General features: G+C 36.2%; 2 pseudogenes across 1 annotated transcript; both read left to right on the top strand.

Annotated features, from left to right (window-relative positions):
- Window positions 1–35,591: 35,591 nt before the first annotated feature.
- On the top strand, window positions 35,592–36,435 carry LOC143580452 (ethylene-responsive transcription factor ERF061 pseudogene; annotated as a pseudogene).
- A 30,590-nt stretch (window positions 36,436–67,025) lies between these two features.
- On the top strand, window positions 67,026–68,459 carry LOC143580456 (abscisic acid receptor PYL3-like; annotated as a pseudogene). Its single transcript, XR_013143662.1, has 3 exons — window positions 67,026–67,179; window positions 67,942–68,157; window positions 68,227–68,459. The product of XR_013143662.1 is annotated as an abscisic acid receptor PYL3-like (transcript).
- Window positions 68,460–72,089: the final 3,630 nt, after the last annotated feature.

Below are 72,089 nucleotides of genomic sequence, written 5' to 3'. Positions count from 1 at the left end.
TTTATTATGATTGTTTTTAATGTTTTAAAACTTCTTTTAAAATATATATATTGGTGTGAGGTTGGTTATTATATAACAATTATAAAAATAAGCAACCACAAAAGCAATAAATAAATATGTAAATCTATATGGCCAATAATTGTTCGATCTTGCTAGAGCCTATTAGCAAGACCGAACAGGTCACGGGGTCATAACACACAAACAACCATAAGGATGGACTTGAGTGCATCCAATCGTCGTCTTGAGCAACTCCCACTGACTTCGTGATTCCCGTTTAGATTCGATGGTCTTTGTCTTCGGGTCTTTGTTTATTACAATAAATGAAATACAATATTACAAAAATAAATATAATAAAGGAAAAACCCTAACTATTACAAATTTGAATCATCCATATGGCCAAAACCAAAAACCCAAACATCACAAACAACCACAAACACGGTCGGGCCAGATTTACACATTGCATAACAAACAACCGAAATTCGGGCAAGCTTTTGGTCAAATAAAACAAAATAAAATTTTGACCAAAATATAAAGTGGCCCTAAAAATTAATTAGACCAGAAACTTTAAAACCAGTTAAAGTTTGTGCTCTAATTCCGGTAAAAAGACTGGTACCGACTCGTACGTTGTAACCAAGTCTCTGATACCACTGTTGGGTTTCAGTGGTGATCAGTCAAAAAATTTATTATTAAACCCGGTTCAATAACATGTCGAATAATTAATTAAACCAATTAATCAATATATACACAGCGGAATAAATCGAGTAATCAACACCGAAACTAAACCCGACAGGATCCGGTTACAAAACAATACGAGCACGGTAATAATAAACAATATATTATTAGCTACCGATGAGATAATATATACCTCGGTTAATGAATAACCGGTTGAGACACCAAGGTTCAACGAACAACGCTAGGTGACGAACTGAACAACGAGCAGCGACGGTGGTGGCTGTTGACACGCGGGACAGCAGCGAACAGGCGACTACAGCGAAGCTTCGCGGAGCAACGGTGGTGGCCTAAAGTTGGCTGGGTTGCGGAGGTCCGTTTGCGGCAGCGATGGTGACGCAAAGGAAGCTAGGGTGGCGGCTGGACTTCTTGCGGCAGAAGGGTTCTGCTATGTCTTTTTTTTCATGGTCTCACGATATGTATATATATACATACCTCTCCATTCAATATGGAGTAATCTCCAAGTTAAAATAGATTTCTTACTATATTAAGATTATCTTATAATCTTATATTTATTAATAATAAATCGTAACCGGGTCCAAAGTCTAACTCGTTTCAACTCTCGTTTAAAGCCCGAACCATTATATTTAATTTGTAAATAAACTTTATTATTTATAACTATTATAAATAATAATTCCGCGTAATTAGATTCGTCATTTACCGGTTAAACAATTTAAACGGATTTTAGTTCGTTGCCCAAGATGTAACTCTCACGGGTCGTAACTCAGTCGGTCGCGTTAAATTAACCAAACCGATTTCCAACAATATAGTACTTAGTTTTCGAAACCACACATTTTCATCTTCTCACTAGTGTATTTTGCTAAAGCCAGTGGGGAAGTTTGGGCTAAATCATAGAGGTGGTCGAAAGAATTCAGCGTTGACCAGACTTGATACCTATAAAAATTTTCGGACGAAATCACGAACATTAACACTACTAACCGAAAGAACGGGGTGGCCAGGGACACCCCGGGCCCCAAGCAAGCTTCGCTCTTGGCTAAAGCCCTATACAGTATTATAGTTCATATTTCCAAAGTGAGCCCCTTGGGTCTTTGCAAAGTATCCCACTATGAATTCTAGCATTTATGCTGTAGAAACGAACCTACTATTGTTCACTTTCACCATTCTACTTTATGTAAATGCTTCATATTTAGATGAATTAACAAAAACTTTAGTAAAAGGATACTAGCATGCATACGATAGAAGTAAGGATAGTCCTAGGCGTATGACTAACATTCCCTCAAGTCTCAAAGGCTGGAAACATAGTTTCTATTACAAGATTGCCTCTGTTATCCCGCAAGAGATGCACCTTTGTGCTCCGATGGACTCTATTGATGATGATATATCCGGCAAGGCGCTCTATGAAAACGACCCCACGTTCAAGTATCTATGTGATCACCCGACCAACATGCATCTAATATAATGGAACACTCTTATGGCTATGGGAATGAGCTGCCACTAGGAACAACTTGTATTTGAGCTACATGTCTCATGGACGACATACATTCGTCTTCCTTGTGTTTCCTTATGTTTTCTTGATGGCACATCCCTTTTATTTTGTGTGTTTCTCTAATGTGGTTATGAACTTCTATTAAATGCTTTACCGTGAGCAAAGAGATGAGCCCAAAACCTTGGGGGAAAAAAATGCTTTGCTTTGCTTTGCCACGTCTCACTAAGGTGTTAACAAACATAAGCTAGAATTCCGTTCCTTGCGCAGCAACATTGCCTCTTCGTGGAGTAATGGTAACACAAGGCGTCCATGTTGTTAATAATGTGGATAATGACTCAATGGTAGCATTTGTTTCAACATGCCAGTCGTTAACTCGTGATAAATATGTTGATCAGACATCTGCAACTTAATGTGTCAACTTATCCGTCTCTAGCAGGACAAGGTACTAGCTTGTGTTGTGATATCCTTGGCTCTTTGTTGCTTTCCAATCGACACTGATTGGTTTGTTTTATGCACACTTTTTTTATGTTAATTATATAGTATAAGTGCACTAATATCATCTCTAAATATATTATTTTAATGTCTTTTGTTAACCGGTTCTAGTTCGGTTTTAACTAGCTTCGGTTCGGTTTTCACTGATTCTAAATTGGTTTCAACAGATGGCCGGTTTCAACCCTATGGTTCAGGATGGAACCAATTCCGGTTCTCCTCGAACAAGTCAGTTTCAGTTCTGGAAACATTTTTCTTATCTTTTTTCTGTGCACCTCCGTTTACGCCACTAAAAATTACGGGTAAATAGGATGCCTATGTTTTCTAAGGAGATGTAGAATAATAACGACTATTTATTTTATTACGCTACAAAATATCTTTTAAATACACAAATGAGACCCTTAAACTGAAATAGTGAAATATATTATGAATGAAAACCAATAAATTTTGTCCTCAAAAAGTCAAACCGACTCATCTCCTGTCAGTGGACCTCTTCTAAATTCTTTAGAATAATTAATTTTAAAAGTTTTGACCCATACAAGGACGGTCTCATTTTGGCCCACAATATCTCTACGTGCCCTTTACATCCCAAAAGACCCATTTTTCTCATAAATTATTTGTCTATCGCAATTATGTAACGGGTTGGTTTATTATATAATAATTCTTTATCATAGAAAAGATACAAGAGAATATCCACCATTCATTTCAATTTAAACTATGGCGGTGACATAAGATGAGGAACATTGAAACGTATTCTAATCCTTCATTTATTTTCGATAATGAGTTATATACTCTATATTTCACATTTGATTTATGGTAAACCAAGTTGCCTACAATCAAATCCAATTAAAAAGTTAACAAAATGATTTTGTGTTCAAAATTGTGCAAGTAATTAACATTAAAACAACTGATTTCATTCATGTGGCCTCTCCAAGTTCTAAACCGGACCCAAAATTTTAAACTGCCAAATCTGAACCGTGTGGATCTCAAACTAGCCTAACTGGCTAACTTGCTTCAAGTTCAACTTTATTGTTTTGATTAAGTTCAAGGTTCATGAATACCCCAATCAAAAAACAAGAATGCATGAACACTTAACAAAACTATAATTTAACTATAGGTTCGAGAACATAAACAATACTGGGAAAGACTGTCAATTCAAGATAGATAAGATTTATATCATAAGCTTTACTTTAAAACTCTTATTAATTAGTGTGTTGTCTATCCACAATTTTGAAGAGCTTGAAAATGATTGGTATGATCCTTAAAATGTTTTAACGTAGTAACTACACACTCAAGCTAAAATACATGCATTTCTGGATCCCTTCACATACGGTTTACAGCAGGCCTACTACAACCATGCAAACCTTGTCGACAATAAGGGCACGCAAATGCTCAGGAAGATTGTGTGTATGTTTAGTTGATATGACATAGGATTGAAACGTACTAAGTTGTTGAAACTATTTGTGTTAAGTGTCATAACTATTTATGAAAATTCTTTTTAAGTATGCCGGCCAGTTTATTAATAAGCTATATGTCAACGTCTTTTTCAAAAGTGTTTTCAGATAATCAAGAGTACAATTATAGCAAGGATAGATTATCGAAAGAGCTAATGACTCCTTAGGTGATACACAAATCTGATGTCTCCAATAATTAACCCTTGTAACAAATTTTGATGCAAGTTTAAACAATGGTTTGTAATTAAACAACGATGTTTAATTCCCTTTTGTATAGAATAATATTTAAGTTAATATATTATTGTTTAAATAAGCAAATGTTTTTATATACTATCAACTATTAGTCATATGTTTAAACTTTAAAACCCCTGAAGCCCCTGTGAAATAAGGTAACCATTACTAATATGTGACCGCTTATCGTGTAAGATGTAGCTAAAACCATGATTTATTTTGGACAATATACCAAACCGAAATGAAAATACTAGTCTTATTGTTTTCTTTTTAGAGCCACCTTGTTTCATAATCATGAAGTCATCATGACACTATAGATGCGATTTTTATCATGCAAGTAGATGCTGTGGACAAACTTCAGGAAAAGTACATCACGACACTTGTGATTTTAAAAGATAAAGCAATCAACAACATTAAAAGCCAAAACAATACATGACAAAACGAAAATATAGTGTTTTCTTGCTTGTATGAATATAGTTGATGTTTGACGTAGCATATTTTAATTCAATCTTTATATTAATAAAGTGCAATTAAAACTCCTTAATCATAAATAGAGGGTGTGTAAACCCAAGTTTGAGTTCACATAAGTTTGAACATAGCTTGTCTATGCATTACGTTAATAATTTTCAAGTTTGAGCTTCGTTCCCGAAAATTCAATCTTGATAATCTAAACTACGACTAATTAACCGACAATAATGAATACCTACAATTTAATTACTAGCACTCCTAAGTTCTAACTTTCAATTTTATTCAGTCGCACTCAAATAATCATTATTGATTTATGATTGATTTTTACTCAACCTTACTTACAAGAGAGATGTGAATCTCAAATTAAACTGAAGCCCGTTTATTCTTGAATTGCCTCAAGCATTTGATGAGACGGTGTCGAGTAACTTATGGACAACCATTCTTGTTCACACCTTAATCATGAAATCTATTTCAGATTTGCATTTTTACCAATCATATGTACATAACTACATATTAGTGAAAATATTAATTGTATACATCTTCAAATAATGTAGATGGAGTCAACGACTAGTTGTAGGAGGACACCTATGTAGGAAGGACCACACCAAATTTAAGGTCACGAGATATGGCTCACTCTTCACGATAGGCTGTTACGTGTGACCCCATTTCTGCATTGTCGGCGTCCCCACGTCCTAATACTGCCCAAATACTACTTTCTGAGACTCTAAATTACATTGTTGTCCTCAGATGACAATGAAATTACATTGTCATCATATCATGACCCAGTCTATGTCCCGACTGCCAACTGTTGCCAACTACTACGGTTTAAATACGGGTGTTGGTATATGAACTTTAAGAAAAGATTTTATAACACAGAGAAAATTGGAAATATCATACATAATTTAATGTACATATTCACTAAATTTATAGCATATGCAAAGAACGGTGGATGGAGTTGACATAATTCTGACCCAACGAGTCAGGTTATGGTAGCCTAAACCGACCCGAATTGTCGGGTTTGATATAATATCACTTCAAACATCGTATAAAGTACATACACATATAAATATTACAATATATGTAAAAATGTACTATATTGTGAACATTTTAGATATTTCTTAGTTTGTAATCTGCTTATTTTTTTTATTAACATACACCCAATATATATATATATATATATATATATATATATATATATATATAAAGACAAGCATAGGCACACATCATGTGTACATAAATGGTGAAGAGGATTGTGGAATTGTGTTTGATCGTAGATAACAAAACGGTAGCCAAGAAACTTGTTTAAAGAAATAGGTAGAGAAGATTATATAAATATTTCTTGGAATGAAATAATGGAAATTTCATATAAATTAGTTACATAATTTATTCAAGTTATAAATCCTTTTAATATATGAAACTTCGTATTAACTAGCTATGTCTATCCAAATAAAAAGTTTGTGTTCTTTAACCAACATTTTTGTAGCTTTTAGAGTAAGTCGAGGTAAGAGATTAACTTTGGATTGGGATAGCTGATGTCGGCTTTTTGAACTTCTGATTGTAAGTGTACTCGCCTATGTTTGTTTGGTTTTCGTTCATTTCTTTTTGGTGACTTTTCAGTTGTAAATTTCTTGGTCTCATAGCAACTAGTTAGGGGGTATTCGTTTTAGTTTTAATATATTTGGCTTTATAAAAATTAAAATTAAACAAGTTTGAGGAATCGTGGTTTATTGATATTGTTAAAACACAAATCTAAGGGTTCTGATTTGTACATGGATAGAGGTTGGAGGTATTGACTTGTGGGGGACAATTGTTTGGTGGAGTCACATGGAAATATGACCTTTTAGCGACAACTCATGAATTTCCCTTTTTGTATTTAATGCTTATTCATATCCTCAACGTTATCCATCAATGTGAAAATAGACAAGATTCTTATTTTTTGTTACTTACAAAACATTGTTATCAACTTTTGTAAATTTAACTTATTTCAAAGTTTTTGTTTTAAAATATTTTACCTTGAATTAAACTCAAATCAAGTGCTTTTGATTTAGTGATATCAAGACGTGTAAAATTATATCTCTTCTAATCAGATTGAAAATTTGAGTCTCGTGATAAACAGTGATATAAGTAAAATTTAAGGATGTATGTTAGCTTTAAAAGACTCAATTTTGATAATAGTTATCAATCATATTTGTATTTTATATCATCCATAATTGCAAAATTTGTAACAAGTTGTATTGATGCTGACCGAACAACATATGTGTCAGTATCGAAGCTGGCATCGTTATTCGTTTTTGTAGTTTTCAGTCTATGTAAAACAAGTGTCGATATCCTTCTTCCGAATATTATGACTTACTTTTTGGGTTACACGAGACAAGTTTTGTGTGATTAAACAAATGTAAATAAACCTTTTAGATTTTGTAATATACATAGATTTTTTTTACCAAATTGAACCAAACGAATATCACCCGAGCATCATCTATACCCGTACTAGGATTCAGTTTTATTGTTTTTGATAACAACATGTTTCTATATATTTTCACTACCCGCACAGAATCTACCGTTCGTCAATATAACTCTGTAACTAACAACCTTATATTTATAACTTTTATTTGATTACGTATAATATTATTATAAACATTACATAACCGAATTCCCGTCACATTTGGGCGGAAGAATTTCAGTGGTTAAGGTATATATAAATCAACCAAAGACTAAGAAGACAATAAGAATAAGGGTATATATAAATCAGCCAGACTAGGAAGACAAGAATAAGTATCAAAACATCAAGCACCAAAGTATACTTTACATAACTCGTTTTATTTAATTTTTGTTGAATTATTTGAATAAGAAGCATAATGGCACAAGTTTCACGCTCTTTACACCGTTTAATTTGATATTTCTATTTCTAGGCTAATCATTTTTGTTTTGGTATTTCCATTTCTAGGTCAATCATTTAGCTCTCCCCTAGTCTAAAATTCTATTTTGATGACTACTAACACAAATTTTACACGTTTCTATGCATATCTAAACTGGTATGAACAACGATAATTAACATGTAAATGCTACTTGTTAAATTTTTGTGTTATATTTCACTGAAGGCACAAAGTTTAACATGAGAGATGCATCTGATGAACAATTAATCTCATACGTACCGATACATGCATTCAATCGTGTGTATAAATAAATACATGCAAACATATGTATGTATACAATACTTATAATAAATATTGCATCATAATGCAAAATTAAACTATTTTATAAAATTGCTTTTTATCAAAATCATTTTTAACAGTTGAATCGATTTCATTTTAAAACAAGTCTAGCAATAAGCTAGAAACAAACGTCCACCAACAAAAAATACAAAGGCAACTCAAGTTTTAAATCTACATCGATCCTTCCACTCTAAAGATTATACATTTACCCTATGCTTTACCCACACAAAACTAATATTCTTGATTTCCTTGATTAGTGTCTTGATGAATGATCTTTTCATGTTAAACAATATGACATCATTTAGAGCACACCATATGCACCAACAAGATTTTAGGATCGTTGCATGAGCCACTTTCCTTCTCACCGAATTAAGATGTAGGCTTTTATGTAGGTCAAGAAGGTCTGAATATAAAACACATAAAGTGGTGGCATATTACACCATTGACTCACAAACTGTAAGATTATGGACACCTTACTACAATAGGTTGGTATGTGTTCCACCGACTTGTTAAGGGCACCACCTTAGCTTATTGTGACGTTCCTTTCAGAAAGGGCATCCATGATTGGGATGACGTATCTTCGCCCTTGACGCAAAAATGTTAGATTTTAGAATGCACCCACCTTCTTCTTTGTAAAATAAAAGTTTGAAATGCTTACACTCAATTTGCCGCATAGAGCTCTACAGGATTTGATAGAGAATAAAGACATTATGATCTACAAGCCAGTTCCGTTTGTCATCGACGAACAGATCCTGAACATAGAAATCTAGGTACCTGACTTAATAGACTTAGGTAGTGTTTGGTATGAAGTAATAATAGATGGAATGGAATAAATCATTCCAAATGAATGAAATAAAACAAGTTTGGTTGTCATTCATCAATGGAATGAATCATTTCTAAGGAATACAATTCCTTCCATATATAGCATTTTTGATTCCTTAGTAAATTGTGGTTTTTCTTTCATTCCTTCAAGGTATGGAATGAAAAATGATCAACAATTATTATTATTTTATTATAGTATAACTTTATTAAATTATAATAATTATTATATCGTATCATGTTATTCTCGTTCCATTAATGATAAAAAATATTATGTGTGTATAGCTTACTATTTAATAAAAAAATAATAACAAAGTTATGATTCATTTCATTCCTACGTGGTAACCAAACAAGACAATGAAATGGTAATGATTCATTTCATTCCTTTATCAATTCCATTCTATTGTCCATTCCATTCTTACGTTTATTCCATTACCCTATACCAAACAGACCCTTAAGCATTCAATGTGATTCTCCAATTCTGTTACTAGTATAGAGACCAATAACCGAGCAAAGTTTATGCTATTTCAATGTAAAATTCAATGGGAACTTAATAAATAGAGATGAATCCGCGAAACAACAATCTAACTAAAATAGAGTGTCCATTTTCAATGCTTGTTAAACTTTTAATCAAAGTTTGAAGACGGACATTTGTCTTTACCAAGACGTCATCAATTTTGAAAATATTATTCCACACTAGGTAGTTCTTGGTATCCATAATTGTTTGTCGGAATGGAACAAACTATTGTGAGAATGAAAATTGGTGGTTATTTAATGGGGGTGAAGTCACATATTAACTCGTACATTCTACTTCTCGTAAAACACCCAAAATTTATTAAATCTATCGTCCTTAGTTTTTTTCATTGCATTCCCTCTTTCACCCTACATCACCTCCACCACCCCTACCACTGTTATCGCCACTATCCAATACCCGCCCACCACCACCGACCTTCTCCCCTATCACCACCACCGCTACCCCGCCACCACCATCCACCCACCCAACCACCTACTCATCGCCCGCGGGCCATCATCACCACCGCCCATCGGTTACCACTGCCACTACCCACCCCTAGCGGCACCTTCGCCGCTAGCCATGTCACCGCCACCCACCATCATCGCCGTCACTCACTTCCTGTTTTATTTTATTCATTCGTCATTTTCTGCCTACCAACTAACACAATGTAATTATTCATTTCATTTTTACATAATAACAAAACATGTCAATAGAACAATTTTTAATAAGACAAATCTATATCTATATTAAAACAACATTTCTTTCAAAAATAACATGCATCCTCATAAATTCTTGTCAATAAAATAATTCAAAATTAAATTAAATAATTATTCTCATAAATAGCATGCATTCTCATAATTTCTTGCTAATAAAATAAACAAAATTAAATTAAATCTCATTTAACTTCTAGAATTTCTCGTTAATATAAAATTAATTTATTGCTAATTCATTGTTTAAATTTTGATTAGATTCATGATTTAACTTTCTGAATCTCAAATTTGTTTATGATATTGATGTTAGGATTTAAAGTAGACTTAATTATTCTTTTTGTTGTCTTTTTTTAATCACCTGTGTATCACAGAGGTTCTAACATAGTTGAGAATAAAAATCTCACTTTTTGTGTGGTGGAGATAATAATCCCACATTTAAAAATCTCTGTCAATGGTCCAACCTTTTCAAATATTTTTCTCTCAATGGGCATCTGTTAAAAAACACTTGACGTTGTTGAGTTTTTTTTTTTTCCAAAATTCAAACCGATGTTTTAGGGCTTTTGATCGAAAGAAGGATATGAGTGACCGATGTAAAATTTATCTCGAAACGGTGATCCAAACGACGAAACAAGGTTTCAATTTGGGTGTTTGAATTTTCCAATTAACAATAATCAAGCCATTTGAATCACCGTTTTGAGATAAGTTTTACATTAGTCGACTCGTATGTTTCCTCCGATCAAAAGCCCTAAACCATTGGTTTGAAATTCGGAAAAACACTTAACGTTGTTAAGTGTTTTTTAATGGAGGTCCATTGAAAGAAAAATAGTCGATAGGTTAGACCGTTGACAGTGATTTTTAAATTAGCGATTATTATCGACCAATATACAAAATATAAAATTATTTATTTCCAATTTACTTAACAATAATTACTTTAATTTCTTTATTCATTCCATTACCTCTGCATTTTGTTCACCTATCCATTCCAATACTCCCTCCTATTTTTTTTTTGCAAACTTGCAAAGTCAATTTTTAAAAAAAATTATTTTTGAAGTGTTTTGTGTGTTAAACCTTTTGTGTGTAATCGGTGTTCCGTTTTTTCAGCTTTGACTTTTGTATATGAAGAAATGGGACATTTCAACCCCCAAATAAATGGCAAAAGGTGTATTATGGTTCAACATACGGGGACCACACGGAGTCTTAGATTCTAGTGTTTCTCACATTGCTTTAGATTTTAGAAACTTTCAAACAAGCAAATTTCTGTTTTTCTTTTCTCCTAACAAAGTATGTGTATAATTTAATGACATCTCATTTATAACATGTAAATCTGCTTGACTCATTTTGAAAATCAAGTTAAATCGTTAAAATTCATGTTATATCATTTAAATGTTGTGATAACAAATAATTTGACACGAATAAATATATAGAACATGATAAGTTCCTAAATTTCAATCGTAAACTAAAAACAATTAAATTGTATTTTTGTTATATGTTTAAGCAATTCAAACAAAGATAAAGTTGCATATATAAATATCTTGTTAGAACGATAATAGCTGCAACTTAAATGTTTTACATGTACTTTATGTGACTATAATATAACAAAATTTAAAAGCGATGCACTTTTTTTTAACAACAATCTATCTTTGTCTTAACCTATAAAATTTGAACCCACAGCTTTACATTTGTAAGAGGAACACTATACCATCAGAGCAAGGGATCATAGGTTAAAATCGATGTAATACGTAAGAAACTTATGTTTTATAAATTATCGGGAAAAAATATCAAGCTAATCTATAATCAAATATTTGGAAGCAGTTTGAACTTTAAGCAAGTGTCGATCTAACCAAGTTTCTAAATATTAGAAATTTTATTGCTAACGTTTAGGTTTTTCAATTCATGGCTTGGTAGAGAAGATTTTGGGACGTTGGTTAAGAAGACGCTTATTGATGGCTCGTTTCATGGTTCTCTGGATGCGAGATTGTTGTATAAATTTAAAGCTTTGCGTGATGCTATCACTAGATGGGCGATCGATTGTAAAGCCAAAGAAAATGAGGAAAGGGTTTTATTGGAGCAAGAGTTGCGTGATTTGGACCAAACCATGGAGGTCCGGGATTTGTTGGAAGAAGAGACATGGTCTTTAAGCGAAATTAAAAGACGGCTAGGCGAGTTGGATAATCATTATTATCGGGATTTGAAGCAAAAGGCTCGGTGTAATTGGGCGATTCATGGAGACGAAAATTCTCGACTTTTTCACGGTTTTATTAATAAACGTAAAGCTTCAAATTATTTTCCGGGTTTGGAAGTGAATGGGGCGTGGGAAACAAACCCGATTCTCATTAAAAAGGAAGTTTTGCGTTTCTTTGCTGGTAAGTTTAAAGAATCTATTACTCATCTGCCTCGGTTGATTGGATATGGGTTTTCGGTCTTGTCTTCGGTGGAGGCGGATTTTTTGATCAGTGATTTTTCCGTGCATGAGATCAAGAAGGCGGTTTTTGAAGGCGGTGGTGACAAAGCTCCTGGGCTGGATGGTTTTAATTTTAGGTTCATTCGGTTTTTTTGGGAGTTGTTCGAGAAGGATTTTGCGGATATTCTTGATCATTTTCATAGGGTTAAAAGTTTTTGCTCGGGGGTTGGTTCGTCTTTTATCACCTTAATTCCTAAGGTAAACAATCCGTCTTCTTTGGGGGATTTTAGACCGATAAGTCTCATTGGTTGTATTTTAAAGACTGTGTCGAATGTGTTAGTGAATCGACTCAAAACGGTTATGAATAAGATTGTCTCAGAGCATCAGTCGGCTTTCTTATCCGGGAGATATATTCTTGATGGCCCTTTGGTGGCTAATGAGGTTATTGCTTGGGCTAAGAAGAGGGAGAGAAGAATTTTTATGTTCAAGATTGACTTCGATAGAGCCTTTGATAATGTGAATTGGGAGTTCTTGTTGTCGGTTCTTTCTCAGATGGGTTTTCCTTCGGTCTGGTGCGATTGGATTAGTGGTATCTTGTTGGCGACCAGATCATCTGTTCTTGTTAATGGATCTCCTACATTCGAATTTGGGTGTCATAAAGGCATTCGTCAAGGTGAACCGCTATCGCCTTTTCTTTTTATTATTCTGATGGAGGCTTTTTCAGGTATGTTGAAACAAGCCTATGATATAGGTGCGTTTCATGGTATTACTCTTCCTAATGAAGGTCCTACTTTATCCCATCTTTTTTATGCGGATGATGCTATGATTATAGGAGAGTGGTCTTCTTTTAATTTTGATAACTTGAAACGTATTCTTCGCATATTTTACTTGTGTTCGGGGCTAAAGATTAATCTCCATAAATCAGTGTTATTTGGAGTAGGTGTAGAAGATGGTGAGATCGATATCCAAGCTGGTTTCATGGGTTGTAAGCCGGGTAGAATCCCGTTTTCTTATCTAGGGATTATGGTTGGCGCTAACATGAATAGGGTGGTTAATTGGGAACCGGTTGTGTCCAAGTTCAAGAAGAGGCTATCTAAATGGAAAGTTAATTCGTTATCTATTGCCGGTCGGTTAACCCTTATTAAATCGGTGCTGGATAGTCTTCCCACTTATTATTTTTCGCTTTTTAAGGCACCCAAGAAGGTTACCAATGATTTAGAAGCTTCGATGAGAAGGTTCTTATGGGGTGGTTCGGATGATGTGAGGAAGATGTCATGGGTGGCTTGGTAGGTAGTCACCAAACCTATAAAAGAAGAGGTTTAGGTATCGTTCGTTTAGAGGTTAATAATCAAGCGCTGATTACTAAATGGCTTGGGAGATTTCTAAATGATAATCACGCGATGTGGAGAAGAGTAGTGTTGTCTATTCACGGGTCCTCGCGCTGTTGGGGGCTTGCTCCGGTTAATAATGGGGTTCCCGGGGTTTGGAAGAATTGTGTTATGTTTTGGAACAAATTTAAGGTTGATGGTGTGGGTTTTAATAGAGTGATCGGGGCCACAGTTGGGAATGGTCGCCAAGTTCGGTTTTGGATGGATTTGTGGTTGGGTTCGGCGCCGATTATGGACAAGTATCCGTCCTTATATGAGGTAGAAAAACATAAAAATGTCTTGCTAGCAGATCGGTTGGTGGTCACTGGATCTTCTCGTCGCATTGTGTGGGATTGGCTTAGAGCTCCTTGCTCCCAACAGGAGGTGATCGAGAAGCAAGAGTTGGAAGATCTCCTTCAAGGGGTGGTGATGGTTGACCGTGAAGATTCATGGTATTGGGCGGTTGGTAGCTGCAAAGAGTTCGAGGTTTCGGCGATTAAAAGATGGATGGTGCGGTCCGTTGTGGATGCTGGGAGTTTCGGTTTCCAATGGAGCGATTGGGTCCCGAAAAAATGTAATATTTTTATGTGGAGGGCCGTTCTGGATAGTCTTCCAACCAAGCAGGCTTTAGCTAGACGTCATTTGCATTGTGATGATCATAGTTGCGCTTTATGTGAGAGTAATGAGGAATCGCTCGAGCACTTGTTAACCGGGTGTTTCATTTCTATGGCTGTTTGGAATGCGATTGGTTCATGGTGCAACATCCCTAGATCTTTTGTTTTTCATGTCAATGATTTGGTGGAAGTGCATAAGGTTTGTGGTGCGACGGGGAACAAGAGATTGATTATTCATGGAATTGTCATCATTACTTGTTGGAGGATTTGGCGGGCTAGGAATGAAAAGATTTTTTCGGGCAAGAACACTAAGGTGGTAGAAATGGTTGCGGATATAAAATCTTTGGGTTTTCTTTGGTACAAAGATAGATCTAAGATAGGGGTAGTGGATTGGAAAAGATGGTGTTTATTTGATGTAACGTGATTGTTGTTTTTGGTTTTTGGATTTCAGCGTCTTTCTCCGTCTTGGTGATAGTCGTTGGTTGTATTTGTTTTTAATGAAAGTCAATTTAAAAAAAAAAAAAAAAAAAAAAAAAAAACTTTAGCTTTGACTTAATACTCCTATCATAAAGTTACCTTTTTAATGCAATTTTTATCAATCATCAATGCTACGTGTTTAAAAATGCAACTTTCTTGACTTTCACCAATTAAACAACTCTTTACAACTATACAACTCTTTATGCGTGCCTTTTTAAGTGAAATGAAATTTTTTTTGGCATTTTTAAAATACATGTGATGGTCTGAAAAGTCGATGATATTTTCCCAAAAGCAGGATATGGTTTTGACCATTAAAGTTCACTTTTTCCAAATTTAATCACAAAAAAAACTTTTAGAAGTCTACCCTTGTGTTCTGATAATATGGTGACACGTTTAAAACTTCTTATAACCTTCGGTGATATTCATACATATTACCTTTTGAAAGAAAGATTGAAGAACATTCAAATTGGAAAAAACCATCACTCTTTTAGCCTTTCTATTTAGGTTATTTAAATGTATCTGACTTTACTTATTGTTGTTATATGTATTAACCATCCGAACTTATGTTTTTGATTCCTCAAACACACAACACAAGTTGATTGGGTTAGACAAATGATAACTTGTTGACTTGGTGGAGATAAAAAGAAAGCTGAAAGGAACGGTGACAATTTGGATTTATCCTTACTAGGTTGTATAAACTTAATTGATTGTGATAATTTAAGTCGTGTTTGGTAATCTCTTAATGATTTTATTAAGAGACTGCTTTTAAATCGGTCAGGGGCAAAATGTGTTTTGTTCACTTAAAAACGTCGAAGCAGGGTAAAGTAGGTTTATGCCTCGAGCGTTGAAGTTTGGAAGAAACGGTAGACGGTGGCGAAAAGCAGCGGGGACGAGATGTAGCGAAGCAGGGTAAAGGAGGTTTAATGGTTTATGCCTCGAGCGTTGGATTTCGATCGACATAGTAGGGGCGATGCCGGTGGAGGAGCGCGAGGTGGTGGCTAGGGTTGAGAGTATATGAAGGAGATTAGTGATTTGTGTAGGTCCCTACATGGGTGGATCTAACAACGTCTTTGGATCAACCTAACTTAGTGCTAGCAGAAATCATACTAAGCAACCAAGAGGTCTCAGATCTTGAGTTTATTTTCGGTTAAGGAAAGGTGAGTGAGAGAGAGAGAGCCGAGAGAGAAGAGAAAACGTTAGAGTGATTGAAATTTTACCAAAAGATTTTCTATTGAATAATCAACAACTTACTTCTCATGGCATGCTTCTTATTTATAGGGAAGCATGCATGAGAAGTAAAACACATCCAATGCCGTGGCCCAACTACGTACAAAATGACCTATCGGCCCAAATACATGACCGAATCAATACAAAAAACTGAATATACAAAATGGGGTCTAACAATCTCCTTCTAGTCTTTAGTGTTGGAACCCGTCGGTGTCGTATACCAAGCATTCGTCCTCGGTTAGTGGAAGTTCAACAAGTCTACGCACGAACTTGTTGAAGGCTTCCACTATCCGGTCGGTATTCTGACGTCCTAAATCCTCGACGGTTCCCAGCGGCCTGTTGTAGAGCTTCTTCACATCTTCAATGTGTAGTCCCATAAGCTCATGCTCGTCAAACACTCTAATCTCATGCATATCACGGCAGTGAATGACGGCCTCGCCGGTTGTGTTGTCGAACTCCCAATCGATAAAGTCTCAGAAAGTGTTGGGAAGATAAGGCTCGCCATGATAAATCCCGTGACATTCTTTCGGCGCCTTGTATCTCCACATCGTGCGAGGCTCTCCAGTAGCCGGGTTTATTTCTCTTGGGTTCTTGTACTTGCGACCCTTATTCGGCTCGAAGTCCTTGTAGTTGACTCTCGATTGACGCTGTAGATAAGCCGGGATCCAACTTTCCAGCGTACTTCCAGTAGCACCATGACCTAGAGCTTTTTGTAGATAGTTCAGATCAAGCTCAGGTAGAGTCTTCAGCTCGTGATGACTGAGATAGATGAGGTCCCCGCTGTAACGTCTGATGGCCCAAACGCTATTCCGCTGATCATACCTTGCATATACGATCAGCGAGTCGTCATGATACGGATAGTTGAGCACGCAGGCAGACGCATAGCTTGAGACAATGTGCGTCTTTCGCTTCTTCTTCGGCGGATGGTCAATGACAGGATCGGTTGCAGGAGCCTTGAAGCTTGAGCGGGAGGAGTATCCGGATTTGGCTAGTAGTTAATGTCATCGTCTTTTTCATTTACTGCCTTCTCCGTTCCCGTTCCCTCGATGAATTCCTCAAAGCTCATACCTGCATTAATAAAATCAACGAGTACACCTGTATTGTCAGTCGGAGAGATGATATCTTTATACAAGCTGTTAAGTAATGAGTCATCCTCTTTGACTTTGCTGGCTGAACCTGGGTTAGCAGGGTCTTGAGCATCGTGTTGAGAGTGTGGAGGTGATTGAGTGTTATCTCCACCTCCACCTCCTGCCGCCCCGGCCCCTCCATCTCCACCACCACCGTTGTCACCATCACCACCATCATCATCAAAGTTGTCATGAACTTCATCATCATCGTCATCTTCTTCATCATCATCATTATCATCATCTTCATCACCATCATTTTCTTCATCACCATCATAACCACCACCAACACCACTATATTGGCCGCCCTGTTGTACTAACCGACCAACAGTCGCCTTTCCTTCAGACACAACAGCCTGTACGCCCCGCACGGTCACAGAAGGACCTGCGGCAGGTTGTGAACCACCAACTTGAGAAGTCTCTCCAGACCTTCTCCAAGTTCCAAAAACAGCGTCAAGCCTATCATCCAGGCCATGAAAATCATCTTCATGAATACCCATTAGGTCTGAGGCCGCTTGGTACTTTCCCACCATTTCTTCATTTGTCTTGACTTGAAGCTCATTTAGACGATCTTGCATCTTTAATTTCTCTTAAACATTCTCCATTTCGGCTCTGAGTGAATCCAGGGAAGCAGTTGAGGCGAGCTGATTCTCTAAAGCTGTGACTCTGGAGTTTGTGGCTTCATTCTCAACATCCCACCTACGTGTTGCATCCTCTATTTTCTTGTTTACACTAGTTCTGAGAGCACTAGCACTTGGTAAGTTTCGTTCAAGTGTAGTTAGTCTATCTCCAAGTCTTGAGTGGTCTGCTCTTAGATTGGCATTTTCAGAGGCTTCTCGGTTCATCAGTGCTTGCATGTTCTGGATTCGGGTGTGGAAGGTGTTGGTCAATAACCTCTGATTTTCAGGAATTTCATCACTTGTTGCCTTCTGTTCTTCCAACACCCGGATCCTTTCCTTCATATCTGTCTTTTCCTTTTCATCCTCAAGAGCCTTTTGCTTCATATCTTTGATGAGCTTGAGGAGCACTATTTCTCTTTCCGCCCTTTTAGCGTTTGATTCCTCCAATGCGACGATCCTATTGAGGATAGGATCAATGTACTCTGGGGGTGTCGAAGACATCCCTCGGGAGATGGGTTTGGGTGAGATAATGGTGGATGGTGGGGTGGTGGTTGTTATGGGTGGTGAGGTTGTTGGCAAAGGTAGGGTGATGGCTTGAGTAAGGATTGGTGGAGTTATAGTGGTGGGTGGAGTTGGTTTTATTGTGGATGGTGTGACGGTTTGGGTTAGGGAACTAAGGATGGTTTTGCTCCATAGGCTTGTTGTTTGTATTGGGGAGCTAAAGACTGATGAAGTGAATATGGATGAGGTTGGTTGTGTAGGTGGTGTTGAGGCTTGAGTTGGTTCGGGTTGGGTTTGTTGTTGTGGTGGTGAGTGTGGTAAGGAAGGTATTTGGGGTAGGAATGTTGAAATTGGTTGGTCTGTTGGTAGGGGTTCATGTGAGGATTCTAGTGAGTCATGAAGTAGGGTCTTGGTTTTCTTGGCTTTGGTTTTCTTTCTGGTTTTTGTTGGCTTGTAGGCAAGGATTTTTATTTTTGTTACATCTAGTGTTTTGAGGGCTTGGGCCAGGGCTTCTTTGATTATTTTTGGTTGGTCGGAGGGCTTGTCTTGTGAGGGAGACTTGACATGAGACTTGGTTGACATCTAGGAGTCTCCAAGTCTCCTCAAGCGTTTCAGGGGCGGCTGGTTTTCTTCCTCCTCCTCAAGTTCTATCAATTTGCCCTTTTCAGCCACCTTCCTCTTCAAATCATGCTTGGCCTTTGTTCGATCTTCGGCCGGCTCATCAAATGAATCTCGTTCACCTTCAACTACGGGTTCTTCATCACCTTCACCAGACGCCTCTTCCCCAGCAGGCTCTGTCTCTTCAAATAAACCAAACTTGGGCCCAGGTCGTGGTCCCGTATACTGATGACCTCTGCCCTTGGTGCTCAACAACACACCAAAAACTGACACCTTGATCTCATGTACATGAAATGGCTCGGGGTGTGACTTCTTGTCCTTTGCCTTCTTGAATCCCAGCCTTTGAACATCTGGAATCATATCATCTAACAACAGCTGCACGAATCTCGGGTACATCAACCATGTAGCTCCGCTCTTGATGTTCGCGAGCATGCACAAAAATATCCGTCTTGAGTAATTGAATTTCTCCTTGTTGGTCAATGCGGACATAATACGAACCCAGTCCGTACTCATGCTATCAAATCCACCTCGAATGTCTGTGAAAAAATGAGTGATAATGTGGAAGAGAAATCTCCAGTATGATGACAGATGACTCTTCTCTAAGCTCTTCCATTCCGTGTCGTACCCCATCTGAGCAACGAAACCTTCCAGCTTCTTTTCTCTCTCATACTTGTAATCGGGCCGGTCATCAATTTTTAACACCCTTCTAATGTCATCTTCGGTAATAGTTAATTCCTGTCTGGTAACGGTTGTTGTAAACGATAGAGAATCATCTGCAACCCTGGCGAATGCCCAGAAATCTAAAACCCACTTGTAGTAAATGGCTGGATTTGTAGTGATAGCATAAGCAAGGGGTGATTGCCTGAGCCCGTTGACCATAGGAGTGAACACCTTATCAGCCTTTGCCTTGGGCAACTCGAGAACACAAAAGTTGTTATGACCCTAAAATGAAAAGTCAAAAGATCATGAGAATCATCATTAAGACAAAACAAAACAAACAAGATATGTACATAGACATTTAGTATTTACATATTAGATAAATTAGATTTAATACTATCATTATGTACATTTTAGGTTTAATAAGTTAATAAGTCAATTTTAGTCAATCTATAAGTTAATTAGTTCATAATGTACAAATATCAAGCTCAAAACAGTCCACTAGACCAAACAGTTTATTTGATAAAAACATATCAGTAGCAAATGATTTGAGACTCTGAAAATTTTGCTAAGTATGGGTTTTTCGCATGAGAAATCATATCGCTTCGCATGTTCAAGCGAAGCGAAACAGAAATCATTTCGCTTCGCATGTTCAAGCGAAGCGAAACTTTCTTAAGCGAAAAAAATTTCCTTAGCAGTCCTGTGTAATTCCTTTTTCCCTTTCTTTGGAGTCGCCCATATCTGAATTAGGGTTCTGGAAAATTTGAACATGAAACCTCTTCGTTTACACGGTCAATTTGAACTTATAGAACCTGTGAATGAACCTAGATCTATAAACTTTACAATAAACCTAAAAATTAATAAAAATGATGATTGAGATCTAAAGCCTTTAAGATCAGATACTGAACATAATATGAACCCCAATTATGAAGATCTGTTCAAAGATCCAGCCGACGGTTCATAAGAACCGTCACCTCGATCTTGAGGAACCCAAAGACGAGAAGATGAAAGATTTGTGATGTTGTAAAGCCATACCGGAGGTGGATATTCTGGATTCAACGGCATGATTGTGTTTATGAGGGCTAGATTCTTTGAAAAGTGGAAGAAGATCTGGGTTTGAGAGTTTGAAGATTTGAGAGAGAAGAGAGTAAAACTTTAAAAATGTTTGGTGAATAGTGACAGATATTTTAGGTTTCCCTTATATAGAGGGTCAGCCTATCTCGCGATAAGGTCAAAACATCATGAGTATTCACTGAAAATACACTCTCAGTCCTTGGTCTTTAAAAACATTTGCATTTTCAAACCTAAAAAACATTTACCCACCGAAACCACACACTTGATTGTTTATAAGGTTTTTCTTTTTTCGGTCCTTAATTGTTAACATTTGCACGATCGATCTCATTTGTCAAAACAAAACATAATAAAAGGAGACACAAAAATAAAATCAAAAATAAAATTAAAATTAAAATTAAAGATAAGATAAAATAAAGTAAATAAAAATTAAAATAAAATAAAATTAAAAATTAAACTATGCAGATACTTAAAAATTTAAAACATTTTAAAGTTAAAATCAATAATATTAAAATAATTTACATAGTATTTTCTTTGGTTAATTTACAAAGAATGATCACGATATGGAATCATATTAATTTGCAAAGCCCTAGATCGCGTTACCATTTTGAAATTATTGTGACACAAGTTCATCATTGACTGTAGATATTGTCCTCCTTTTTAACTTGACAAGTGTTTTGATGCCAGAAATGATACGTTTAAAGTACAATTAGGCACGGTGCTTATGTGGTCCCCACTTGTAACATCCTAAAATTTTAATGATGAATAAAGGAAGTTATGTTTAGTGATTTCGCGTAATTATTTAATATCGGGTAAGGAGCGGGTCTTGAACTTGGATTAATTGAGATGGGTTAAATGAGAATGGGATTTCAGGGATATAAATACCCCCAAAATCCCAAAATATCTTCATTTTTACCATACTCTCTAACACTTCCAAAACACACACACCACACACCTCAACCGCCGGCGGCCGGAAGAGAGAGGCGAGATCCGAGAGTGTGAGAGAGAGAGACTAGTTGTGATTAAGCAAATAAACAAGACCCAAACAAGCTCAAAAAGGTATAATTCTTGATCTTTGAAGTTTAAAGATCCGAGCTTTTAGTGTATAAAAGACCGAAAATGGTCGGGAAGCGTAGTGGGTGATGTTGAACCGTAACAAGGGTGTTAAAATCGCTCGAAATGTTGGACAGAAACCGAAACTGCGGCTATCTGGGCAACTTCGCCTTCATCTGGGCAACTTCGCCTTCAAAGCGATGAACTTCGCCTGCAAGCCAAGTTCGCCTGATGAACTTCGCCTGCAAGCTAAGTTCGCCTGATGGCAACTTCGCCTAAAGCTAAGTTCGCCTGATGGCAACTTCGCCTAAAGCTAAGTTCGCCTGATGACAACTTCGCCTAGAGCTAAGTTCGCCTGAGGCTTAACTTCGCCTAAAGCCAAGTTCGCCTGATGACAACTTCGCCTAGAGCTAAGTTCGCCTGAGGCTTAACTTCGCCTAAAGCCAAGTTCGCCTGATGACAACTTCGCCTAAAGCTAAGTTCGCCTAAGGTTTAACTTCGCCTAAAGCTAAGTTCGCCTAAGGTTTAACTTCGCCTAAAGCCAAGTTCGATTAGAAAATAAATTAAAAACCTAATGAAAAATGTGTTAAGACAGTTAATCGAAATAAAATTTTTCCAAGCTGACCTGGCAGCTCGACCCCAGCCAGGGGCTCTGCCCCTTGGACCCTGCTAGGGGCTGCCGCCCCTAGACCCCGCTGCCAGGGGCGCTGCCCCCGGACCCCCGTTCGTTGTGGGTCATATAAAGATAGAAATACATTATGAGAAGTGATAGTTAATTGATACGTATACTTGTTATACAGTCAGCCGTGCACAACTGAAGAAAGGGATTACGATTAACGGTGAACGTAACCGTGTTCAGGTGAGTTTCTAGCCCCATTTATGTTTTATGTTTTCGGGGCTGTGTGCATACTCGATATGTTTGTTAATACGCTTATCCTAAGAGATAAGTGTATGCCTTATGTGAATGATATGATATGTAGGAATGATTGCTTGATGGTACGTGAACGATCTTCGGATATTGTACGTACTGTCAGGTTGTAACGCTATGTGTAAGGTAAGTATGATATGTATGCTTATATAAAGTTAATAAAAGAAGGAAATGACGGTTGCATGGTTGTATGGTTACGAAAAGGGTACCGAACCCTAATAATACTCGAGGTATGATGTATGGTTGTATGGTAACGAAGAGGGAATCGAACCCTACTAATATTCGAGAACTAAGGAACCGAACCCTACTAATATTCGAGGAAAGAGGGAAACCGAGCCATAATAATACTCTTGGAAAGAGGGAAACCGAGCCCTAATAATACTCGAGGAAAGAGGGTACCGAGCCCTAATAATACTCGAGGAAGGAGGGTACCGAGCCCTAATAATACTCGAGGAAGGAGGGTACCGAGCCCTAATAATACTCGAGGAATGTAGGGCGTAATGCTCTTTATAACGTAAGATATGAAGGTAAGTTAATACAAAAGAAAGTAAGAAAGTAAAAAAGTATGAAAGTAAGAAAGTATGAAAGTAAGAAAGTAAGAAAGTATGAAAGTATGAATGAAAGAATATAATGTTATGTGAATGGTATGATTATGTGATTATCTAGAACTCACTCAGCGTAGCTGACTTTTAGTATGCACGCAGGTGAGTAGGATGAGGCAGCTCGCTTGAGGAGACACATGGCACTGAACAAGAGTCTGGCATCTGAAGACTTATGATGTTTTAATTTTAATGCTTTAATGTTGAAAGATAAAGGATGTTTTGAGACAAGTTATGAATTATGTAATGTTTTATGAAAGTTTTATATTCCGCGTAAATGTTTTAATTAACTCTGATATTTAGAACTGTGTTTATGAGTAAATCCAACACGAAAGTAGGGCTACCGGTAACGGGGCCTTACACCACTTAATCAGACATGTTACTGATTCCATCATATCTCAGGCCTACTTTGTGTTAACATATCACCTCAACTTGACTTAGACCTTTCTTAGTTGATCACAGTACTCTTATTGACAGACTGACTTACTGTACACCTTACACATGACACTTTGTGCTTTGCACACTTGACTCGATCTAGAAATATTAAAATAAGGCAGAGGTTCAGCCCATAACAATCAGGTCGGATAATACCATATTATCGCGCAGAGAAAGTCCAAGGCTTGAACAAAATAAAGAAAATAAAACAAAGCAGAAGACTCAGGGCCTTAACAATCAGATCTTGTATGACTACAAACGTAGAAAGTCCAAGGCTTGAGTCGAAAATAAATGAAGAAATAACGCAGAAGTTAAAATTCCTAGGACTGACTCCTTTTCTGACTCTTTTCTTTTGTTTTTCTGACTCTTTTGTTTTCTTTTTCTTGCTTTTGTTGACTTTTTACTTAACTCTTTTCTTGACTCAATGAAAATTAAAATTGACACTGACTTTCATAAGACGACTGTGATCAGGTAAAGAGAGACTTAGGTATGACATGTTTAGTTACATTTTTGTCTTCATGAATATGACTTAACGGAATCATGCAACCGCTTCATAATCGTATATCCACTAGTACCGGCATTAGTTTAAGTTTATATCACTCGACACGTACTTGTTTGTCAAGCCTACCTACACATCTATGAATGATCTTGTAGCATTTTGTTCTACTCTTTTAACGCGCTAGAATCATTTCATACCAACATACTATCACTTTCCATAAAAAAAACGGATCAAATTCTAGATTGAAAATTTTAAAAATCCGACTCCCTCTAAACGGGATAATTCTTTTTGAATTTTCTTAGAATTTACTTTAATAGGAGTAAAGATGAAATCAATATTATATATTAAAATAAAATCTTTTTGTTAAGTCGAGTGACTTGATTTTTGTTTTACTAAAAGTAAATTTTTTAAAATCTTTTTGGTGAGTTAAAGTTAACTCATTTTCTCCCTCTAAAAGTGTGACATATTTGAAAAATATTTACAGTTTTAAATTAAAAGATAAACGATAAAATTTACTGAAAGGAAATCATGCCCAATGACTCAACGAGAAACAAAAATCGGGCACGACTGAAAGCTTTTGTAAAGAGATTTGCAAAGTTAAAATTAGTATGGACCCGTTTTATGTCGACAAGCTTGCGATCATAGCAATCACGAATAAAATGTATCTGGATGTTAATGTGCTTAGTCTTTGAGTGCTGGACCGGGTTTTTGACAATAGCAACGGCCGCCTCATTATCACATTTGATCTTTGATCCATAGAAATTCAAACTGTAATCCAGCAGCTGATGTTGGATCCATATCACTTAAGAGCAGCAGCTGGATTCGGCGATGTACTCGGCTTCGGCTGTGGATGTAGACACAGTGACTTGTTTCTTGCACTGCCATGAGATCAACCGATCTCCCAGGAATTGACATCCACCAGATGTGGATTTTCTATCCAAGTTGCACCCCCCATAATCACTTTCGGTGTAAGCATGAAGTTCCAAAGTAGAATCTTTTGGATACCAAAGACCCAAACGTGGTCTCCCTTTCAAGTATCTGAAGATACGCTTGACAGCAGTCATGTGGGATTCTCTTGGGTCAGACTGATATCTGGTACACTGACAAATAGGGAACATGATGTCCGGTCTGCTTGCAGTGAGATACATCAAAGAACCAATCATTGACCTATAAAGGTGTTGATCGACTGGTTTTCCTTATGGATCAGGAGCGAGAACAGGACGCGTAGCGATTGGTGTCATGAAAGCTGTTGAGTTCTTGAATCCAAATTTCTGAACAATTTTATGAACGTACTTTTCCTGGTGAATTAAAGTCCCGTCCTTCTTTTGCTCAACTTGTAAGCCCAGGAAGAAAGTCATCTCCCCTAAGGAACTCATTTCAAATCGCTTCTGCATGATCTCAGAAAACTCCTTGCACAGAGTCTCATTCGTGGACCCGAAGATAATGTCGTCAACATACACTTGTACGAGAATCAAATCATCCTTCACTTTCTTGACAAAGAGAGTTTGATCAACAATGCCTCTCTTGTATCCATTCTTTACTAAATGATCAGCAGTGTGGCATACCAAGCACGAGGAGCTTGGTGAAGACCATAAAGTGCTTTGTTAAGTCGGTAAACGTGGTCAGGATGATTTGGGTCTTCAAAACCTGGTGGTTGGCTAACATAAATTTCTTCTTTTACTTTCCCGTATAAGAAAGCAGTCTTCACATCCATCTGATATACTTTGAAATTCATGTACGAGGCGTAGGCCAAAAAGATACGAATTGCTTCCAATCTGGCCACCGGTGCATAAACTTCATTGTAGTCAAGTCCTTCTCGTTGCCAAAAACCTTGCACAACTAACCGGACTTTATTTCTAATAATCACTCCCTTGTCGTCTTTCTTATTACGGAACACCCATTTTGTTACGATTGGCTTTTTATGATCTGGTTTCTTCACTAGCCTCCAAACGTTTAGCTTCTTGAATTGTAACAGTTCTTCTTGCATTGCTTCAACCCAAGAGTTCTCTTTCAAAGCAACTTTGTAAACCTTGAATTCTACCTGAGAAATAAAACAAGCAAAAAGACATCTGTTAAGGTTACCAGAGGTGCTGCGTGTTTGGATGCCAGCAGACGGATCTCCATTGATGTTTTCAGTCGGATGTCAGCGATGGATTGGTAACTGTGGAATTTGTTCGACATTCTCGACTGGTGTTACCTCAAGCTCAATGGTCAAGCTCTCTATGGGATGAAAGACTGCGGTCACATCGACAGCAGCATTTGGTTGGGGATCGCTTGCACCTTCTACTTGATCAACCAAATGTTCCTGAGCGATGGCGCCTTCCCATAGGTTGTCGTAGAAAGGTACGACGATTGCAAGAACCGATGATGAGTCAGTGCTGCGAGAAGTTCCAGTAGGAATGGTGACATTCTGCACATTCTCTTGAATAGTTTCCTCAGCAGATCCATGAATGTCTTCTTCAGAGGAGGGTGTAGGAACTGATTCAACTATACTTGGATCATCAGCTGGGGAGGTTTCCATTTGGTGGGTTTGTTGATCCACCGCTTAATTGGTCTGGTCGTTTCCCACATTGTCAGCTGACATAAATGAGTCGAAGTCTGAATCATCTGTGTCTTCGACAGCGGGTATTTCAGTAGAGACTGCAGATGTTTGTATATTGACTACCGGGACTGGTTGATTCGCCACGTGTGGAGCGTTAAGTGCAGGTGCAGCAATCTGAATATCTATCAGACCTTTCACAACGGCGTGCATCAAGATTGACTGATCAGCATTTGTCGGAGTTGGTGCAGAAACAACAGGAGACATCACTGGTGTAGAAGGTGGTACATACATTCCTCGAAACTGCCTGAAGAAGCCTTCATAATCAAACATCCAATCTGGACCATTTTGTGCATCGGTAGGGTTCAGTTCTTGCCAATCAATGTTGTAGGACTCCAAAATCACTCGGGATTTCTTGTTGAACACACGATAAGCACTTTTGTCAGCGGAATAACCAACAACATAGCACTCATCCGCCTTTTCAGCAAACTTTGAAGTTGTAGCAACATTTGACTGAAGCACTGTGCAAGGACATCCGAATGTCTTGAAGAAATTTACCCTTGGCTTGTTTCCATAAAAGACTTCATAAGGTGTCTTATTCAGTCTTTTGTTCAGCAACACACGATTCTGAGTGTAGCAAGCAGTATTAATAGCTTCCCCCCAGAAGAATAAAGGAAGTTTGGAGTATGACAGCATGGTTCTTGCAGCTTCAACCAGTGTACGATTTCGTCGTTCAGCCACCCCATTTTGTTCAGGAGTGTAGGGTGCACTGAATTGACGAAGAATCCCCTTGTTGTGACAGAATTCGTTGATTACTTTGTTGCAGAATTCTGTTCCATTGTCACTTCTATTGCATTTGACGCGTTTGTCTGTCTGATTCTCAACCGACACAATAAATCTGATAAGAAACTGAGATGTCTCATCCTTGTTTCCTAGCAGAAAAATCCAACTGAAGCGCGAGTAATCATCAGTAATAACCAGACAATAGGCTTTTTGACCTATTGCCATTGGTTGAACGGGACCAAAAAGATCCATATGCAACAGTTGAAGAGTGGAGTTTATGGAATTGACAGTCTTAGGGCGGTGAGGGAGTTTGTGCTGTTTGCATTTAGAGCAAGATAAACATTTTTCAGCACAATGAAAGGATTTTACAGGCAAGCCCCTCATATGGTCACCTTTAACCAACTTATTCAAGTTCTTAAAGTTGACATGCCTTAGACGACGATGCCATAAGGATGAGTCGTTCTCCGAGGCCTTGGACATCAAGCAAGAAGCAGTCCGCATGGAATAATTGCTTCTCATGTCCAGAATATAAGCATCATTGTGCCTCGGAGTACGCAACATAATCCACTCTTCAGGGACTTTAAAGCCTAGTTTAAGAATAAGACATTCATTTTCAGTGAAAAGAGTTGAAAATTTCTTATCGCAGATTTGAAAGACACTGAGTAAGTTGTGGTTGAGTTGTTCCACAAGATTGACTTCGTCAAAGGTCAATGTGCCATTTGAGACCTTGCCTTGTTTCATGATTTCTCCTCCTATGTCACCAGCAAAGGAAACATGTCCACCATCGAATGGTTTGATGTCAAACAACAGGGACTCATCTCCTATCATATGTCGGGTACAGCCACTGTCCAAGTACCAAATACTGTTGACAGGCCTTCCAGGCTGACCCTACATACATGAGCAGCTAGTTAGTAGAAGTGCCCCGAGACGAACTTGTCTCGGGAAAAACAAACAGAAAATCACCCAATTTTATTTTATGATTCTTAAAAATGTAATCTTTTGGAGAATCTGAATCTGAAGTGCAATCACTCGAGGAACTTGTGTTAAGATTTCCTCGGTTCTGAAAAGGTTTTCTTGATTGCCTTCGTTTTTGTTTGGGTTTAACTATCAAATCTTCTTTGTTTGCTTTGGTAAACGGTTTAGAGGGGTTTTTAGGGTTTTCAGCTTCTGACCCCTTGGCTAACCGCTTCCTTTCTCTTTGGGTTTCTTGGGTTTGTCGGTTCTTTTAATTCTTGAATCCGTCTTACTGGCTGGGGTACAAGTTTGATAAGACATTTTCTTAGGTTGAACATTAAACTTAGTAAATGTCTGACCAAACTTACTTTTAGCGTCTCTTTGTTGCTTATGCCAGTTCTTGCAATGTCTCGCAAGATGAGACAGATTTCCACACACAAAACAACATTTTCTTTTGTTACAATCATAGACAGGTTGATCACTGAAATATGTGGGATAAGGTGATGTGGTAGGGTTAACATATTGATAACCTCTATCTGAGTGATAGTTGAACACATTTGAATGACTAGATGCAAAGTAATTCGATTGCCTAGGTTTCTGACCAGAGTAGTAATAGGTACTATCAAATTGATCATAAAATTGAGAACTATTACTATAATTAGTATTTTGTGAAAATGAAGTTTTCTTTGAAGGCACATATTTACACGACGTGCTTGGTTTTTCATTTTCAAAGACAGTTTCTTGTTTTCTCAAGTTCTCAAAATCACGATCAGTTGATGAGCAAATAGAACATGTCTGTACATCAACTTTAGCCTCTTTTGTTTCATCAAAAACTGTTTCACACTCAGAATCAGACGAAGAACATTCACTTTCATTACATACATCATTACAACTATCTTCACTAGTGGTTTCACAAAATACAGTTTTTGATCCCGACATCAAACATCCTAACATGGATTCACAAACTTTATTACAGACAGGGTTGTTAATAGTTTTTGTTAGACCCACACAAGACTCAAAACGTGGTTCTAATCCTCCATTTTTCTTAAACCCTGATTAACCTTCCCACAATCACCTTTGTTTATATCACCTGCTCCACAAGACACATTGACGTTAGATTTATCAAATGATTGGATTGGAGCAACAGTTTGAGATACTGCGGGAACAAATGTCACAGGTTTTGGTATCCTACCAACCCCGTATGCCATTTCTTCATCAGGAGAAGTATTATAGCTAAAGTGGGGCATGCTGGTGTAGTTGTCATTGAATGGTGGTGGTACGGCAGTATTGTCGTACCCCAACCCCGCTTTAACTTTAGAGCTTCTCTGGGCTCCAATAAGATCATCTAATTTTTCAGATGATGCCTCAAATCTTTCGACTTGTTTTTCCTTTTCTTTCTTATCAGAAACTTCGAGTTTTAATTTCTTAATTTCTTCTTTCAAATCATTAATTATGTCTTTATAATAAATGACATTATGTTTTTCTCGAAAAATTTCAAGTCTAAGATTAGCTACATCATCGTGATGAGTTTTGATCTTTTCAATGTAGATCTTATCAGCTTTTACATATTCAGTGTTCAACTGACGAAGTTTTGCATTTTCTTTCAAAACTTCGTCTTGTAAGTATGTATAGTATGTAACCTTATTAACACAAGCTTCCATGCAAAGATTTCGTTTTATCTCATCAAGGTGTGATGCATTTGAACCATCAGCAGAAGATGAAGAGGCCTCATTGTTTGAAGTGAAAGCCATGCCAGCCATATTGAGAGGATTCTGCAGCGCTTAAAACTGTTCATCCCAATCCATACCAGTGTGGACCTCTGTTTGAGAGACAAGGGCTCGTGAGTTTGAGCTTGAGCTGCCCTTGTGTGGACGATTCCCAATTCTTGGAGCTGAGTTGTTTGGCTTGTGTTCCTCAGGCCTCTTTCCAGCAGCTTTCGCATTCTCTTCATCAGTTACTTCTATCACATGAATATCGTTTGCTGGTTTGGGAGGATTTGTGCACTCCCTGGCAAAGTGACCCATTTCTGCACAATTGTAGCATCGAAGCTTGCTCTTGTCGAAACCAATTCTCTTTCGATCAGAATCATTAAAGTTGTCTTTCCCGTAAGTTTTGATGAAGTTGGTGGCCCTTTACACAGCCATGGCCATCTGGTACTTGATGTCCATTTTCTCAAGATCCTTTTGATTGGTGTCTTTCAAATCACCTATCTCAAACTGAGCTGGTAACAGATTCCCTTGCAATAGCTCTTCATGACAAGACAGAAAAGCTTTAACAAGTGTCACATTTGAATCATTCAGCATGGGAATGGCTTCACAATAGCTGGAGGGCTTGTTTGCTTGAGGTTTTGTTGCAGAAATTCCATGTGCCTTCAGAGCTTGAGCAACTGCACTGTCAACTGCCTTTTGAAACGAACTTGCACTGGATGGAGTTGATGGGTTGCTGGTAGAGATGAATGCTGTTGATTGTGAAGGAACACTTGGTGAGTACTTAGGATTGGTTACAGGATACACATTCTGTTGGGTTTTGCTGACAAAAGCAGTTGGCACACTTGAAGATGTAGTACTTACTCCGGCTTGATTCAGAGAATTCATGTGATTGTTCATTCTCATCTGTTCATCCATTTCAAATGATTTGATAGTGGATATCAATTCACTATTTGTCATCCCATTCAGATTGGTGGTTCTCTTGATCGTTATTGTGTTTACACTCCAACTGTAAGGCAAAGAGTTCATCAACTTGTGATTGACCTCAGTGTTGGGAATGTTAACACCTGCAGCTCTAACTTTGACCATGAGTTTCTCAAACCTCTTACTAAGTCTAGCACAGCTTCACCTTGATGATGGTTGAACATGTTGAATTCTTCCTTCAATAGTGCTTTCTTGTTTTCTCTAATTTCAACATTTCCTTCAACCATCTCAATTAGAGCTTCCCATAATCCCTTGGCACTTCTGTGTTCTCGTAGAGTCTCAGTGATCTCATTTGAAAGACAAACTGTCAACAGCAGAAACGCTTTCTTGTCTTGTGCTAACTTATCCATATCATCTTGATCATAATTTTCAGGTGCCTTAGGTTGTTCCCTAGCATCAGTGCGAGTTAGTGGAACATGAGGGCCCTCTTCAAAACATCTCATCAAATCAGTTTCAGTTAATGAGATAAAATTCATGAACCTCCATTTAAAATCAATAAAGTTATCATCTAAGGTCATAAACTTAGGAGGTTTTTGAGGTGTTCCCACTTGATTTTCCAGCAGCAAATAACCCTTCAATAGCTCTAAATCAGTGCTAGCCATGGTCTAAGTAGTTACAAGCCTTCAACAAAGCTTAATCTTCAAAATAGTCAACTTTTTCGCACAAAACAGCTTCAAGCGAAGCGAAAGAATCCAAAGCGAAGCGAAAGGATCCTAAGCGAAGCGAAATAATTTTATCTTTCTGAAAGCAAATCTTCCTTGGGATCTGTTTTCATCCACTTTTGTCAGTACAAGTACAAGGTTTGGTACAATGCTTGAGCGAAGCGAAATTTTTAACTTATCAAACCCACAAACTTGAAACCCGTAAACACTACTTTTAACACTTAAAACTTTCACCAAGAACACTTTCTAAGACATTTTATGAAGTTCTTACCAATTCTTTTTGTATTTTTGATATTTTTCTTGTTTTTTTTTTGTTGTTTTTGAAGATTTTCTTGTCAAAAACACTTGAACACTTATTTTCTTTTTTTCAAGATCAAAACCCAAGGTTGTGATCCAAAAACCCTCAACTAATGAGCCGATGCTCTGATACCAATTGTAGGTCCCTACGTGGGTGGATCTAACAACGTCTTTGGATCAACCTAACTTAGTGCTAGCGGAAATCAAACTAAGCAACCAAGAGGTCTCGGATCTTGAGTTTATTTTCAGTTAAGGAAAGGTGAGTGAGAGAGAGAGAGAGAGAGCCGAGAGAGAAGAGAAGAGAAAAAGTTAGAGTGATTGAATTTTTGCCAAAAGGTTTTCTATTGAATAATCAACAACTTACTTCTCATGGCATGCTTCCTACTTGTAGGGAAGCATGCATGATAAGTAAACACATCCAATGCCCAATGGGCTTCTTTACAATGGACCGTGGCCCAACTACGTACAAAATGACCTATCGGCCCAAATACATGACCGAATCAATACAAAAGACTAAATATACAAAATGGAGTCTAACAATTTGTGAAATTAGAAAGAGGTAAAAAGAGATTGTGTTAGGTTTCACCAAGAAGAGCCCGTGTAGAGGTTTTTTAATGAAGCTCATGTCTGTGCATGGTATGCACGACGCAGACAGAAGAGCTTCCGCATAATTTTTTTTCAAAAAACAAACACCATTTACCTTTTAATCGGCCAGACCTCTGCATAAACTTGCCAAACAACCCTTTGGTAAAGTTCAATACGATATGAAAGCATCTCAAGTTGTGCGACCATCAAAAAAGAAAATCCGTTTTATATTTTAAACTCATTTTATGTTAATCTCAAATTGTGTGAATGCGACCATCAATAAAGAAAATAGTCAAACACCGTTTACATTTTAAACTCATTTTGTTTAAAAGTGTTTGATAGAGTCAAAAGGCAAATTTATTGAAACAATTATGATCATTTATTTATATTTAGTTTCACAACATAGATCCACCAGGAGTTTTTGTTAAATCTCATACCCCTTTTAAGGGTTATAAAAAAAGTCAATCTTCATTTAAAGCCATTTTCAACAAATTCCAAACGAAAATAATAATAATAATAAATAATAATACTTCCCCACCAAAACAAACTTGTCTATAAATACCACTCCAAATGAAATGAAAATAATATTATTAAACAAATTCACTCTCCTTCTTCTACCTCTCTTCCTCCATTAATAACCAGCTTTATCATCATCCTCATCATCTTCTCCAAAATTCACAATCAAATTCCCAAATCAATCATGCAACAAAACACAATCAATCCCTTTGATTCAACCTCAACCTCAATCAGCCATTCAATTCGATCTTCGTTATCCAATTTGATCTTAACCGGTTCGAATCGAAGCACTCTGGATTAGAGCTTCCCATAATCCCTTGGCACTCTGAATTTGATTCCTTCAACCATCTCAATTAGAGCTTCCCATAATCCCTTGGCACTTCTGTGTTCTCGTAGAGTCTCAGTGATCTCATTTGAAAGACAAACTGTCAACAGCAGAAACGCTTTCTTGTCTTGTGCTAACTTATCCATATCATCTTGATCATAATTTTCAGGTGCCTTAGGTTGTTCCCTAGCATCAGTGCGAGTTAGTGGAACATGAGGGCCCTCTTCAAAACATCTCATCAAATCAGTTTCAGTTAATGAGATAAAATTCATGAACCTCCATTTAAAATCAATAAAGTTATCATCTAAGGTCATAAACTTAGGAGGTTTTTGAGGTGTTCCCACTTGATTTTCCAGCAGCAAATAACCCTTCAATAGCTCTAAATCAGTGCTAGCCATGGTCTAAGTAGTTACAAGCCTTCAACAAAGCTTAATCTTCAAAATAGTCAACTTTTTCGTACAAAACAGCTTCAAGCGAAGCGAAAGAATCCAAAGCGAAGCGAAAGGATCCTAAGCGAAGCGAAATAATTTTATCTTTCTGAAAGCAAATCTTCCTTGGGATCTGTTTTCATCCACTTTTGTCAGTACAAGTACAAGGTTTGGTACAATGCTTGAGCGAAGCGAAATTTTTAACTTATCAAACCCACAAACTTGAAACCCGTAAACACTACTTTTAACACTTAAAACTTTCACCAAGAACACTTTCTAAGACATTTTATGAAGTTCTTACCAATTCTTTTTGTATTTTTGATATTTTTCTTGTTTTTTTTTTGTTGTTTTTGAAGATTTTCTTGTCAAAAACACTTGAACACTTATTTTCTTTTTTTCAAGATCAAAACCCAAGGTTGTGATCCAAAAACCCTCAACTAATGAGCCGATGCTCTGATACCAATTGTAGGTCCCTACGTGGGTGGATCTAACAACGTCTTTGGATCAACCTAACTTAGTGCTAGCGGAAATCAAACTAAGCAACCAAGAGGTCTCGGATCTTGAGTTTATTTTCAGTTAAGGAAAGGTGAGTGAGAGAGAGAGAGAGAGAGCCGAGAGAGAAGAGAAGAGAAAAAGTTAGAGTGATTGAATTTTTGCCAAAAGGTTTTCTATTGAATAATCAACAACTTACTTCTCATGGCATGCTTCCTACTTGTAGGGAAGCATGCATGATAAGTAAACACATCCAATGCCCAATGGGCTTCTTTACAATGGACCGTGGCCCAACTACGTACAAAATGACCTATCGGCCCAAATACATGACCGAATCAATACAAAAGACTAAATATACAAAATGGAGTCTAACAATTTGTGAAATTAGAAAGAGGTAAAAAGAGATTGTGTTAGGTTTCACCAAGAAGAGCCCGTGTAGAGGTTTTTTAATGAAGCTCATGTCTGTGCATGGTATGCACGACGCAGACAGAAGAGCTTCCGCATAATTTTTTTTCAAAAAACAAACACCATTTACCTTTTAATCGGCCAGACCTCTGCATAAACTTGCCAAACAACCCTTTGGTAAAGTTCAATACGATATGAAAGCATCTCAAGTTGTGCGACCATCAAAAAAGAAAATCCGTTTTATATTTTAAACTCATTTTATGTTAATCTCAAATTGTGTGAATGCGACCATCAATAAAGAAAATAGTCAAACACCGTTTACATTTTAAACTCATTTTGTTTAAAAGTGTTTGATAGAGTCAAAAGGCAAATTTATTGAAACAATTATGATCATTTATTTATATTTAGTTTCACAACATAGATCCACCAGGAGTTTTTGTTAAATCTCATACCCCTTTTAAGGGTTAAAAAAAAAGTCAATCTTCATTTAAAGCCATTTTCAACAAATTCCAAACGAAAATAATAATAATACTTCCCCACCAAAACAAACTTGTCTATAAATACCACTCCAAATGAAATGAAAATAATATTATTAAACAAATTCACTCTCCTTCTTCTACCTCTCTTCCTCCATTAATAACCAGCTTTATCATCATCCTCATCATCTTCTCCAAAATTCACAATCAAATTCCCAAATCAATCATGCAACAAAACACAATCAATCCCTTTAATTCAACCTCAACCTCAATCAGCCATTCAATTCGATCTTCGTTATCCAATTTGATCTTAACCGGTTCGAATCGAAGCACTCTGGATTCAATCTTCTCTCACTGCTCACCGTCATCTTCATCATCAGAAGACCAATTGGCAACTGGGTCTTCCGTTTACTTGAAACAAAGAGATCTAATTCTCAATTTCACATCCAATTTTGACCCAAATCCAATCAGGGTTTCTGACCAGTTTACAAACCCTAACAACGTCTACAAAAAGAAATCTTTTAGAGGCGTGAGGCAACGGCAATGGGGCAAATGGGTGGCCGAGATTAGATTGCCGCAGAACAGGATGCGCGTGTGGTTAGGCACCTACGAGTCGCCGGAGATGGCGGCTTACGCTTACGATCGAGCCGCGTATAAGCTACGTGGCGAGTACGCGCGTTTGAATTTCCCGAATTTGAATGACGTCACGGCGGCGACGGTGATCGGAGATGACCGGAAGTTGGGTGCTTTGAGGGCGGCGGTGGATAATAAAATAGAAACGATTTGTCAGAAAGTGAAGAGAGAGAAAGCTAAAAAGCGGTCGAAGAGAGAGAAGGAAAAGTTAACCGGTAATGGAGAGAGTTACAGCGGGAGTGAGAAGAGTGAGAATGGTTCTTCTTCGGGTTGTTCGGTTTCCGGGGAGTTGACGGAGGCGGATGGGTGGTCGCTTGAGGGGATGCCGTCGTATGATTTGGATTTAATTTGGGAAATACTTGCTAATTAGGGAGCTTTAATTTTGACTTTTGGGTAGTCAACGATGATTAGTTGAGAAACTTGTGTTTTTGAGTAATATACATGTGATAAGTTTGTAGTTTCTAGTTGTAGGAGTCAAATGCTACTTTTATCAAAATACACAGAGAAACATGAACCTGTAAACCAACTAATCAATTAGACTCCAGGGTGTATTCGGTGATCAATTCATTATTTTTTCACCTTATCACGTTAGTGTTACATTAGCCCACTCCACTTTTCTTTTACATAATATCAAAGAAATACTCCTCAAATTGCTTCGCTTTCAAATAAAATAATTATTTTAATATATTAAAATTCTAAATATACCTAAAATTATAAAATTAAAAAAGAACATAATATATATATATACACACACACTAGGCTAAGGACCCGTGTGTTACACGGGTTGATCAATTTAAATTGTATAAGTCATAGCTATATAAATAAAAAAAAATGATAAATAAAGTCGTCTAATTCATTTACAAGGCGAGGTGTTATCTTAAAAATGATTTTTAGGGGGAAAAAAGGCAATATGGGCAATAAGAGAACAATTTACCCTTTAAAGTGTGGAGCCAACGAACTGAAAAGCTTGCTAAATTTTATCTTATTAATTATCCAGTTGAGCATGATTTACTTTAAAACTGTAAATGTTACACATTAACAAACATATACCTATTGCATATTTGAATAAACTATAGTATGGCGAAAGTAAATGAAATATACAAACATTATAATGCAGACTTTAAGTATTTGATTCAAATCAAAACAATGATATGCCAATCAAACTACTCTTGCAGCAAAGGCATCTGTTGACTCTTAATTCTTTTTGTAGTCTTCAACTATATGATCTGCAATGCAAATACAGATCCCACTATTGCACTTGTATTATTTGTTGCTTTGACCTAACCCAAATTTATTGAACGGTTTGAACCGTATAATTCAAAATGCTCCAAGTATAATTTGAAGATGACCAATGTGTGTTGTGTAACTTGCAACCATCAATTTTCACATTCACGTCTAATTTTCAATTAAGTGTGCATGATTTTGCACACTCTTTTTTATATATATAAGTTGGTTTATATATAAATCTTTTCATTATTATTTTGACCTTAATGATTCCACTATAAATCATTATCCTGGGTACCATCATCACAAGCATCTGGAATAGAAGATGTTTAAAAGCATTTGAAAGCTTTTTACCCTTATATAAGGCGTTATAAGTAGAAACAAATATTCACCTCCAAAGCAAACCGATTGAAAGAAAGAACAGTCAAGAAGCTACAATAATGATCTATGACCAAATTATGCATCTTGATTCTAAGAAAGAAGGCATGCATGGACTATTAGTAATTTAGTATATGTTTCTAAGTTATAGTTCTTTTTATAAAACGGCAAATTTCAGCTTCTTCCTTGTGCCTATGATCTAGCAACATGATTAACTCCAATCCATATATTTACTGTATTTCTAGTAGAATTCCTTATATTCATTTCAAAGAGCACAAATTATGAACATTTAGACTTTTATCAATTTGTCCTTTATCCCCAAAGTAAACTGTTGTTTTGACATTTTATTTCTACCTCAGTTGACTTGTTAGTCAAAACAGTTTTGTGAGTCAATATGTAATGATACTATATAATTCTGGTAATTTTAGAAAATTCCCTGATAATTTCAAAGATCTCAAATTAAGGATAAAATGAAATGCATATAAAATATAGAAAAAAAAACGCTCACAGTTCAACCCAAAGCAGCCCACTTGCTACCCAACCTGGCTGAACTCGTGACCCATCTAGTATGTCAAGACTAAGAGGCTAAATAAATAAAATTAGTTATAATAATGAAACACACATCCATGTTGAAAGAAATTAAACTTTTGTTTTGCAAACATAATAATGTAAATTAAATAGCCTAACCTTAGCAAATTCGGTTGTTGATATTCAACAATTTCTTTAGAGTCTTCAGCTTGTTTCTTGTAGAATTGATTCAGAAATCTTGCTAATAAAACATAAATTGTAAAAGATATTAGGTAAAATTGAAATGCATATAATATCATTATGTCGTCTAACGCAAATAACTTGTCACCGATTAATGCATAATTTAATTGTTTTAATTTTCATATTAAATGGAAGTTAGATCACAAAAGAAGCAAATCAATTTTGCAATAAAAATTTGACTTTTAAAACAATCAAATTCACAATGAACACATATATAAAAATATAAAAACAAAAACAAACCTCAATGGCAACATTTTTCCATTTCCAGCATAACTTATCGGAGTTAGCCCCAATTTCTTTTCAGATTGAAGTCTTCACCATCATTACCGATCACCACCATATATAACAATCTAAAAATCGAAAACCTTCACCAAATTGTCCAAACATTTTGTTTGAGAGAGAAATCGATTGATCAATTGTATAATATCGATTAAGAGGTGGTTTGATATTATTCGTTATCAATCGAAACCCTTCACCAAATCGACCAAGCAAAACATTTGTATGAAAAAGAAATAGCATATAGGCATAGCCTTCTGAGATGCAAGCCGGAGATGGAAAACCCGTAGATTGTGTATTGTTTATTTTGTGAATAAACCCTAAAAAATACATGGGCGGGAAAATAAGAAGTTAGATGATCATTAGAATGACAGGTGGCTACGGAAGAGAGGCGGCGACGGCGGTGGCGATGAAGGAGGCGACGGCGGTGGCTGTTCAGCAGAATGAAGGCGATGGCGATGGCACAAAAAGAACCAGATCCGATTTTGATTTTGATAAAATCAAGCTGGAATTAAGGTAGGTGATGGCGTAGATGCTAGCAGTAGAGAGGAACTGGAATTAGGGTTGATAGAAAACGAAAAAAAGAATGAAAAAACTGGATCTAGTTATTTCTATTGGAGCGGGTTAAATCGAATGAGATACCATTTTATGAAAATGGGTTACAATTGATAAAAATGGCTAAGAAGATGACAAGTGGCATCTTGAAGTACTTATTTATTAAAGAAAAACAATTAAAAAAAAGTTAAAAACATAGAGAAAAAACAGATATATATTAGCAAACACTTAAAAAATAAATTGTATCTTAAGCAACATAAAACTTGATATAGATACAACACAAATAATTACAAATTAACTCGAAATGAAAATAAAAATGGGTTTATGAACTAATTCATAACTCAAGACTAATGGCTTGAATTAACCTGGAACAAATTCGTTTGGCAAACCATTTAATTTTCCGAAATTAAATCCATAAAAAGTATTTTTTATGTAACTAACTTTAATCTTAGCCTGTTTCAATACCTGAAAGTCCTTTGCAAAAGTTTAGCACTTGCAGGTTGACTTTTCTTTGTCAACCGCCAATCTATAATCTAAATTTACCTATTAACCAATTAACCTTGTGCAAAATGAACCTTTTTACAGTGTTTTAGTCAAAACTTCTGAAATTGCTACACCAGATTATTGTATTAATCTTCCATCAAATAATGCATCTTCAACTTGGTTAACTTGTTTTGACCCACGGATAGACCGTAACTTAAATTGACCGGTTGACAAACAGAGTTTTTATAAAGTTCTTTTCTGGCCCGTTAACATTTTTGTTAAAGAATTTTAATATGATTAATCCATTTTAGTCGTTGTCCCATAATGAAATTCCAGAAGTACTGTTGCCTGCAAATCTTCAAAACCAATCACATAGGTAATGTGTATCACACTCGTAAACACATCAGAACTGTTCCGTAGCAAATAGGAACTCGACCCGCAACCTACTAGTTAACCAGTTTGAAACTCCTTTTAGAATTTAGTGAACCTATTTAAAAAAATCTAATAAAAATATAATCAAATAAATAGCATAAACTTATAAATTGTAGTATTAAAAAAGTCTAACAAATCGTCACCTTTAGAGTGTTGAAGCTCCATAAGGTTAGTAATCTTGATTTTGATATGAAATTGTCAGGTAACTCGTTAGAAATTCCATTCAGAAAATTACCACAAGCAATTTGCAACAGAATTTCATAAAACAAAATTCCAACAAACACAAAATTATGGTGTTCAAATTATGAACCAAATTAACCATCTGAATCAATTAAAATATGAATAGGAATCAATATATGTATCATCAATTTCAATGGTTTAATTTTTATCGATTGAACTTAAGTTGATCATTTATTTGCAATAATTAATCAAACTTCTGTTCGTTTTGATGATGAAAACGATGATACGATAAATATTTCTGGAATTTAAACAAAATCGTTCACTACGATGATGAAGACGATAATACGAATATGTATAATAGGATTACATATTAAAAAGGGTATAATCATAAATGACTAAAGTTGTATGCTAGATAATACAAATAATTAAGGTTGTTGGCCTAATCCCTAAACCCAAGGTTCTTTCTTCATCTACCAAAGACATCTTTAATTTTTTTAAAATTATAAAGAACCTGGTTGACAATTTATAAAGCAAAAAATGACAAAGAGCTTGATCGATCATTGATAAAATAACAATAATGATATGGTAGAACTTTAAGTCCCTTAAAACACATGACACATATAGTGTTGCCAACATCACCTAATCAAAGGAACAAAGATCGGATTACACGTATAAAACCAAAAAAAAAAAACAATATAATAAATGTTTCAAATCTTAGTAAACGATTTGGTTTGCGATTTGTATAATGGTTCATAGCAGGTTAGATAGAAGTGAACATTGCAGATTAGAAGCAGGTTAGTCAAAATAAAAGGGCATAAATTTAATAGAATAGATGGTCTAAAAACACACTAAATCATACAAACATAAGCTGAACCGACCAAAAGCAATTTCAAATGGTATGAACTCAAGTGTGTTCACAAGTAAAAAACAACCATGTAGGTTAAATTTAAGTGATCACAATGAGTATTCATGAAAACCAAAACCTTAACAACACAAAATTAAGCCATCTTTAAAAAAATTAGGATTCATAATTCAAGCATATAGCTTTACAGATTAGTAATCAAATGCAATTATTTATGCAAGATATTCAATAATCTGATTAATTGAATCTTTATATTGGCATAATCGGATTATTGTATAATTGAATTATGGTATAATCAGATTATATAATCGAATTAGGGTTGAGGAGTATATGAATCAGATTACTAAGATTAAATGAATCGGATTAACGATTGACATCAGATGTTGAAGATTGATCAATTGTTTAACGATCTACATCAGCTTTGATACATACCGTTTAAAGTTGAAGATTTACCAATTTCAATATCTATTCTATAATGACGAAGAGGCATGATTTGAGTTTGGATTTTGATTTTGAAAAGATACTAAAAAAATGGAAAAAAAAAGTAGGAAATGACACGTGGCACTTTGAAGAGATTTGGTGAAAAACCCACTCTTTTATTAGATAGGTATATATATATATATAAAAACATTACATTACACTTAAAATACTAAATAAAAAACATAACTCCAAGCATTCCCGGGAAACCGTGTTTAGATTCACGCGTTTCGTATAACTGTTGAATGTCATTTCGATTGGGTTTTCTCATATATTTTTGCCCATAAAGCCGGACAATATACTTACAGAATTTGTGCGTACTTTCTCATACGGATCTCTTGGGAGTTCTTAAGTATTCATCCCAAGCGCCTGATGTTGTTCGGCACCCTAATTGACATATTGCAGCGGTGCACTTTTGGTAAGTAATAAAACCTCAGCGTTCTCTTACATCCATTGCTAATCTAAAAAACGGGAGGTAGGCTTCTAAATCCTTAGTTGTGTTTATGAATAACTTTTTGCTCAAACGAAAACGTATCTTAAACATTTTTTCGTCATATACCGAATTGTCGGCAAAGTAATAAGCTACTAGGCACTCGTGAACTACTTCACGTTCTTTGTTCAAAGCAGTTTTTCTCATTATGATAGCGACCGCATCAAGCACGATCGTGTGTATAAAAAGCGGAACGACAAAAGTAGATTCGTCATCAGATGAAAAATCCATAATAAAATTGAATTGAGGGTTTGAGTTGAGAGAAAGAGTTAATGGCCATTTTCGTCCCTGTGGTTTGCTACTTTCGCCACTTCAGTTCAAAGTTTGAAAATTTGTCAATTTAGTCCTTATAGTTTTAAACTTTAGCCAATTACGTCCCCCCGTCTAACAGCATCCAACTATGCCGTTAGTTTAAGGGGTATTTTTGTCTTTCTCTTGTTTATTTTTAGTTAATGGTCTGTTTCGTCCTTGTGGTTTGATACTTTTGCTACTTCAGTCCAAAGTTTGAAATTTTGTCAATTTTATGTTTAATTTAATTCAGTTTTTTGTTTTTTGTTTTGTTTTTTGTCTATAACCCCTAAGAGCATAATCTAAACCCAAAACTATCGAGCATCGACCAAACCAGGTCTACATTTACTCTGTCGACAACAATAATCATACACCCCCCCCTCGTATTTAGTTTCTTGACATTTCCTAAACTCTCCCCCCATGGTGGAATTCATTGGTAAAGTGGTCAAGGTAATTCCCTGAAACTGTACTATACCGATAAAACTAAAATCATTTCTTTGGTTAACATCTAGTGTATCGATTTTCTTCAGCAAACATGGAAATGCAGGATATTCGACATCCGGATGTTGATATCGACCAAGATGTTTGCTATGATATGTTAATCTCTAAACCCTAACTATTATGCATTAATCAGAGAAACGATTTTAGTTTTTCGGTATAGTTCGGTTTTAGGGAATTACCCTGACTACTTTACCAATGAATTCCATCATAGACTGAAGTAGGAAAAAAAACTGAATTAAGCTAAACATAAATTTGACAAAATTTCAACTTTGGACTTAAGTAGAAAAGTATCAAACCATAGGGACGAAACTGACCATTAACTAAAAATAAACAGGAGAAAAACAAAAATACCCCTTAAACTAATGACGTAGTTGGATGCCGTTAGACCGCCGGGGGGGGGGGGGGGGGGTAATTGGCTAAAGTTTAAAACTACAAGGACTAAACTGATAAAATTTCAAACTTTGGACTGAAGTGGCAAAAGTAGCAAACCACAAGGACGAAAATGGCCATTAACTATAAAATGAATGTTTTATTTATATTAGATAGAACTTTGATTTTGGTCCATGCGGGTTTTTAAATTATCAATTTTGGTCAAATAGTTTATTTTAGGCTTTTTTGTTCAATAGTTTCAATTAACTATCAGTTTTAGTCCAATTCATTAATGCCATCCACCAATCGTTAGTTAATACAACTTTGAGGGGCTTTTTTGTATTTTTCACAAACTTTTAATCATAAGAATTTTTGGGTTTTCTACCAAAATTAAGTTTTATACTTTTTGTTATTTTTTAGTATTACGGTTTCTTATATTTGTTTATATATAAATATTTTACACTTTTTATTTTTAATAAATATATTTTTTTCAAAACTGACGCCTTTATGCTAGTGTATATTTTTAATAAATACAAACCAAGACGTCATTCCCATTTTGATGGGCTGGCAAGGTGATTAAGACATGAAATAATTGTTTCAAACTCTATAGAGTACAAAAATTTAGTTGTTCGAAAAAAAATACCAACCAAGAATTAAAACTATAAACAGATTTTCAAAAACCCTCCGTCATTTAAAAAGTAAAAAAACAATATAAAATAAATATATGCTCTTTTTACCATCGAGAAATAAAAGCAGAAAAGTTAAGTTTTCTAAATTATTTATAGTCAGTAGAAGTGTAGAATTAAAATGAAACTTAAAAAAAATAAATGTTCTGTTTTTTAAAGCCTATATATTATTACGGCTATAAAAAGTAAAAATAAAAGCATTCAAATATAAATAAATAAATACACAGTTGCATAAAAGCTCTAGTTTCAGAAAAAAAAATATTTTAAAAAAATAAAGAAGTATATATTTATATATAAACAAATATAATAAACCATAATAGTTAGAAAATAACAAAAAGTATAAAACTTATATTAGTAAAAAAAAAAGAAATATTCATATGAATTAAAAGTTTGTGAAAAATATAAAAAACCCCTCAAAGTTGTACTAACTAACGGTTGGTGGATCCCATTAATGGGTCGGATTAAAATTGATAGTTAATTGAAACTGTCGTACAAAAAAAAGTCTAAAATAAACTATTGAATCAAAATTGATAATTTTAAGAAACCACAGGGACCAAAACTAAAGCTCTCTCTTTATATTATTTGATAAATTAATTAACTTTTTTTAATTGTTACTGTTGTCTGACGGTTATTTTGAAAATAACAATAAAAACGTACTTTTTTTTATACCGCAGCATGAATCAGTCAACGAAATTCCTTCCAAATGTTTTGCCGGTGGTTGGCCCCAATATGAGGGGGGTGGTTTTGTCACTGGCCCCATGCCATATTATCTAAAAAATCGGTGATTTGTTATTCATACAATGTACTCCTTAAGACCAAACGCTATGGTGCGTTGTGGTGTGGATAAAGCCCCCAAAACGTCCTAGTACCCCCTCCCCCGGGGGGGCGTTTTGGGCTTGAAAATGTCTACATTTTGTACAAAACGTCCGATAGAGAAGAAGACGGGGCCAAGGAATGTCTAGTCAATGAAGAAGAAGATGAATGACACTCACCAGTCAATATTATACATGGTGTAATAAAAATATCATTTTTACCGTGTCAACACAAATGAGTGTTGTTTTAAACCAACTAGATTTTACATGAGTTTTTTTAGTTTTTAAGTGACATAAAAGTTACAAATCTCTAGACATGTCCACTTTATATGAGAGAACGTTTGTTATTTATAAAGACAAAAATGGGCTTTATTCAGTTGACAAGCTGATGGGATTCTAGTGATAAATATGTGGGGCTGAAACAAGATATGATCTGGATGTATATATATTTGAATTAAAACATTTATGTTTTAAAAACATTAATCGCATACTTCAAACATTAAACGAGTCAAACAAATGCCCTATCGTCTTGAGACATCAATATGTAAAAATGGCGTCTCACTCATGAGGTTGATGGTTCGAGTTTTATAAGTAGGATTAGAGAAAGTGTTCGCTATAAAAAAAGTAAACGAGTCAAATGAGTTGTACACGACTTTACGTATAAATAGCTCATGGCTTGAAATAAACTCCTCGTATGAAATCAGCTCCTTTATTCTATGCGTCCAAATTGAGATTGGCTTAGCTCTTTTACAAAGCTGACTTTGGCTTGTCTCAGCTTGGCTTGTAAACAATTCTACTATTGTGTGAACTTCTAATCTTGTATATTCTTGTGTTCGGGTGGGCAGGGGGGGAAACACGCCTGTGTGGATCTTACAGGAGTGTCTCCTCTTGTTGGGCTCAGGGACCGTGGGTTTGTTGTGGGTCAGGCTGCGTTGAAGGCTGAATCGGGCAAAGTTGTTAAACACGAGAAAGCTTGTTTAGATAATCAACATGTCTTTCTACCATTTGCCTTTGATACATTTGGTTTTCTGGCTCCAGAGGCTGTGAAATTTTTGAGTAGGGTTTAGCGCGTCGTACACGGAACCTCTTCAGCTTCTAGGTCCCAAAGCTTCGTTTTTAGCAGGATTGGCTTTGCTGTTCAAAAGGGGGTTGCGGCGCAGCTTGTTGCCCGTTTGCCTACCACTTTATTGTAATCGTTTTATAGTAAATTATATAAAACTTCGATTGTGATACTTCACATAATAATTTTTATTAGTGGAGAGTTTAAATAAAAAAAAGAAAGATAAGAGTTAATTAAACCCAATAAATGCTTAAGGACAGGTGTCCTGCCTATACTAGTGGTTACTATTATTATTATTATTATTAAAAAAAAAAAGCAAACTTCAACCGTAAACCATACCTCCTAATTAAATTCTGTTTTTGACTTCCAGCAGAAATTTAGCCAACACTTCAGCCAACAAAGAAAGTATACAGAAGAGCAATGAACAATCCTCAATTGCATTCGAGAAAAAGATGAATCTTTGCCAGACTTCATCACTCGCTTCAACTCAAAGAAGCTAAGTCTGGGTAATATTAGCGAAGATCTTGTTCGCGCTGCTTTCACCCAGGGCGCGAACGACCCAGAGCTCATCCGCACCTTAACGGGTAGAGATGGCATGCCATCCACATGGGATGCCATCATGACAGCAGCTAAACGCTTTGCGGAAACGGAGAAGCAACTGGGTAGAGATCTCCCCCAGAGCACAAACCTCTACACCCAGAAAACAAGAGAAGACAACGTCCTTACCGCCCGACTAAACAAAAAACGGAAGCTAGGCATTTGGCAGTCAAGGATAAACTTTGACACATCCGGCTTGCAACATCGGTTAGGCGGAAGGGATAACGTACAGTCGAACCAGAACTCCAGATGGACGCCACTCACCAAAAGCGTCACCGAGATATTCGCCACTGAGGAGCTCCCATGGCCAAAGGCTCCAATAATCCGACATCGTCACAACGCTGATCGGAGCAAATAATGTGACTTTCACAGGACAAAAGGCCACAACACTGAAGAATGTACAGACGTGAAGGACATCGTCGAAGCATACGTCAGAGATGGGACGCTCGCGCACCTCGTGGCGTAACAAACGTTTAGCAGGCTGATGCGTGTAGAACCCCAGCTGGGGAAAACACGAATAAAATTGCAGCTTCAACGCCGGAGACTACATACTGCGTAAACAACGAAATCCCGAACCAGGTGCATATCGGCTCGATGGCACTCCCATCCCAACAACATGGAAGGGAGCTCAATCACACAGTTTGCATGTAGATCAATTCCAAACTTGTAAAGAAAAGGCCCAGAGCCACTTCTAATGGAAATGATTCTCCTTAGAACATTGATGCTGATGATCTTACATTTATACTTATGAACTTTCCACACTGATATGCCGGTCTTCACCGCATACATAAGTGGGGAAGTCGTTGCTTGTGGAAGGCGGCAAAACCCGCATAAACACAAAAAACGGCAAACCTTCACGCAGGTCAGTCATAGGTAAGTTGGGTCATCCCAATAAATGAAAGTGCCGGTCCTAACCACACAAATCATGATGGAGGAAAACCGAACTAACCTATTGACAACCGCGCGTAGAACGGTTAATTTATTCAAAACACTGATGCCGGTTTTCACCGCATAAATAAGTGTAAAGAAATCGTTGCTTGTGGAAGGCGGCAAAACCCGTATAAACACAAAAAACGGCAAACCTTCACGCAGGTCAGTCATAGGTAAAGTTTGGTGATCCCACTAAATGAAAGTGCCGGTCTTAACCGCACAAATCATGATAGAAGAAACCGAACTAACCTATTGACAACCACGCGTCGAACGGTTACCCTATTCAAAATACTTAGAAAATTTCTAACAGAAGGATGAGGAAAACCTCCACGCAGGTCAGATATAGGTAAAGTTTAGCCATCCTACCAAGTGCAAGTGACGGTTTTACCCGCACAATCACGAAGGGGGAAGCAAAACTTCAACCTATTATCTACCACGTTCAAAGGTTAACTTATTCTAAACACTTAGAAAATTTCTAACAAAAAGATGAGGAAAACCTCCACGCAGGTCATATATAGGTAAAGTGTAGCCATCCTACAAAGTGCAAGTGACGGTCCTACCCGCACAATCACGAAGGAGGAAGCAAAACTTCAACCTATTATCTACCACGTTCAAAGGTTAACTTATTCTAAACACTTGGAAAATTGCTAATTTAAACTAAAGTATGCATGAGCAAGTCATATAACGTTTATAAAGCAAGTCATCCAGTGAAAGTAGCGGTCTTACCCGCACAAAGATTTATATTTCATAATACTCATTACAAGAATGGCCGGGTAACTACCCGCCTACAAGAATATAAATCTATACAAGCTAAACCTATCCTAACAGTGGAAAGGGATCTTAGGGTTCAAGCTTCAGGACCACTCCCTCCAAAGCCACTTGTACCCGCACCATCAGTTGGCTGTGGCGGTTCAAGGAATGTCTTTAGAATGGCTAGCCCATCATCAGCAGCAGCAACTTCGTTCACCTTCTCCACCACCGGATGCGGGAAGGCGGCATACTGATTCACTGCTTGGTCATATATAGCTTCAGTATCAACATCATATAAAGGGAAGTTGGAAGGCGGGATGCCTTTCTCAACAAACCCTAGACCAAGCAGGAAGCCGGCCTTTTCCCCATCCTCGTGAGAAGCGTTGAGGGCTGCGCTCATGGCATCGTCGTATGATGTGTCCGTGAAGACTCGATGCACAACCTACAAGAAAAAATACAAGTATCAAAACCTTTTCTAGTTACAAAGAAAAGCGTGAAGACATTATGAAGCTAAGCTTACCTGCGACAACGCTTCTCGAAGAAGCCATTCCTTGGTAACCAGAGCTTCCTGGAGGGCAGCTTGAGCTTGGTTACGGGCGCGTTCGGCTTCACTTTTGTTGAGGTTGGCAAGCAACACTTTTTTAGCCGCAGCCTCTTCAACGCCCTTTAGCTTCCGCTCAGTGTTGTCAAGCACCCCCCTCTGGTCCAATATCTCTTGGAGCTTCTTGGCGTCTTCCATCGCCAAGGCATCATGAGCCTGTTGGAGCGCCTCTAGTTTGGCTTTAAGTTCCTCATTTTCGAGGCGTAGAGGCTCAGCAACAGCTTCAGCCCTGGTGGCCCTCTCAGTTGCGTTCCGTCCAGTTTCCTTAGCCAGCCGAAGCTGTTCGTTAACAGCTTGGGCAGCCTTAGAACGGGCCTCGAGCCGGGCCTGAACTTCAACCTCGAGGGCCTTGAAGGCCTTCTCCTTTTCCGCAGCCACTGCGGTAAGCCTCTTGTTCTCCTCCCGGACAGCCCGCGCCTGAGCTACTTCTTGGATGCGAGCTGCTTTTAACTTGTCGTTTTCACGACAAAGCAGCTCGACGCGCGGCTGCATCCGGGCCAGGAGAATCCGAAGCTCATTGGTTAGCCTACCCTCCTGGTAGCTAGCCATTGCTTCCCCCAACGCACCACTGGGAGCTGCGTGACGAGCCCACTCCACGCACTCCACAGGCGTGCGAAGGGTTGTTCCTCGGCGGATGTTCCAGCGTGGAACATACACTTCATTGGAATCCGACACTGCAAAAAACAAAAAGCAGTTAGGAAAAGATGATATATACATAAAAAAAAAAAAAAAGAGGCCAAAACAACCCTATGCACCTATAGGGTCGACAACAGGCCGATAGCCGCCAAACCCATCACCTGAACCCAAGGGAAATCCATCCAAGAGGTCAGGCAGATGGGAAGGAGGCAGAGGTTGGCGAGAAGCCCCGAGCATACCTGAAGGATCGGCCGTAGTTGCCGACGTCGGAGGCATGGAGGCCGCCGCGGTAGAAACCAACGGAGGTGAACTCACCGGAGGTGAACTCACAACCGTGGTCGCCGCTGCGGAAGAGCCCGCAGAAATAGTCACCGCCGGCTCAGTGAAAGATTCAGTAAATATGGCACTGACAGCCGGCGGAGATCTCATCACAGTTGGAACAGTTGGCTCAACTGGGTGGGCAACTGAACCAACTGAAGCAGGCGCAGTCGCCTGGGTCACCGCCTCAGGTAGGTTGACCAAGCCTACCGTCGTGGGTCCGGAGGTGCTCCTCCCCGCTCCACCCTGGAATGCGGTAGCATCCACGCCTGCACAAAGAAGATATAAGTATAATGGCGGAAAGATATGAAGTTAAAAGTAAAGAGTTTGTACTTACGGGTTTTCTTGAGCCTAAAAGTGCTAACAGGCGGGGACGAACCCGATGGAAGTGATAGTCGTCTCAGCCTCCGGAGCAGTGGTCTTTTCACCACCTGGGTTCCCCGCCTCCTCCTCGCTCTCGGTCTCTGAATCAGACCGATGCACCGGATCGGCAGTGGAGGCAACCTTCGCCTTCCCCTTCCCGCCGGCAGCCTTCTTCTTCCGCACCAACGGAGGACCATCTGCGGATTCCTCATCAGAAGATGACATGATTAGAGGAATTCCAGCAGAGGTTTCAGCATTGAGAAGTCGAGGGTTGAATAACGCCTTACCTGGCCGCGTGGCGCTCAGAATAGGGTGGCCTGGCGGGTAGACCTCCACAAACCGATCCCTCGTTTTCTCCAAGATGGGCAACTCGTTCTCATCGAGAGCACGGGTACCCATCCGAGCGGGACCATCACTCTCCCGCGGCTGCAGGAGAGACTGCAAGTCGTTCCCCTCTGAAATAAAAGAAACAAACAGTTAGAAGACAAACCTATATAAACAAAGAAGACAGAGCATACCGTAAGGGACAGAGTTCAAACCGTATTCGAGGACGATGGGAACCTGTGACGCCTCCTTCCACACCCGGCTCATCCCAAGCATCACCATCCCAGACTCCGCAAAGCGGTACACCGGAGTCTGGATCCGAGAGATCTTGGCGAACCATTCCGCCTCCTGGTAGTTTGGGGCGTGAAAGGCGGGGAGTGCTATCCCATTCTTAAACGTCATCGCTATCGGGACGACGCGAGCGGAGATATAAAAAAACTCCCTCTTTCACGACCGAAGACTGCGCTCGGTTGCGCAGATCTTCCGCCCCTTGATCCGATTGACCAAGGTGTACCACCCCTGGATGCACCTCCAAGAATAGAAGGTCATCAACCGGTCAACATGGGGCTCCACGCCCAGAATGAGGCACACCCACTCAAAGTGGCGGATCTTGGCGTTCGCCATCGGGTGTACCTCCATCAAATGCACACCGTGCCTCTCCAAGACCGGTATACAAACTTCGTCAATGGGAACCTGAGATTCCCATAAACGAAGAATGCAGCATACACCCCTATTTTGCCTTTGGGGGCATCGTACACCGTCTGGTGTGGCTCCGGAAACTCAGGCTCGAACGGCTCGAGCATGAACTTCCGGACGATGTACTGAAAAAGCTCGGCAGGAAGAGCGCACTGGCACTCGCCAGCAGTGCTCTTGTCGTCCTTATCGGAAGTGGACGACGGATTCTCAACGAACACGTCAGACTCCTCGGCAAAAGAAGACATGTTTGGATGTACAGAAAAACGATTTCAGAAGAATGCTCGACGGAATAGTGAGTATTCGCCGGAAATCGTTTAGAAGATGAAGAGAGAAGTGAAAGTGTGGATTGCAAAGGACCCTCTCCCCCTTTATATACTCATCGCAATTAATGCAATGAATTTAATGCGGAAGAGAGAGAAATCGCAGGTGCAATGAAACTATGACACGTGGCAAAGAGCAAGCTGGCAACAGCTGTTTAAAGGACGCGTGCCATTAATTTCGCGGCCACGCGCCCGAAAAATCGCGCCCACGCGCCTGAAAAAGCGCCTGGAATGGCCATATACTGTCACGTCGCCATAACTTCCTGCACGTCCTGACTGTCAGAAGAAACCGTCGGACGACGTTTCAACAGTTTGGACTATTCTTATCCTTTCACCAACTATTCGAATTTCAAAATTTCAAAAAGATTCAAAAGTAAGCGGGAAAATTCCCCTTACCTTGGCAACCAAGTAACTATAAGACAGGTGCGAGTACAGTGTTAAGGCAAAACCCTTCACATACTTAGCACCTGCAGGGAATTGAAGCCAAGAATACCTCGGCGACCAACTATAAGACAGGTGCGGGTACAGTGTTAAGGCAAAACCCTTCACATACTTAGCACCCGCAGGGAATTGACGCCAGGAATACATTGGAAGTAAAGTAACCGTAATACGAGTGCGGGTACAGTGTCAAGGCAAAACCCTTCACATACCTAGCGCTCCGCAGGGAATTGAAACCAAGAAGGATCTTCTGGGCCATGCTTGCCGAAACGGGAATAACATTCCCGCATAGCGGGAACGTCGAGAACTATATTGTTTGAAGCTCCAAGATGGAATTGGTGGTTTTAACATAATTGATCACTATGTTCAAAACTACCAAAACCTCATGGAGAATCCACACAAGTGGGACTCAACGCTCCTGACTTGCGAGGAGGTTACAGACCTACCCGCATCATACCCAAAGATCAAGCAGGAAAGTCGGGAATTTCTGCAAGTGACATTAGGACTTCCGCGGGAAGAATCCCCATGAAAAACCTTAAAACTAAATCCTTTTCAAAAACCCTTTGCTTAAGTCCAAAAGTTCACCTCACTTATTAAACATTCATGAGAAGAACATTGGACTGGGGGGACTTGAAGAGGTAGGTCCCAGCAGAGCCCAGTTGGACCCGCAGGACTCACCTTGAAGAGAGACGTCTGCGCAAAAACCAACTGGATCCGTAGGACCCACCATGCTCAGAGACGTGACGTCCTTACGCGCATTACGCAAGCTGTTCCCTCATGAAATGCCTCCCAATGGTGAAGTACTCCGCCTGTTCCCGCAGCTGCGGATACAAGCCATCAGGGAAGGCCACCCGCGCAGCAAGGCTACACGCACAAGGCACTTAGCTCTCAAAATAATTCAGTAATGTCACCTGAAGAAGGAATGAGCAAAGCCGGGAACAATCCCGCACAAAGGCGGGAGGGGGAATACTCCCGCCCAAATGAGCCAGTCCGTACGATACTGGAGGATCTTTTGTACTGTACCTGACGAGGTATGGGCAAAAGATCTGACCAGAGATACGACAGCTCATTGACAACATTATGGCGAGCAGCATGCTCTTGTACTGTATGTCACTATTAGCCGCTGCCTACTCACCAACTCCTGTCATACCACGTGCATAGCCTGCAGTTGGTGGAAAAGGAATAGTACACAGCAGGCCTGGTCACTGTCAGCCGCTGCCTACCCACCAACTACCAGCATGGCACGTGCGTAGGCCACAGTTGGTAGAACAGGAATACTGTTCAGCCGGCTACACCTTCTTGAAAACCTACCTTCGGCTATAAATACCCCAAATGGTATGATTATCTGATATCTTATCATCTTATCTTGTATCTTATATCTTATACCTGATATCTGCTCTAGCAATCTCTTAATATACACTTATATTCAAGAGCAATCTAGTCTGATTCTCACGCCGGAGGGTGGTCACAAGGAGGTACTCCCCCCCCTTCTCAGTGACGAGCTCACGGTGTCTGTTTTGCAGGTTATCAGAAGAACCATCTTTGTCGGGTCTAACCCCTCGTGGGAAACATCTATTTAACCCCCAGATTATCCGTAATCTACCCGGGGTCACTTAGTGTTTCTTCAGACTTCGTCAATCATTCAAGCTGTCTCACACTTCATAATCGTCGTAACATTATAATTTATAAGTTAAATGTCGGCTTCATCTTGCAATTGCTCTTAAGAAATCAATCAATCAATCAATCATAATGCATATATATATGCATAGGAGAGCTCGGCTCAGAAACATAAATTAGGTGACAACTACTTGAACTTCTAGAACATTGTTTTATATGTGCATTAATTTAAATTCTAACACGACTACTAAATTACGTTGTGGTTATATGACGTACTTGAATCGATATACGCATGTATAGATATATCTGTGTTTAGTTGGCATTGTGGTTTAATTGTATGAGAGTGATGATTAAGACTTGGAATTTTATGCTTTTATTTTATGGTCTTAGGTTCGAAACCTAACTTAATGGGGTTTTCCCATAGCGATAAGTGTTCTCCCTGATGATGTTATTGGGTGAGTCAAACCTTGAGTGTTAAAATCAGTATAGATAGTTAACATCTCGTTTCAGAAAAAGCCCACCCAGAGATTGGGGGTAGTTACAAATGATGTTAATAAAAAAGACATATTTATGCGTATTTTACATATTATAAACATGCTCACGTGTAGACGGACTGTAATTCTATTTATCTATAACTAGTGTTTTACTCGGCGCGTTGCGCCCCGCAGGGGTAAAACCCAAGCATTGTCGGTCCCAAAAATTGAGGCGGTAAGTCTAAGAGAATTCGGCCAGTTTCGGTTTTAGTGCATTATTGTACCGGAACTAAAACAAACAATTATAAACCCCCCCCCCCCCCCCAAAAATTGCAACACATAATTAATGCCACATAGACCGATAATGATCCAACGACCCCAAACCTTACAATTGTTATTGTTATATATAATAATTCTCTTATCTAGACGCGAACACCAAACTTGTTACAAGTAATTGTGACGAAAGAAAGTAGGGAAATTCATTAGTTAAAGAGAAAATAATTTAAATGCATTTAATTTTGTAATGTTTTCTAGACATGGGCGGGTAATATGCATAAGTCACAAATCAAAATAATTTAATCACTTTATTTTAATTTCAAGATTATAAATATAAATATATATTAAAAACCAAAATCTTCATGAGTCACCAAAATCATCATTCATGAAACATACAATTATATGCACCATGTTATTAACATGAATCACGTAAAGGAAAAAAGGATAATACCACCGATCACCATTCACTAAACAATAAAAAAGTCAAAAATGTAAGGAGATGGTTGGATCTATTTTGTAAGGGTTCACATAACAATTAATATAATGGGTGTCGCTTACTAAATTACCTTATTATTGTTTTTAAAATTTCTGATTTTCTTTAGATTTTTGTTTTAATTTACCTGGAAAAATGTAAATATCACTTATTATTATGTTTTTTTAAATTATTTTTTTTCAAGCTTTCAAACTCATGTCTTATGCTACGACCTTCGTTTTGATTTATTTATTATTTTCTACATTTTATGTTGTTTACCGTTTCAACTTAGTAATTATTTTCTATGTGTTATGTTTTGGTCCAATTTTTGTTACTTAACGTGTTTACGAGGCTCAATGTTTTTACATCTAATTTTTGTTTGGTTTAACGATTCCGTAGCAGTCTTAAAACTCGTTCAAGATAAATTAGTGAGAAACAAATGTTTATATATAATATATTCTTTTTTAGACGTCAACTTTCTTGTATTTAGGGTATCGTACCCTTCAAATTTGAAAAGCTCCGATATCCCACTCTGGTTGGACTATGTTGTCTTAACCAGATCCACGTTGGCTTCAGAGTTTGGCTTGGGCGTTCCCCATACCGCCAACTGTCACTTGACAGTCGTTATGCCGCCACAAGAGCAGAACTATCGGCGTAACACAAGGTGGGACGAAAACCTGGGTGGACTTAGGGTTCGAACGACAACCTTTGCATAAGGCTTAGTTCAAATCATTGAGTTTTCACTGGAGAACTCAAGCCTCCTACCGTGTGAGGATGTTTATACATAATATATGCCAGCCCAAATGTGTGCACTCAAAATAAATCAAAGGAGACATTATAAATTGTAGCGTTCCCAGCCCAGGACTTTTTGATGGGCATTATAAGAGCCTTCAATTATATCTTTAAGAAAAGTGATCCAGCATTTCAGTGGATTATTATTTATTACACTTAGGAACTAGGAAGTATTATTGCCAAATAAAAAAACTAATTATAAAATATAAAACCAGCTGAAAGAGCATGAGATGAATGGTGTACCTATGATGCACACCAACTACTAAGAGAGAAAGGGGTTGCTTGATTTATTTATATCTGAATGAGTCATGATATAAATAAGCCTCTGTCTCATTTAGCAACAACATGAGTCTGACTAATTCAGACATAATTTTAACTATTCAAATGTTTTTATGCCTGAAACTAAAGAGACTGGAGTCTGAATGAATCAGATGTTTCCATTTGAATGGTTCTATTCAAATGTAAACAAGCATCCCCTAAGTCCCTTTATAGTAATAACATATTTTCGATCATAATGCAAAGCAAGGTGCAAGCAGTCTGCTTTGATTTTAAAAAAGAAAAAAATGTTTCGGGTCAAACCCAATTTTGACTACCCATTTTGCCCTTTAATAACAAATTAACAAGCAAGACACAAGTTGTTTTATGTTTTGATTTTGAAAAAGATTTGTATTGAAAAGGAGCATCGCTAATTTGGGTTCGATCAGATTTTTGATGGGGTCCTATAATTTTTAAATCCGTAAATTCCGACCCGATAAAGACCCCATAAAAGTCTTTGGGGCTAATCCGACCCATTTCAACTACCCAACCTGACCCATCAATTTGCCACGTGCCCCTGTACCAAGCACCGAAGTAGGAATGGACAGTTGTCATGGTGATTTTGAGCAACGTAGAGCATGAAAACCACCCAAAATTTGATATTTAATGGGCTTTCCCATTGAGGTACCCATACCGGCATCAACCCACAATAAAAATATATTTATAAAATAAAATAAAGACAAAACTCTCTTTCTCTATGACATCTATTGTTGGTTATTTTAGTGTTATTAGATTAACTTGTCGATCAAATAAATAACGTTGGATATTAAATGAGTTAGGTGGCGCGGGAGTGCGGGCTCGTTTAACAATAATGTTATTTAGGCTTTGTTACTTGGTTCAAGTAATTATCTACTTGGGCTTCATTATAATGATAAGTGGGCCTCTAATTAAATATTTGGGCTTATGTGGGATAAGAGAAAATAGGAATCCGTATATATATGTCGATGGTTTCATTCTCTAGAATTCACTCACTTGATCGATCGAATAGATAGAACAGAGAGAACGATTGTTACAGGGTTCTCTAGTTCTTCATCCATATACAAGAAACAATAAATTCAATTCCATGAACAGTTCTCTGTCTTATCCGATAAATCATTGTGTGTAACCTACAAATAGGTTTATTTGATAGTGATTACACGATTCAGAGATTAATCCAGGCAATTGTTCAAGAAACCAAGATTGAAATCAAGATTACAGGTTTGCAATGATCAAATTAATCATACAGGTACGCAATTTTATACAACATCTATACCGTTCCTTTATGCAAGTATTTTGGGTTATGAGTAAGGGTGAACAGAAAATCGAATTAACAGAATCGAAACCTAATTAACCGAAAAAACCGCACCGAAAAAACCAAAGCGAAGCATTAACCGACGGTTAATTTTTTGTTTTTTTGAAAAACCGAAATTTCGGTTTCGATTCGGTTATCCATTTTCAAAAAACCGAACCGAACCGAACCGATTGATGATGATAAGGAATGGACTAAACTTTTAAGATAAATAAATAAAATGATAAATAAAGATCAAGACTAAACTTTTAATGTTTTTTAATTTTTAAACTCAATTTAGCAACTTTGTATTCCTATAGTTCCATGTAACACGTGCCTATTTTTGTTTTTAGAGTTCAATATATATGTGGACTGTGATACTCTAACACATTCTTATACAAACTTAAAATATGCATTTTCATTTTTTAAATTTCTTTGCAATTCCAACACAAAATTGGAAAAAACCAGAAAATAACCGAACTGAAACCAAAATTAACCAAAAACCCGAAAAACCGGAAAACCGAAAACCGAACGGTTTGCATATTCAAATAACCGATTACTTCGGTTTCGGTTTGGGTTTCGCCTAATAACTGAACCGAACTGAACCGTGCTCGGCCCTAGTTATGAGAGTTACAAGTGTGATGTGAGAGAAAAGGGTATTTCGAGCATTCTATAAATTGTATTTAGTGTAATTTAAAATGTTTTGGAGTACATTTGATATATATATATATACATATATATTTTTGGGTAAATATGATATTTAGCAAGGTATATTATGAAACTTAGATCCTGCATTTCTGTGTACAATACAACACAATTTATGTGTATAAGCATATACATCGATCATAGATTACTAACCTGTTTCGGGTGCACACAAAAAGCTGTCTTCAGCAAATGATTCATGCGTTTTGGAACATGATATATAACCTCAAATGAGTTAAAAGCTAGCACACAAAACTTTGTATGTACTTAATTGTGAAAGTTGAAGATGCATCGTGCACGTGCGTATAAGTTACTATACATTGGATTAGGGTAATAACATTAATAGCGTTTTGACTATTGAGAGGCTGAGAGCGTATATAAACGAGAGCGTTTTTAGCGGTTTAGAGTGTTGTGAGAACACTCTATCTGCTATAATGTTTAAACGATAAAAACCGACTTCAACTAAGATCAGTTCCTTACAAACCGTTTCCTGCATTCAAATCTCAAAAATGGTTCCAAACCGGTCTTCCTTACTCTCGGTTACGATTTACGACTTGTTTCGGGTCGGTCAGTTCTGGGTTTTGGTTTCTCAAACCAGTTTTTGTGTGCAAGCTCTAGTTCAGGAGGAAATCATAAATAATTTATAAATAAAATAACTGAAATCAAATAGTATTAAAGATTAAAAAACACATACATAATAAAATTTTACAATTATAGTATTACACTACAACAATATAATCGTCCTATTCAATTAGCACACCAAGCCCGTTGAACGGACCAGTTCGCAGGTTTACGGTCCAGTTTTCAAAAACATGATCCAAGTGTTTGATGGGCTTGTAATGCACGAGCCCAATGAGGTAGCATTTTCACAACACATATGTATCTATTCTAATAAAGTAAAATAAATGTGGACATTTGTCATGTTTTGGTTAATTCTCACAATTTTTTCCCTCCAAGACTAATATACCTTAATATAGGTAATAAATCAATAATTATTCACTTTCCTTTTACATTATATTTATATAATATCTATGTATTTTTTTTTAAATATAAATATTAACATATTATTTTACTATATTTTCTCAAAATACTTGATGAATTCCAAAAATCAAAAACAAATCATGTTTTTCAAATTAAAATTGTTTCGGCTTTTTTTTGTGAAACTTAAATTTGATTTTATGGGCCAAAAGTTGGTAAATAGATTGTTTGGTACAAGTTAACCACATTTGGGTCAAAATTTGTTACGGGTCAAAAATGAAAATTTTGAGTATTTTTAAAAGTTTGAGAATGCAAAATAAATTTATCGTCAAATTTGTTATGGATTTTAAGTATTGACTTTAAATTGTCAAAAGTATGAAAGTTAAAATTTTAAACATGATTCGAGTTTCAATTTTATTTTTATGGGAATTTTTTGAAATAATCAAAAGGTTCAGGATTTAGCAAACTGACTATTTTTTCCTCAACTATTAAAATTTAAGAAAGAGAGAACTTCAATTTTGGTCACTATGATTTCTTAAAATTATCAATTTTGGTCCAATAGTTTATTTTAGGCTTTTATGGTACAATAGTTTCAATTAACTATCAGTTTTAGTCCAACTTATTAACGCCATCCATCAACCGTTAGTTAATACAACTTTGAGGGGATTTTTTGTATTTTCACAAACTTTTAATCATAAGAATTTTTGGGTTTTCTACTAAATATAAGTTTTATACTTTTTGTTATTATTTAGTATTATGGTTTCTTATATTTGTTTATATATAAATATCTACACACTTTTTATTTTTAAAAAAAAATATATTTTTTTTCAAAACTAAGGCTTTTATGCAATTGTATATTTATTTATTTATATTTTAATACTTTTAATTTTTTTAACCTTTTATAGCTGTAATAGTATGTCGATTTTAAAAACATTGTATTTAGTTTTATTTTGACGTACAATTTTAAGTTAAATTATGTACCATTATTAAATACAAACCAATAAGTCATTCTCATTTTAATGGGCTGGTAAGGTGATTAAGATATGAAATATAGAGTACAAAAATGTTGTTGTTCGAAAAAAATATACAAACCAAGAATTGAAATTAATAAATAGATATTCAACAACCCTTCGTTAATTAAAAAGTTAAAAAAAACAATATAAAATCAATATATGCTCTTTTTACCACTGAGAAATAAAAATAGAAAATTTAATTTTTCTAAATCATTTATAGTTAACAGAAGTGTATAATTAAAACGGAACTTAAAAGATAAATATTTTAAAGCCTAGATACTATTACGGCTATAAAAATAAAATATTCAAATATAAATAAATAAATATACAGTTGCATAAAAGCTCCGACTTCAAAAAGATTAAGTAAAAAAGTATATATTTATATATAAACAAATATAATAAACCATAATAGTTAGAAAATAACAAAAAGCATAAAACTTATATTTAGTAGAAAAAAAAAGAAATATCATATGAATTAAAAGTTTGAGAAAAATATAAAAAAAGCTTCTCAAAGTTATATTATCTAATGGTTGGTGGATGAAGTTAGTGGGTTTGACTAAAACTGATAGTTAATTGAAACTATTGTACCATAAAAGCCTAGAATAAACTATTTGACCAAAATTGATAATTTTAAGAAACCACATGTACCAAAACCAAAGTTATCTCTTTAATAAAAGATTGCCAACCCCATGCCTATCAACGTTTAACTTTTATCAAATTTGAACTATTTATGTTAACATTAATTTTTTCTTCAATAGTGATCAGAACGTTGTATGGGAAGCATGCCATATAATAAAATCAATTTATGTACACATTGTATAGATACAAGCATAGATGTGATACATTTTTTTTCATATACGCTATGTAATTATTTGTTTTACTTATAATTTTATAATTTGAATTATTCCGTGTGTGACACGGGCTCTAAAACTAGTAATTTAATAATAAACAAAAAAAAAGTTCACAATAATTTTTATGTGGTTTTCTATTCTTTATTAAATATTTAACTTTTAATATTAATATAAATAGAGACATATATAAGTTTACTAGGTTAAAACCCGCGTAATACACGGGATTGTAATAAAATAAAATAGCAAAAAAAGATAAATAATATAAATAATTACAAAATGTGAAACATGAAAAGGAAAAAAATATATATTTACAAGTCGCTTAGGTTTTTTCTTTCTTCTTTTTTTTGTTGCAATTGAAGATTTTAAAGCATTTTAACCCTTAATTTAACTATTCTAAACTGAGTCAAAGACTTTTTATCATCCAAACTTGGAAAGTTTTTTGTTAACAACTTGTCTAATTCTAAATTTTGACTTTTGACCGATTAACTTTTCTGTCTTAATAAACTTCAACATTAGTATTAATTTTTATAAAATTAAACATTAATATTTTGTAGTAGTTAACAAACGTTTTTACAAAACTTTATTTTAACCTGAAAACACCAACAAAAATCATGTAAAAAAGACCCAGTTCAACAAATAAAAAACTGAAATCAATAAAAGATCATATAAAAAACGTCATATCTTAAGTTAATAATTGCCAAAATGATATTGCCAAAATATGCACATTCTAGAAAAACTTCAAATGTTAATTGCCAATTGAAATAGTTATAAATTTTTTTAATAACTACATAAATTGCTGTAGTGATCGAAATTGCTTAAAACTCCTAAATGGTACTCTTTGTTAATGAAAGACATTATTATCAACTCATATTCACTTTTCAAACATCCAGAAATCTAAAAAAAATAAAAACGTGAACAAATAATTATGAAAAGAAAAGCAACCATATTATCACTTAACACCTCAATATGATTAAGCAAAATAAAGACCATATCCATATCACCACTCATGATGCAACCAAAAGTTAATAAGATACAACTAAAATACAGTATGCAGACCAAATTATAACTCATCTATCATAAAAACGGTAGAAGATGTATAAGTTTTTTACATTTTATGTTGCCCTTGCAACAATCCAAGAAGCATGTCTGCACACAATAAACAACAAAAAAAAATATTCCCGAAATATGCAAGAAAGCTTAAATCTTTAATTTATGTAGCTATGAATTCATATTCAAATATAATGGAAAGGATTTTAAAAATGGGAACCGAATTTTAAATCCTTAACTGTTGTAACTATGTTATAGTAAATAAATATTAGATTGACTTAATTTTGAAATACCAATAATATGGGTATAATCAAACATATGACATTAGTTACTTTGAATATATAACCCACCATAAAACTCGACATGTTACATAAATCGGGAAATAATGTACGCTATGCTATGTTTAGTGCTATAATACCATGGGATATAATTAAAAAATTAATAATCAACTTTAAGTTCCCAAACCAATCTTTAGTTTTGTAAACAAAAGTTACCCAAAATGCCATTTGGGCGTGCTATAATTAGAAAAGTTAATAATTTGTGTTTTTTAAGAAATGTGTAACAAATAAAAAATAGGTAAACACTAACATAAAATATATAGAGTTACTCACCATATATAAGTTACGTTATAGCCATTTACAACTGGTATGACAACTACTATAACAAAATTATGACTTTCAGTTTGTAGATGGTATTGAAAAGTACCTGCAGTTTTCCAATATAAGCTTCAAATTTCACCAAGCTTCCAGAATGTCTTCAATATAAAATCTGTAGAATGCAATATGGAAATTGAAATCCATCAAGAAACTATATAATTCAATAATAGATCTGTAGATAACATTATAATCAGAAGATTATCTTTTACTATAATTATCTTGTTCTCTTACAAATTTGAATATACTTTTAAATGAAAATAATTAATTGAATAGTATTTTAATTGAATATATAAAAAGATAGGCTACTTACTAAGCACATGAAATATTACGCTTTTACATCTTCCTTGAAGTTAAGAACATATGTCTTGTCCTTCTTTGCATAAAATTCAGATGCAGCAGCATCCATTCCAATCACAACCTATAGAAAATAAGAAAGTGAAAACCTTTTTTAATAAATATCATAAGGCATAACACTGATGTTAAATATATAAAAGAATAATTATTATAAACACAAAAAACTAATGTCTAAACAACAATGGTGTTGTTTTTTATAGGTGCCTTTCTTTTGGTCAAGGTTACTATGATTCCACTTTTCTTTCACCTTTCTCATTGCTAGTATACACAAATACAAAAAATATGACTTCTAGCTAGTAGTAGAAACACAACTCTAAGAAAAAGAAATGAACAAACTTAATTCATTCATCTTACTTTTACAAACCAAGGATGCACAATGCTTTCTTGTATACTCCGGGATAGACCAACTATGTAACTATCTTCACAAGTGCACCTTTTAAGTTCTGTTGGATCAAATACACCAAAATTAGGACCTTTTCAGCATATAAAGTTGTTAAAGTAAACCAGATAGAATTCAAAGATCAGTTCACTTTTCAAATGTTCATTACCATGAGATTTGAAATTTAAACCTACCGGAAAAACGCAAACCCGTTTGGCAACTGAGTAGCAGAATCACTCAGCTCATAAAACAGTTGATCATTACCTATAACTGTAATACAATTATTTATTATGCAAATGAACAAAAATACATAATTCTAATACTACATATCTACTTGAAACCTAAAACCATAAACAAAACTTCAAATCCAAAGTCAAACCTTTATTTGAAATGGACTTTGATGTAATGCTATCACATAAATATGAGAATGTTTAATTTACCATAAAAATATTCTATTTGAACACATCCTAACAAATTATAGGTCGGAGACATGATAAAACAAAGCAATAGAGGGCATTATCATAGAAGATTCAATTTCCGTCTTCATACCCAAAGAAATCCAATATGGAAATAAAAAATGAGGTTCTATCAACAAAGCTAAGTTTTGAAAAAAAATAATAATGTTAACAAAATTTCAACAAATCTCGTATCAAACAAATCAACGATAAAAAGACGAATAAAAAAAAAACCTAAAATCAAACTTTCTGATTGCATTTGTCGGTGCTAAACAAAATCAATGTAAAAACATAATTATTTAGAACAGAAATACCACCACGATCAAATCCAGTTATTCAAAAGGGGCTAAAATTAATGAACCCTAATTATACCTGAGCATTAGATGAGGGTATCGATCGAAAACAGAAGACGATGATCGATATTGTTGATTGTGTGAAACCGAATCTGTAAACCAAAGTTAGGGTTAGTATTATACTTCCAATTCCATTGTTGAAGACGATTGAATATGTAGATGATTAATACCTGATTTTGTTGACGACGAATGCAGGGTTAAAGATCAATGGCAGACGGCGTTGTTAAATCGTTAGGTTAAAGAATTTGGCATACAGTTACGACCATATCACCACAATTTCACATGATTTTCGCAAAAAGAAGTTGGCATACACTCATCAATATTAATCACATAGAGGATTGGGTATGGATTCGTATATGATGCAACTTGTACTATCATACGCTTATTTCATGTGTGCAATATTTTCATAATAAAGTGCTTTTAACCGTCTATGAACGATGTGACATCTATTTGAAGAAGAGAAGACAGAGAGTGATATTTCATGAACGAATATTGCTATTTTTCCATGAAACCGTTTCACCAATTATTAAGATGAAAGGTACACAAGTAGTAAATTGGTATAGTTGTATTGACTAGAAACATTTGCAAATTTGTATAGACTCAAGCACTCAAAACATGGGTTTATAAGGTTGCTAACCTAACTTATTACCAACCAACTAACTTATTACGAACCCTTATTGATAATACGTTCAAGCATGTTTGAAATAACACCAAAAAAGTTATTTTTGATTCATACAAAGGCCACAAAAATTATAATCTCTAATATAATTTTATTTGTAAACCATTTCATTAACTCAAAATCCTTATAGATAAGGTTTTAATATTGCAACAACAATCTCATGTAATATGTTTTAAGAGTATAAGATAGGGTCATTTTTCTATTAAAAAAATAATACATAAACACTAATGATGCCGTCGTTAGTAATAAGAAATATTCTAATACGATATCGTTTACAAAACTGACTAAAATGAGTATAAAATACAAATTTCCATCTTCCAAAATTGAATTGAGTCAGTCTTTTTAGCGAGTATTTAACAAGTCTTCATGTAGCATCCTTATCTTGTGTCTTTATTACATTTGGTCTTTGACTAAGCTCCTTGACTACAATAGTAAGCAAACAAAATGTTGACGGGTGTGGTTACGGATTCACGTTCAACACGGCTCTCTTAAAACATATTTTGGGTCTTTACTAAAGAGTCGGTCTGTCTCCGAAGGTACAACAGTCGAAACAATATGTATTGCCGGGGAATGGCACGCACCTGAGGTTACACCAGATAAACTTTTAGTGTTTGAACTTGTGGAAAGTAATAAGAATGTGAACATAAATCGAATGAGAATACCCCTCTCTATATGGTCCCTAACATATGGGTCTTCAAGTGCTTTTTTTCTTCTGTTTTTGTTCTTCTTTGACCCAGACAAAAAGTCTTTTATTCAAACAAGAACCTAAGTACTCACGATTAATGAAGAGTTTAACAATAAATCTCACCTTATTATGAATATAATTATGAGGAGTTTCACGAGATTACATAAAGAGTCTCACATTTATATCACATTCATTAAAAATTCCAACAGTGGCATCTATTTAGAGAAGAGAGGAGGGCAAAGATCGTTATTTTACGAAACATAGATTATAACCTTTTCATGAAACCCTTCAAATGTTTCATCAGTTATCAAGGTAAAACAAACATATATGAATACTAAATTTGTATAATCCTATGGACTCAAAACATATATAAGCATATAGACTCAAAACATCAGTTTATAAAGTTGTTGATGTAACTTATCGCAAACCATTACCGATATTACTTAAGTTTTTTGAGACATTGAAAAAGTTCTTTTTGACACAAACAAAGCCTTTAGATCACTTCAAATTTAAAAGAAAAAAAAAATAGAAATTAAAGTAACTTGATCTTGTTGGTAAATGTATTTGTAGTGTTATCAGGTTGTTTTTAATCGGGATTCACAGAAAAGTTGAACATATATAACCTTACGTGGGAACTATTTATCAGCATCGAGTTAGCATCGATGATTTCCCCTTAATATACATGTCCAACTAGTGACACTTATATCCATTACATGAAAATGTTGTCATGGTCTATCCCTTAGACGAGGAAGGTCAATGATCTGATTCTGGTTCACATGATTTCAATAACTACTTTTGCATATTCGTTTTTGTTTTTCTCCGATTGAACTTATGAAATATCATCAAATATATTGAGTTTAAAAGTATCCTACATGATTTAGAAATATCCAGACTCTGCAAGAAGTTATAAAATATACAAGTCTCTTATCACGGACGGCTTCACAACTTTATAAACCTTATTATTAAAACTCTCTTCATCATTGATTCTTCTATCTCTAAACAAGAACCTATATATTCTACCCAAGTCTTATCTCCAACAATGAAACATGAATCCTATAAACACCACTATGAACCATCTTCCTTTACCTCACGTTTTATTAACAAAGGTGAAGAATCTTACTCTCTAAAGTGATGAGCATCTTTTAATATACCTTGTTTATATGAATAGACAACATACCATCTTCTAAACATAAATCTTTGGCACATCTTGTTGACAAATCATATGTCGGCCTAAAGAGTCAAATAATTTAAAACCAAGGACCACAAAATAGTATTCCAAGGCCCAATAATATTTATTTATTTGTTTATTAAATATTAAATTTTATTAAATTTCTAAGGCCCAAAATAGTGTGTAAATTAGCTAGTAGTGTGGTGGTAAAGGAGAGACTTGAATAATTGGATATTCCATGCGACCCAAGTTCGATTGTTGCCTGACTGCCTACAACTTTCAGTTTTAAAGACACCAGGATGATGGTTGGAGACTAGGTGAATATATGAGTTTTACTAGTTGGATCCTTAAACTAAATGGGTTTTATCTCACCGTGCTGTCGTGCCTTCGGGCGAGTTTTCACGGACGTTAGCGTTAAGTGAGAATTTTTTTCGAATCAAAGGACCAGTATATCCTGATATAATATCTCGTAAAAAAATAATAATAATAATATCACATGAAAAGGATGAGGAGAGAGAAATTAAACACAAACACAAATGCACAAATAACCAATTGGCGTGCGTCGTCATTATCTTCCTCTAAAAAAGTCGTCAACGAACGATCCAACCGATTTCTTTCTGTTACTTTACCGGCAACAGTTAACAGTTTCTGTTAGATGGCTATCACCGGTGACGGTACGAATTTGACGGAGAGTGATTACATCAAGAGGCATCATAAGCATGAGGTTAGAGCGTGCCAGTGTACATCGGCTGTTGTTAAACGCATCAAGGCGCCTGTTCATCTGGTAATTGATAAATCTATGATTGATTGGTTTAGTAATCGTTATTTACTGTGGATCTGAGCTTAAACGTATGATTTGGGCGTGTATTTTAATTTCAGATCCGTAGATGTTAGCTCGTCTTATAATTCGATTGATTGAAGCTAATTTGACCTAACATGAAAGTGAATTTGATATATGTCAGCTAGAAGCAAATGTAGCCTTTAGTTAGTGCTGTAAATGAACCGAACGATCAGCGAACTGTTTAGTGGGAGGCTGGTTTATGTTCGATTTTTTTAATAAATGAACGAACATGTTCGTTTATGTGATTAATTTATATGTAAAATTAATATATGAATATGAATGTTAATAAAAGCACCAACACAGACTTGGTAGCCGTAACGAACCATTGACACTGACCATTTTTGGATAGCTAAATCGAATAAAACATTGTTTGTGTTCATTAGTGTTCGTGAACCGTTCATGAACAAGTTCATTTCCTTAATCAACAAACGCGAATGAGAAAGGCCGGTCGGTTAGCTGTTTGTGAACCATTTGCTTATCCGATAAAAGCTTAACGGACGAACATGAACAAGGCCTTTTTCGGTTTGTTTACAGCCCTACTAAGTGTTAAATTTTGGATTTAGAAAGAAGCAGAAACAGAACATAGTAACTAAGTGTGATTCAATGTGGAAAGTATCTAATTATAAAAGGAGTTAATCTTGATTACATGAACTTCAAACACCGATACAAGATCATAAATTGATGGTTTATGCGTGTTTGTTTCAGGTATGGTCTCTTGTTAGAAGGTTTGATGAACCACAAAAGTACAAGCCCTTTGTGAGTGAATGCAATGCGCAAGGTAATCTTGAAATTGGAAGTGTTAGACGAGTAAATGTTTGTTCTGGACTTCCCGCTACCACAAGTATAGAAAGATTGGAACTTTTAAATGAAGAAGAACACATATTAGGCATGCGGATCGTTGGTGGTGATCACAGACTCCAGGTAAGTACCCTTTTAAACCCTCTTTCATCTTAAACATGTCAGTACTTAAATACTTGGTGCTTTATGCAGAATTACTCATCTGTAATTACTCTGCATCCTGAGGTTATTGAAGGAAGGCCTGGAACTTTGGTGATTGAATCATTCATAGTGGATGTGCCAGATGGCAACACTATAGATGAGACATGTTACTTTGTTGAGGCACTTATAAAATGCAACCTTAAGTCACTTGCTGGCGTGTCAGAGCAGTGACTGTGCAAGACCGTACTGATTCCATTGTCCAGGTGTGATACTGTAATTCCTTTTTTGCATGATTCATTGTATATATAACATTAGTGACGACCACTTAGATTTCATTTGTCTATAACCACTTCATGTGTGAAGCATACTGTCAGCCTCGTCATCACGCCTGTTTGCTACCTTGTCTTGATTTTGTGCTTTAATCGAGTCCAAAACAACAATATTTATTTGCACATGTTTCCTATGTTTTTACCTTAATGTTGTATAATATGTTTAATTTGAAAGACTTAATATATGTAATTCGGGTTTCTGATAGATCTTTTTGGTGCTAGCATAGAGGGTCTGGGTGTCTGTTTACCCTCTATCTGACCAAGTTTTGTATTAGTAAGTGCATTTAACGGAAGAGTTTTTTTGTAGTTTGACTATTTATTGTTGTTGGGTAAAGTAGTTAAAAGTTTTGTGACTCTTATATGAAAACTTCTGGTTCTGCCATTGGGTGTTAAGGTAAACTATAATTAGCTCAACAGTTTTACTTATATATGCTAGATTTGAACATTTGAAGGAAGATTCAAGTTCAATTAAAAAGCTTGAGTAACTTGAAAATATAACAAGTTTGATTTGAGCTTGACCCCAAATATTAACACACAAATAGGGTTGTGATATGGTCTAAATATCTAAAGAATCTGAACTCGCAGTTTCTGATAATTTGGTATTTGCGATTGAAGTTTTAATGGCCAAGCTGAGTTATAAGCCAACAAAACGGTAGAACACATTTTAATAAGTATTTTTACTGTTAAAAGTTTTAAAAAATGGTAAAATATGAAACGTGAGTATAACATAGTTTGAAAGATGGGTGAAAGATGGACAAGGAGTCAAGGACGGTGACGTGATGCTGAGATAGTACATAATGGTGAAAGATAGGGTGAGCATGCAAACCGATAATTGAACTATAACCGGAAAAATCCAAAGATAAAGAGTAACCAAATGTTTTGGTTCGGTTTCGGTTATAAATATCCGCAAAACCGATATAATCGAACCAAACCTGAATCAATTCTTTTTTAATCTTTGTATCAAACCATGGGAGATTTGTTAGTCTATTAGTATCTGTTCATTTGTTGAAACTAATCAGTCAATGTGTTCCAAAAATGCGGTCTACAAGATTGTATTCCGAAACATAGTCCTACATTTCTAGAATTCTAGATACCATGTTTAGGGGACAAACTTCTAGCTATGTTTGCTGTTTAGAATGTGAGCATACTTTAATAGCATATGAACCATATTTAGAGAACTTAGTGAATCATATGGAGCCAAACATTGTTGAGTAGTAATAGTAAGCCTACAGTGGATTCATTTGATTTTTCTTCATGGTTGGCTTATGCATTTATGTGGAGCAATTACACTATCAAGTTGTCAAGAGGCATGTGCATCCAATGGTGTTAATGTGGTCACTGACTATGCTTAGCTGTCGGTCGTGCTTGGATAATCTTGAACCAAGTTCTTCACCAGATGATCACCATACAACATTAGAAAATGAAAACACATCTATAATTCAGAAGTTTGTTAATGGTAATGATGTTCTCTATGCCATTACACACTTAATAGCTTTCATTTTATCACACATTAAAACCATGATGGAAAATATAGAAAGACTCTATAAAGGAAAGGCTAGTTTTGTATTGATCCCACAATGAAGTACACCTTCCGTCCCATTAAAAGTGTTTATATTTCCTTTTTTATTTGTTCCATTATAAATGTCTACTTTCAAAATTTATTAGCCAATTTCCAAGTTTACCCTTAAACACCACAACTAGCATTAATAAACAATATGGTGGATCCATTTTTCAAGGGCGTTATTGTCATTTGGTTAGCAAAAAAAGTAATCATTCAATCCGCCTTAAACTTTGTGTTTTTCAAACTAAGTCACTTTGACCGGGACGGAGGGAGTATGAAAGAAAAGCCAAAGGATTTTCCTTCCATAAAAGGAGAACCCCTAATTCATGCCCTTAGCTCCACAACAAATAAGCTTGAAACTTGGTTTTAGATGACGAATCTGGGTCTAATTTTAAGCTCATATGACAAGACCAGAACCAAACTGAGCCTATTGTGAAAACTGGAAAAAAAAAAAAAAAACTCTTTTTAGAAACTTACAAACTGTGATTTCGGTCTTTGGTTCGGTTGGAATTCAAAGTCGATAAATGCACGCTCCTAATTAAAGATGCCAGTTTGGTGTATAAGAGAGTTTGACCACATGTTATGATGTGAATGGTCTCAAAGAGAGGTTGACAAAATGGCTCTAAAAAAGCTTAAAAGATCCATATTAGTACCGGTTTTGAAAATAAATGTTAACCTATGTTTGCTTAAAAGTATTCTGTCGATTTATTTGTTTTTTTTAATAAATTTTTTGCAAACAAAAATAGCGTAACTTAAAATACTATTGATACACAGAGAAAATGCAGGCCCCTTTTTTTGGGCCTCAAAACTAGACTAGCCCATAAAAATAATGAAAGGGTTTTGTACTAAAGAAAAGTTTTATATTGGGGTTGGCCCAAAAGGGTAACTCAACCTACATATAAAATGTTTGGGACGTTATGCGCCATGCGAATCGGGATGGAATTTTCTCGGTGCAGAGACTGGCAGTGTGGTGTTTGCGTCGGTAGCGAACCCACCCAATCCCATCCCGAATCCACTCTGCCCACCCTTATAATAATAGTGAAATCACTAGCCCTTTTGAAAACTACATATTAAAAATATATTAAGCATGGTTCCCGTGTTATTATATAAATTAAATTACAACAATTGATCATTTTCTGGTATCTTGTCCCTTTGTTTCCAAGGTGCGGTCTCAAATCATGGGTTGGTGCAATCTACTGTTGTTTCGTTGAGTACCATTGAGGAGTTGATAAAGTTTACCTTTATAATTAGATAAAAATAGTAGTAGCTAGAAACCCCCATCAAGGGTCATTAACACTTGTTACAAAAAGAGAGATGAACCCTTGAAGCTACTAAACACAAGAAAATTTTAAAATTATTGATTATATATTCAGCTAAATATGCTTCTACATACATCTCCAATGGATGCAATTACTTATGTACAGATATTACAAATACAAATAAAAAAATAATAAACAAATTAATATAAATCATAAACATACTAATCATATATACACATCTTTATTTAACACATGCATGAAATTGATTAATTAAGGTGGAATTAATTAAGAAGACCATTAGCTTGATCCTCAATCAAAAGTATGCTTAAGAAACTTGCGGATGTTCTTCATCACTCCAGCTTTATGATTCTCAATCTTCTTCTGTTTCAGTTGATTATTCAAACTCGTCATCTTCACTCTATCAAACACATTCTTCGCCTTCGACGTTACATGGATATTATCCTTCTTATAGTTATCATTCTGGCTGTTGCGGTTCTGGTTGTTATATTTATTGCTATTGTTATTGTTATATTGCCATGGGGTACTATAAAGGTGCTTTGCCTTTAACCAATTCGCGGGGACTTCCCCACGAAAAGGTTTAGTTTTCGAGGTGTCAGCTTTTTCAGCTGACACCTCATCTTTCCTGCCTGAGGCCTTGGGTTGCGGGTATGGGATTGTATATTGCCTGTGCTTCATGCAAGGCCTGCGGTGTGTCCCAGTTTGTTGTGGACCCCGGTTAGGTCTGATGTGGAAGTGACGGTTGAT

This window comes from Bidens hawaiensis, unplaced genomic scaffold (assembly GCF_021521415.1).
Source record: "Bidens hawaiensis isolate Kalapana, Puna unplaced genomic scaffold, B.hawaiensis_p1.1 tig00030492_1, whole genome shotgun sequence".
Lineage (NCBI taxonomy): Eukaryota > Viridiplantae > Streptophyta > Magnoliopsida > Asterales > Asteraceae > Bidens > Bidens hawaiensis.
Note: the sequence above shows the minus strand (reverse complement) of the source record. Positions and strands in the feature narration are given on the sequence as shown.